This window comes from Rana temporaria, chromosome 4, assembly GCF_905171775.1.
Source record: "Rana temporaria chromosome 4, aRanTem1.1, whole genome shotgun sequence".
NCBI classification, from domain to species: Eukaryota; Metazoa; Chordata; class Amphibia; order Anura; family Ranidae; genus Rana; species Rana temporaria.
In genome coordinates, this window is record NC_053492.1 from 129,117,868 (window position 1) to 129,189,956 (window position 72,089).

Sequence of the window (72,089 nt, forward strand, 5' to 3'; positions counted from 1 at the left end):
GGAGGTTCCCGAAGACCGTGGCATTCTCCCAGCCTTTTCACGGCCACCCAGCAGGCCTGTCCCTGGAGCCTGTGGCTGCCCAGCTGGGCTGCTCCTGTAGCCTGCCTGTGGCAGCCCACTCAGCCTCTTCACAGCAGCCCATTTAGTTAACAGCATGGCTGGGGGGCGGAGACTAGAGGTCAGCTGACTGGTGAGGAATGTGAAGTTGGAGGGGCTGGAGGAGACCCTATCTCCTGATTTCGGCATAGGTGTCACTGCTATGAAACACCACAAAGTCTGAGACAATGAGTAACTTTACCTGTGATTAGAGTTGTCATTAAAGGTCCCCACTTCAGTTCTCAGATCAGCAGATGACCTTAATCAAGAGCATCTTAAGTTGACTGATCAGAACTCCCCCCAGCACTGCCACTCATCCCAACTCCCCGCCAGGACTGCCACTCATCCCAACTCCCCGCCAGGACTGCCACTCATCCCAACTCCCCACCAGCACTGCCACTCATCCCATTCCCCCCACCCCCCCACCAAGGAGTAAGAGAAGGAATAAAAATAGAGAATACATGGAAGGGAGAGGAAAAGAGGGGAAGGAACAAAGAAAAAGGGAGGGAAAGAATAAGAGAAAGAACGAGAAAAACGGCTAGAGAGAGGGATGGGAAAAAAATAAATTAGGCTAGAGAGAGAACAAAGAGAAAGAATGGTACATCCTAAAATATATTAAGGGGTTTAATACTGTATGAGTGGAAGGGACTCAGGGAGTGCTAAATGTCTATGGGTTAGGGGTGCAAATTACTCATCTTGCCTTGGGTGCTGACAACCCATGCTACGAAATTAATTTTACTATTAGGGGTCCCCACAACTTGGGAAATTTTATGAAGCAGTCACGGCACTAGAAGGTTGAGAACCACTGGACTAGAGAAACCTAGGGCCGGATTCAGATACATTGGCGCATATTTCTTCCGGCGTAACGCTTCCCAATGCGCATGCTCAGAATCACATCGGAACGAACGCCTAAGATACGTCAAATCACTGCCTACGACGTGAACGGAACCTACGCCCAGCCCTATTCACGTACTACTACGTAAACGACGTAAAACACGACGGCTGTTCCCTGATCCATACCTTAACATGACTTACACCTGCTTTATGAGGCTTAACTTTACGCCGGACTTACGACTTACGTAAACCGCGTATACTAATGCGCCGGGCGAAATGTACATTGTCTCACTCATTTACATATTCAAATCGTAAATCAATGGGAGCGCCCCTTGCGGCCAGCGTAAATATGCGCCCACGATACTTACGTCGGTCAGATGAAGCCTATTTACAGGCGAATCTTGCTTTCAAAGTTAGGCGCATAGATACGACGGCGCACATTGACACTTACGCGGCGTATCTCGAGTTACGCCAGCTTACGCGTATCTCGAGTTACGCTGGAGGAGACCCTATCTCCTGATTTCGGCATAGGTGTCACTGCTATGAAACACCACAAAGTCTGAGACAATGAGTAACTTTACCTGTGATTAGAGTTGTCATTAAAGGTCCCCACTTCAGTTCTCAGATCAGCAGATGACCTTAATCAAGAGCATCTTAAGTTGACTGATCAGAACTCCCCCCAGCACTGCCACTCATCCCAACTCCCCACCAGGACTGCCACTCATCCCAACTCCCCACCAGCACTGCCACTCATCCCATTCCCCCACTTACGTGCTACGAGAATCCGGGCACTAATCTTTAAAAATGTCCAGGTCCAGATGGCTTACAACCACAGGTCCTTAGATATCAGAACTGGATGGACAGACACTAATCTTTTGATAGGTAAAACAGATTTCATGTATGGGTTTCATCTGTGTATTGAGCTGTGTGCCTTGAGTTCTGCTTTAATTACACTTTTGCATAGTGAAATATATTTAGAAAACAGCTAGTCAGTTTGTAGCATAGCCATAACAATTTTCTCAACACATGCCATCTACCTAGCGCCAACTCTCCAGCTCTCTGGTGTCTACATGAAAAATTCCCTGTAGTTAGAACATCTGTGGGAAGTGTCATTCAGAGGATGACTAGCAAGTGCTAAAATATTGCCATGAAGCCTTATGTAATTCCTTCTTGGCACAACAATGGCATCATTATGAAAAAAAATGATAAAAAGTAAACACTGAAGTAAACCCTAATATACTACACAAGTCTATTTAAAAAAGCTCAAAAGATGTTTATGCAAAATGCTATGAAAAATGTGAAATTGCAAATAAATATCCACTCATTAACATTACTACATGCCTGGCACTAACAAATAAATATAGCTGGATTGAATTGGTCCTTTGGTGAAAATGATCATTCAAATTTAAAACATAAGTCAAAATAATGTTACAAATAGCAGGTTTCACTCTCCTGCTTTATACTATTAAAAATGTCAGGGGGCGGAGTTACATAAAAAAAATCATAGCACAATTCTTCCCGGGACCAGTCTGGTACAAGTTATTGTTTTCTATTTTCATGACTGTCGAAGTGTGATTGTTGCCAGACACCAGCTGTCCGGGCAGACATTATGGGTGAGTGCTTTCATATCACAATTAAGGTTCAAGCCTATTTCTTTCTCTTCTTGAATGATTGGTACTTTAAATGGACAGGAGACTCATTAGTCACCTTTTATTTAAATATACCTAATTATGGCAACTATATAAACACAACTTATAGCTGATCTTTCTCACAAGCAAGCCATTAGGCGAATGCTAGCACATGGCTAATGATATGTAATTATGGAACTGTCTAAAATAACTCCCTTTTAACAGACAAACTCTATACACAAATTTTTACCTGCCTGTTTTATAAGCAAAAGTGGTGAAATAAATGTCATCACTACATCCGACCTGCAAAGTTGCAACGTCATGCGATATTAAAGGGAAAATAAGTGAGTTTTTTAGAAGTAAGCGGTACTATGTGACACAGCAAATATAGCTGTAGTGGAGTTAGTTTTGTAATTATAGCTGTAGTGGGGTCTCTCTTTACCTAGCTTGTTCAGCAGTGGATGCAGACCACAATCCAGTGGGCGCTCAGGACTATTGGACACACCCAGGGGTTATATATTCCACCCTCTGATGCTTTAAAAACACCATGCCTAATAGTTAGCTCTCACCAGGTGGGGGTCATCCTTCATTGTTTCCACCTTGCGGGCTGCCAGATGAAAGCACTAGAGCATTCAACTTTATCTTAGACCCCCCGGTTGTTGTAATGGGCAGTGTGCTAGCTGCCACTGGAATACTGCCTTTTATCTGGGGTAGAATTGTATATTCAGACACTTTCTTTTACACCCACATATGGGGCAATTACTCCTACCAGGGCATCCACTGCAAAAATTCTTTCTGCCTTCACCCTATGGAGATCACTGTGGTGGACCATCTGGGCTACCAGCTAGTACCAGTCTTCTACCTGAGGAAACTTACCAAGCCACCGAGCGCATCAACACCCCACTACATACTTTAAATATTGAACTACGAAAGCTCATGAATAATTATGTTATGCTTGGAGGTGTTCCGGTTAGTTCAGGGACATTGTTATGCATTGATAATTTTATTACTTAAGCATGTTGTATGACTTGGATCCCTGATATTTAAGCTAAAATTGTTTCATGTGTACCCTAAAGTGGATGTAAACCCACTCTCATCCTTTCTAAACTACTGCTATAGTGCCTCCTGCATGTATCCTTACCTGTCAAATGTTTCCCCTCTGTCTGTTATAAGAACTGAAAAACTGCAGATTCTGTGGGTGGATCTGTTGTCTGGAGCTCTGTGGGTGGAGTCATAATGTCAGTAGACTCCCCGCCCTCCTCTTCACTCCCCTTGTCAACATGCATTTTTTCCTATATATTCCTTACACTGAATTCTGTTATGATCACTAACATCCAGTCAAAATCCAGAAAACTAAGAACATGAATTCAGAAAAGGAGTGGGGGTGGGAATTAAAAAATAATGCCTGTCTCCAGGCTAGTGCATGAGATATGTAAATAACCTGTCACTCACAGCAAGGGGGCGGAATGGACTAAGGTTTTTTCTCTGTAAGTCCGTTTTATTTCACTGAACAATAAAAGAGAATTGTTTAGAGCTGGATTAACTCTGTGTGGCAAGACTGGGCACAGATGACAGGAAATCTTATACTGTACATTGTGACATCAAAAAAATAAATAAAAAAATGTTTGGTTTACATCCACTTTAAAAATCCAAGTGGATGTAAACCCAACATGTTTTTATTTATTTATTTACTTGTTGGTCCACTATTAAGATGCATTTATTCTGTCAGTTTGTCTCTTCGCAGAAATGGGAATGTAATTTCAGGTTACTGCTATAACAAATTAGTTTATTTCACTACTAACAAATTATGTTGAAAGTTAAAATTCGAACTTTTATTTTTCTTATCGCTCAAAAAAATATATTTTCCATGTGTTGGCACAAGCTGAAGGGTTGTTTGGCTATCAGGGCCAGGTCTTCATTAAAGAGCACGGTGAGGGCATAGGTACAGTTTTACATGCGGCATATAGTTTTACTACACCTCGGTACACTTTGCTTGCCAAGTTTTAATCTACCCTGTTGAAGATCAGTCTGCTTTACCTCCCTGTGTTACCAATCCCCTGGCTCCATCTAGTTAGCTGCACACAGACAGGGTATTGTTCCCTGTATTAGGAGAAATGTGACTTTTAATTGTAATAATTTATATCTTAATATTACACTGCATACCAAAAATAAATATTGCAATGCATCTAGCTTGCAATTTGATTATTTGTATTTGATTATAAGCACATCTAGTGCTATCTACCTACATGGTACTAAATGTTTCATTCTAAATGGATTGCCTTTTTTAAGTCTGTAATAAAAGGTCTGGTTTGTACTAATGGCTTGTAATATGAGAGTGATGATGTACACTTTACCTACTTTCATATGTCATACATGAACGTCTCAAATTAGTTGATTTAACGGTCCATTGGTGCTCAAATATTGGGCAAATGTCATATTTTTGGTAATAAGGCAGATATTGAATACATCTGCCACCAGCAAAGCTTTTATTAAGTGATAGCTTTGCAAAGCACATGCACATGCAACAATTACAAGACTTGCCCTGTGCGCCATTAAACACTGAAGCATAGCCTTACAAGTAAAACAACTTTCATTTCACTATCACATAGTGTCGATGATCCTATTCTTTGTGGGCATCACCACAGCTTAAAAATATATAGAATAACTCAGCATTGTATTAGATATATAAGACCATTTCCATCTGTGCATTGAATATTCTCGGCCTTAAAAACTGCTTGTGCTAATGTGGCATAAATCATCTAGCTTAGCAATTTATGGCAGATGTTCTAAATTTGCTTCCCAATTTTTTATGTATCTTGGAGCAGAATGTATTTAAATTGCACTGATACAATGTTCTGTGTGTGCTGAAAAATAGCCTCTATTATGTTTCCTTATGTGATTATCATATTATGTTAATATGCTCATTGTATTAAGGCTTACATGATGCATATACGATTTGGAGGCTGTGAATTATAGTTTCAATACATGTAAAAATGTAATTACTATTCAGGAAGCTTTTTTCTTAGTAAATAGAATGTGTACCGAAACTGTAACATCATTTTGCCTAGACAGGTAAATGAAAACTAAATTAACACAATGTAAACTGTTTTACGTTTGAATAACAGTTGGTATAATGTCAATAGCCTGTTCATGTAGACAAGCCTACATAGAAAATTCTAGTTTCAAATAGTGAAATGTACCGCTGAACTACATATATGAACTTTATTATCTGCCAAAAGTCTTGCAGTCTTGCAATTTTGTGTATAGTGATAAGTTGAACACACCTGGGTTCAGTTCAGGCAGGGTTTGAGAGCGAATTTGAGTAATGTTCAGGTGCTGAATACAAACTGCATTAAAAGGAAGTTAAAAATCAGTTGTGGCCATTTTTTAGGCTAATAGGCAAGGCATATTGACACAAAAATTACATTTGGAGCCAGATACTGCCCTGGGGAGACATGTTCCAAAGCAAATAATTGTTTTTAAAAATCCAGTTTGGCAGAGTGCATCAATTTTGGTAATGTAAACTGACATTTACAAATAAAAAATTTTTTATTTTGCTTTTTTTTTTTTTTAATTGCTAGCAAAAAGACAGCATTCACAAAAAAGGAGCTGGGGATTCCTTCAATCTATTTCAGACCCTAATCCCAGATCAGGTTCTGCTATAGATGGTAATATGCGACAACCACACAAAAAACAGTGTGGAGGTTCCCCCATAATTCATACCAGGCCCTTCGGGTTTGGTATAGATTTAAGTTGGGACCGTATGCAAAAAAAACAAAACACATGCTCCCCTCCCAAACCATATCAGGCCACATGCTTTAACATAGAGGGGATACCTTCCCACAAGGACAGGTCTACTTGCCAGTGGTTGTGGGTTTTTGTGGGTGGGAGCTTATTAGGATTTGGAAGCCCCCATTAACACTAAAGGCATCCTTAGATAATGGCCCCACCCCTACATGAATGAGTAAGGGGTACCTAGTACCCCTACTTATTCACAAAGAAAATGTAAACAGTAAAACGCACACACACACACACAATTTTTGACAAGTTATTTTATTTTTAAAAAAGTCCCTCCGGTGTTCCTCCATTGTCAATAACATCAATCAGCAATGTGGATGTATGTAAATGTTGATGGCTGATGTCTGCTGACCCTCTGAAATAATGAACCTGCTGTCTGACAACACAATCTTACCCTAATGACTGCTTGCCAGCTTTGTCATTTGATGAGTGCTATAAATAAAGCAATGGGGTACCCTGGGTGACATCACTGGCCATATTTGGACATGACCATATTTTGACCATATTTGGTCAGTGATGTCACTGGGATCCCTAAAGTGCCTGGTATGAATTGAAGGGGAACCCCTATGTCCTATTTTTCCTTTATCTAACAGCTTCCCTTTGCTTACTTGGTCAGGGATTCCCAGCCACTAGTTTTTAAGAACTCAGCTGTGCCTCCACCCACTGGACTATTGACAGCAAAAAGCAAAAAGCTGTCATGTATATTAGCGGAAGTAATACTACAATTATACATGACATTTGTCTTGCCACCAAATATTCGTTCAAGACTAGTGTCACGCAGAGTCTTAAGCTTATCCCTACTTGTGATTTAATACTGTTCTGCTATACTACATAAATATGAGGAATATAACACAATTTCACTGCATGCTTGTGCAGTAAAATAGTGTGCACCAAAGCACCACATATTATTCCCACTTTTGCCATAACTGCCTTTAATTAGGCAGGGAGTAGAAAGAGGTAGTGATGTTCCAGCAGCTTAAAGGGTAACTTTACTTTTGTAAAAAAAATAATAGCAAATAACAAAAATCAATATAGCATATACAATTGCTACACAAGCCATACTGTAAGTGAAAAGACAAAAATAGGCAATGCTTCTGGGTTAAAGAAAGCCACTTACTTTTGCTATTCTGTGACCCAGAATCAGCTGACAGTGTGCATCTGAGAACTGAAGCCAGATGCTCTCACCCCCTCTCCAGTCTGGCATTCCAGTAAGTGCTGGAGGAGCAGAGTAGCGTGCCTCAGTCACAGTTCTCAGCTCTGAGGAGACCGAGAACTGAGTGATCAGTGGAACAGCTGCAACATTAGCATTGTATTTTTTTTCCATAATCCATACATCTCCTTTAATGTTATTAAAAATTATCGTTCCTTTTATAAACTGAAGCCTCAGTACTTTTCTGTAAATTTCAATGCAATATGGCCATCTGGTGTTGTTTTGAACAGTTGGTGTACAGAATGTCCCCAGAAATGCCATTTCCTGCTTGTGTGAAGAACTCTGCACTAAGATACAAGTCAGGTTTAAAGTCTGTCTTTAAAGTGATTGTAAAGGATCAATTAAAATTTTTTTAAAAACAACCATGTCATACTTACCTCCACTGTGCAGCTCGTTTTGCACAGAGTGGCCCCGATCCTCCTGTTTTGCGGTCCTTTGGTGTCTCTCGCAGCTCCTCGCCACATTAGATAACACCCTGGGTGAATCGCTCTCCCGAGGGGGTTACCTTGTGGACACGCACCTGAGTCATTCATAAGGCATCCATAACCGCTGAATGTACGACTCAGTCCCACCCCGGCATCCGCATCATTGGAATTGATTGACAGTAGCGGGAGCCAATGACTGCGCTGCTATCAATCTATCCAATCAGGACACAAGACACCAGCCATAGCTGGTGTGCTCGTCCCCGAGGAGAAGAAAACCGGGCTCAGGTAAGTAAAACAGGGGGCTGGGGGGTCGGTGACTGCAAGAAGTTTTCACCTTAATGCATAGGATGCATTAAGGTGAAAAAACATGAGGGTTTACAACCCCTTTAAAGTTACTGTGAACAGGACTCCAGCAATGAGAAATGTTGAAGCACTGATTTAACTGTAACATGGCTCAGTAGCCTGTAACAGGCTCAGTAGCCTCCAGCAACCAGCATTTGGCTGATAGACTCTGCTAGCTGCTGGAAGGCACCTCCTGGTGGACACTGGTATAGCCCAATTCAATTCCAGGGGCCTCAGTTACAAAGGGCCAGATCCACAGCCAGCCGGTGTAACTTAAATATTCGGATTTAAGTTACACTGCCGGAAAATTTCTACCTACTGTAAGTGCCCGATCCACAAAGCACTTACCTAGAAATTTTCGGCTGTGTAACTTAAATCCGGCCGGCGCAAGGCGTTACTAATTTAATGGGGCGAGTCCCATTTAAATTAGGCGCGCTCCCGCGCCGGCCGTACTGCACATGCTCACGACGTCATTTTCCCGACGTGCTTTGCGCGGTTTTACGTTGTGCTGGGTTTTGAGAATCGCGACGGGCGTAAAAAAAAAAATACGAGTTGCGGCGGAAAAAAAAAAAATTTGAAAAAAAAAAAAAAAAAGACGGCGACGCGGGATAGAAGGGTCTACTTTTACAAGACCTAAACAGTTTAGGCCTTGTAAAAGCAGCCCTAATATTACGACGGCAAACTAATACTTACGGAGAAAAAACGAAGCGTAAAAGCTTCGTGGATCTCCGTAAGTGCTAATTTGCATACCCAAAGCGGCATTTCGACGAGAAATGCCCCAGCGGCGGCTGCGGTACTGCATCCTAAGATCCGACAGTGTAAGTCCCTTACACATGTCGGATCTTCTGCCTATCTATGAGAAACTGATTCTGTGGATCAGTTCCATAGATAGAAACAGGGATACGACGGCGTATAAGTAGATACGCCGGCGTATCCCTTTTGAGGATCTGGCCCAAAGTCTGCAGGTTTCTGACAGTTACCTGATTGCTCAGTAGTAATAATACTGATTTATTCTTTAATGCAATTAATTTCTAGACTTTTTTTTAAGATGGATTTTCCACTTAGGTTGGTGATAACAGTATTTTTACCCACCCGCAATTGGGAACAGTGAAGAAGTGGAATTCATGGACATAGCAAATACTGTAAGATTACTTATGCGCTGCTGTGTAAAATACAAGATAAATTGTGCATTAAGAAGAACTGCTGCACCACTTTTAATGGTAAATACCTACCACTCAATGTGAATATATGCAAAAGGCTAATGGTGCTCTGTTCAAACAAATATAATAAAACAAGCTCAGTTAAATGTTATGAATATACAAATATAAATTCCTTCTGTTATTTCATGTAAAACTGTGCTCCACACCATACCATACACATATGCAGTAAAACAAGTTATTAATAATGAACTTCCAAAAAAACTTTTGTAATTATAAAAGTCTACTATGTAGACATTCTATATTTCAAAGGTGAACAATAAACAATATGTCAATCTATATAAAAAAATAGCTGTGTATTAGAAAATCATTACCTGACATCTCTGGGTACAGTGCCTGCTCACCCTAAACTCAGACCCATTACAGGTCTTTCTGCGCCTTTTAGATCTTATGCAGTTTGCCTAGTATGCTTCCGATTAGATAACCTCCTCTTGTATTATAATTTCAAACTGGACAAGCTTGCTTGAGAACAAATGCTCATAGCATAGTATGCCTTCTCAATAGTATATTTTTAATATATTAAAACCACTTACAAAAACGCTTGTCATCAGCACATAGATACATAAAATTCACAGCGGCAGTTCACCATCTCGACGTGGCTTACGAAGACACAGGAAGTGACGTCAATGTCGCCATCCGACTTGTTGTGTCACTTGTCATGTGACTTCTTCACAGAGGAATTCACATGACGCAATGCCTCAGGCGGAGCCAGTGAGGTCACTTCTGGTGTCTCCAGGACCCAGAAGCCACGGTAAGGAGGTGATCTGTCACTGTGGATTTTATAGGCCGGATTCAGACAGGACTTACGACGACGTATCTCCAGATACGCCATCGTAAGTGTGCACCGTCGTATCTATACGCGTATTCTGGAAATCAGATACGCCTGAATTTTGCCAAATACGACCGACATAAGTCTCCTACGCCGTTGTATCTTGGGTGCATATTTAGGCTGCATTCACACCTGAGCGCGGCGTTTTGTACCGCGATTTGCTGCAACAAATTGCAGCATTTTGTACCGCGATTTGCCGACAGGTCATTGTCGGCTATGCCGAACGCCGAAGCCGCCTGAATACGCACGACAAAAAAGGGTCCGGGACTTGTTTGAGCTTCACACGATCGGCGTTTTGGCATTCGGCGTGGAGATGTGAACCATCTCCATAGAGATTAATGTTATTTCTCCCCTCCAGCGTATCTGAGCGTCGCGCTTCAGCCGTTTTGTCGCTCAGGTGTGAATGCAGCCTTACGCTGGCCGCAAGGGGCGCTTCCGTAGATTTACGTGTCCGTCGCATTAAGCTATGCCGTTTATGTAAGGCATACGTCCGACATAAAGTTACCCCTGCTTTATGAGGCGCAGGTTACATAGTTACATAGTTTGTCAGGTTGAAAAAAGACACAAGTCCATCCAGTTCAACCACAAAAAACAAAAAAACAAAATAAAAAACACAGTAAAATCCTATACATCCAACTCCATACCCACAGTTGATCCAGAGGAAGGCAAAAAACCCCAGCGGAGCATGATCCAATTTGCTACAGCAGGGGAAAAAATTCCTTCCTGATCCCCCGAGAGGCAATCGGATTTACCCTGGATCAACTATACCTACAAATCTTAGTACTCAGTTATATTATGTACATTTAGGAAAGAATCCAGACCCTTCTTAAAGCAATCTACTGAGCTGGCCAGAACCACCTCTGGAGGGAGTCTGTTCCACATTTTCACAGCTCTTACTGTGAAAAAATCTTTCCGTATTTGGAGGTGAAATCTCTTTTCCTCTAGACGTAAAGAGTGCCCCCTTGTCCTCAGTGATGACCGTAAAGTGAATAACTCAACACCAAGTTCACTGTATGGACCTCTTATATATTTGTACATGTTGATCATATCCCCCCTTATTCTCCTCTTCTCAAGAGTGAATAAATGAAGTTCCTCTAATCTTTCCTCATAGCTGAGCAGGTAATGCAAAGGTATGGGCATCGGAAACGTCGAAACAGCCGTAGTATTTTACGTTGTTTGCGTAAGTCGTACGTGAATGGGGCAGGGTGTAGGTTACGTTCACATCGTTTAAATGGAGCCGGTGTATCTTAGGGAGTAAATTCAACGTGATTCTGAGGATGCGCGCGAATGCGCCGTTCGTTCGGCCATGCATTTACATGGGGTCACGCTTCATTATAATACAACACGCCCACTTCCTTGCTACTTTGAATTAGATGGGCTTACGCCGGCCCATTTATGTTACGCCGGCGTACATATGGGAGCAAGTGCTTTGTGAATACTGTACTTGCCTCTCAATGTTACGACGGTGTAGCGCATATGAGATGTGCTACGCCTATCTAAAGATGCGCCGATCTCTCTGAATCTGGCCCTAAGTATCTATGTGCTGATGATAATATAAGGAATTTATATTTGTGTATTTGTAACATTTAACTGAGCTTGTTTTATTATATTTGTTTGAACAGTGTACCATTAACCTTTTGCATATATTCATGGACATGGCTCACCAAAAAGTATAAAGTGGCTTCACTCACTTACAGGGCTGTTTTTTTTTATATATAAGTGTTCCTGTTAGGCCGCGTACACACGGTCGTTCCAATCCGATGACAATGGTCCGACGGGCCATTTCCATCGGTTCACCGCTGAAGTGGCCTGATGGTCTGATGTGCGTACACACCATCGTTCCAAAAAACGATCGGGTCAGAATGCGGTGACGTCAAACACACGACGTGCTGAATAAAACAAAGTTCAATGCTTCCAAGCATGCGTCGACTTGATTCTGAGCATGCGCGGGTTTTGAACCGATGCTTTCTGTACTAACCATCGGTTTGGACCGATCGGGCAGCGGGCCATCGGTTCGATTTTGAAGCATGTTTTAAAATTTTGGACCGAAGGACAACAGACCGATGGGCTATACACACGGTCGGTTTGGACCGATGAAACTGAACCTCGGTCCATTCTCATCGGTTTGGAGCGACCGTGTGTACGCGGCCTAAGGGTCTCTTTAAGGTAAATCGATTTTGAAGGTTTATATATTTACATCGTTTTTTTGTTTTTTTTACTGTCATCATAAATATTTTTCAGCTGATACTATACAAACGTTTGATGTAAAACCATGTCACAGAAAGAAGAGCCATATGACTTTCTCTCTCCAATTTTATGTTTTTCCACCGATTCTCTGCAAAAACCAAAGCTAGTCACACCTAATGCTCAATCTAATCTCATAGCATTGCCAAAGGAATACAGTAAAATCTTGGATTGCGAGCATAATTTGTTCCAGAACCATGCTTGTAATCCAAAGCACTTGTATATCAAATCAAATTTTCCCATAAGAAATAATGGAAACTCAAATGATTCGTTCCACAACCATTTATTCATAAGTCCTTCAGTTTATAGTCCATAAAAAAAGATTACAGCAATGTGATAAGTGTAACCATAAAATGTCTATCCACAAATGGAAGCCTCCACAAGGGGATTAGAAGCAAAATCCAGCAGGAGCTACAGAGCATTAAAGAGAAGAGAGGCGCCTTTAAGTGTAGCAATATGGTTACATTTAATGAAGGAATAACATTTAGCAACTCACATGGTTGGTGAGGCACATCTAAGTATGCAGGGATCCAGGGTAAAGTGATCCACATAGATTGTTGTGACATGACACTACTGTTATATCAAGACATCGCTTGTATATCAAGTCAAAATGTATTAAAACGTTTTGCTTGTCTTGGAAAACACTCTCAGACCAAGTTACTCTCAAACCAAGGTTTTACTGTATATGTAAAAGATAATTGCAACAGCATGTTAATTACTGAGAGAATATGCATACTTCTGTCTCTATCCATCTAAAGTCTTTAGCAAATATGTGCTTGCTAAAGTTAACAGGACCTCTTTTATCTGCACTGAATGGATTATATGTGTGCAGTGGCATTAAATAGATGTTATTAAATGCAAGAAGATCAAAGACTTGTATTTCATATTTCCTTCCAACATACGTATATGATTTCATTTTGACATTTATTAAAACTGAAATGTCTGAAAGTGGACATGTATTTGTTTTAGCACTTTAAAAGAGAATTTATGCTTATCATGCATGGCACTCCCCGGCAAATGCTTTGCATGTTCTTCAACTGTTGACTGTGGAATTCGGGCTATTGTGGTTTATTTGATCACATTTCATGTTTTACAGGAGGGAGTTAACAATTCATGGATGGTTAAATGGTCCAAAACAATACAAAGAAAACAAAAGGTCAGAGTTAACTTTTCCACTCCCTGGGATCAATTAGTTGCATAACCTAAAGCAGGGTTTCTAGTTGGGTAAAAACTGTGTCTATAATTGGTAACCTTTTATTAATAGACACGGGAAAAATTCCATATTTATGTACAGTGTTCTAAGGATGTTATGCATGTGCCTCCCAAACTATTTTGAGGAAGATCATGAAAGTTCTGAAAGGTGACAAAATCTGCCATGCTGTTAAAATACATCTTTAATCCTGTGCATATGACACAGATGTAGTCACCTAGTTGACCTTATACATTACTATGGGCAAAAGTCAAATGAACAGATCTGTAATGAAATAGGAGGAAACCCTGTTGTTCAGCAGCTGTTCTGCTATGGCAGTAATATTGCTGTCTATCCTGGTCTATCAACCAGTCTGTGTGAACGTGGATATACTGTGAATCACTCAAACTTTACAACTGCACAACCACATATCATGGACAGACCATGTTTAAAAAAAATTCTCACTTTTTTCCCACACTTTAAAAGGCCATTTTACTTATGTCTGACACTTCTTTTTTTCAGTATTGTGTTCCTCGTGGGACAAAGTACATGTAGCACATGATGGGAAATTCCGACAACAAAACCATGTTTTTTTTCTGACGGAAATTTGGCTCAAACTTGTCTTGCATACACACAGTCACACAAATTTTGTCGGAAATTCCGAACGTCAATAACGCGGTGACGTACAACACTACGATGAGCCGAGAAAAATGAAGTTTGATGATTCCGAGAATGCGTAGGATGTGCGTCAGAATTGCATACAGACAATCGGAATTTCCGACAAGATCTTTTGCTGTCGGAAAAATTGAGAACCAGCTCTCAGATTTTTCTTATAGGAAATTTCGAAAGCAAATGTCCGATGGAGCCTACACACGATCGGAATTTCCGACAAAAAGCTCACATCGAACGTTTGTTGTCGCAATTTCCGATCAAGTTTACGCGGCATGAGTCTAGCTGCTAGGTCGGACAGGGTCTCCCCTCTCCCTTCCCGACTATCTGACAACATAGCTAGCAAGGAGATGGTTACATTGATAGCTAGCACTTATCTCTGGTTCCAAGCATTAGCCAAAGAAAAGCAATTGCAATACGAATACAGAGAAAGAGGGGGTGTGTCAGTCCCCTATTCCTCTGCATTCCTCTTGTTGCTACTTGCTTGGAGCCAAGACAAGCTTCAATTATCAAGCATTTGTTTCCTTGCTAGCTAGCTGCCATGTAAGAATATGGGAGAAAGTATTATATATACTTCGTGCCCTGGAGGACAGAACATTGAAACATTGAAAAAATGAACAGAGAGATCTTCTTTATATTTTTTATTTGTTTTCCTATTACACTTGTGTACTCCAATAGTAATATATATTTATGAGCCTTTTGTTTTCCTTCCACCAACTTCATTCAATAAAAAAGCCAACTGGTTGTGCCTTGCTCTCCTGATAGACTCTCCGTCTTTTAGAATAGATAACCAGCCAGTAGAGGGTGAGATCTTTCTTATGACCTCATAGGATGGTGCAAAGATACAAACCTCTGAGTACAATTCTTGCCACCAGAGGCATTGAGAGCAGTAGAAAGTTGGAGGGCTATCCAAAGCACTGAAAGTATCAGTTTGGGGTTGAGTTGCCTTTAATAGCTTAGAAATATTTAGCAGTGAACAAAGTCAATAAGGGTCTCCTGTGCATTTTTTGATGCCTGTCCTCCTCATAGGTGTGCACAGACCATTGCATTAGGGGGTGAACCTTAAAGCTCAAATACATATTTGTGTGTGCGCATGAGTATACAGAGCAGTGGTGGGTGTCAGTAGGGCAGAGATTGGTGTCAGCAAGGCAGTGGATGGTGTCAGTAGGTTTTATTAGTATTATTTTTTTAATATATTTTTTACTCATTTTTAAGAGCCCTCTTAGGATGACTTGGTGAACTATCAGGGGTTTAAACAGGGGGAATCTGCACCACACAGGGTGATTAGGGTGTGCCCAGGCACACCTGGCACACCCTGTGCGCATGCCTATGGTCCTCCTGCTACGTGAGCTTCTAAGTATATCATAACGGGAACATGAATTGACTTGTTAGAGTATAGAAAGTATTATACATGTAGAAACTATAGATAGTGACATCTACAGGTCAGGTGAATAAATACCACATATCCCCTCCTAGTACTAGATGACTTTTTCTCAAGAGTGAATTATACAGACTACAGCAGGGGTGTCCAACCTTTTGACGCATGAGGGCCACTTAAGCGACTTGGTAAACGGTTGCAGGCCACAATAAACGGAGCGGGCGGATGGCAGGTCCTTGTCTGCTCTGCATATGCAGAGCGGACACAGCCCACTATACTTTAAAAAATAAATAAAATATAGTGGATCGGATTGGATGTAGGACACAAGTTGGTTCACATCTGCTACTCCTTAGAGGTGAATGGAGGGTCCAATTGGGTCGGACTGACCATCTGAAAGGGGCCCAAGGCTGCTTTCACACTGATGCACTGCGGTTTACCAACGCAGTGTACCTTTTGGCTTTCCTACACTTTGCAATAGACTTCTATTATATTTTGCAGGTTTGGTACACTTTCAGAAAACTCAAACTCACAGGTAAAAACAGTGCAGTGCAGGTAACCCGCAGGTGCGCTGCTCTGCATCTGCATCTACGGGTCAGTTTGAAAGCAGCCTGTGAAGGATGCTTCAGTAAATTCTCCCTGCTAAGTAATATGGTGTGTAACAGGTGATTTCAGGTATGACTCACTCCTCGGCTAACAGGTTGTTGATATGGTAATGACCCTTCCTCAGCCAGTCCTATTTCAAAGGGTAAATGGTCTATTGTGTGTGTGAAGGAGCCCTGTGTTTACTGTTTACTGTTATTAGATAAGTGACTCATGTTAATTATTCTGATTGCTTCATTGTGGTAATCATCCCTTCTATATGCGGGTCCAAGCTGTCTAGATAATGTATTCTGTACAACTAGTAATTAACGTCACTGATGTCATTATCTAAAGAAATGTGTCTGGCAGGTTCGGTGCCAGAGGGTCTAGAGACTGATTAGTTCAAGGAGATATCATTGTTTCCAAGGATCTGTATTGAAGACCCCCCACTGTGTGAGGGGGGGCGGAGATTGTCATTGTAACAGCTTGTAACCTGCATATAACCAGCTGAATGCTGCCATTAAAGTGTGTCTTGTTCCAGCAGTAAGCGTGACCCATGTGTGGCTTATTGGGTGATTCCAGGAATATCCCTCCTCGTGGAATATTGGGGTGATTTTCTTTATGGGGAGAAGGGAAGACTTTGACAGGGATATCATTCTAATACCGTCACACAGCCCAGTAACCACTGCAGAACACATATGCCCAAAAAAGTTACGCCGGCGTATCTCGAGATGCGCGGCATAAGTGTATATATACGCCGGCGTATCTATGCGCCGTATCCACAGAACCAGATACGCGCATATTTACGCTGGACGCATCTGGCGCTCTCATTGATTTTCTATTCAAATATGCAAATGAGGTAGATACGGCGATTCACGACCGTACGTGCGCCCAACGCAGGCTATGCGCGGTGCCCGTAAGCTGTACGTCCGGCCTAAAGTTACCCCTCATAAAGCAGGGGTAACTTTGCACCAGACGTGCGCAAGTCAGCTGGAGAGCAACTACAGCAGCACCGTTACAGACAAGCTGAGCAACCACACTTGCAGGACAACACATCTGTATGCCAACATGCCAGGGGCAGGCATGGTCATAGCATTACTAGTGTGTGCAGAGGCGCGTAGAAGGAGGAGGGCACAGGAGAGGATATACCGAACGCGCATGAACGTCTTTGGCATGGGGGAATCAGAGGTGTATTGCATCTTCAGATTCAGCCCTGATGCCATCCTGGAAATAGCCACAGCCCTGCGTGATGACCTCACCAGCCAGACACACCGCTCACATGCAGTGCAGCCACTGATCAAGGTACTGGCAACACTGCATTTCCTCGCCAGTGGATCATTCCAGCGTACAAGTGGAGTAGTGGCTGGGATGTCACAAACCACCATCAGCAGATGTGTGCACCAGGTTATGCCCGCAATCCTCACACGCATGTCCCACCACATCATCAGAATCACCCATGAGCACCTGCAGCAGAAGGCAATGCAGGATTTCTACAGAATTGCAGGATTCCCACGCACCGTGGGGGCCATCAATTGCACACATGTGGCACTATGGCCCCCCCGTGCCACAGAGCACATATACCGCAATCGGAAGCACTGGCATTCCATCAACGTACAGGTGATAGCTGATGCCCAATGCCTCATATGGCACGTCCATGCCAAACACCTAGGGTCCAGCCATGACAGCTACATATACCGTCAAAGCAACATCCCAACAGAATTTGAACAGAACGTGTACGGGGACAGCTGGCTGCTTGGTGAGTGACATGGGTGTCAGGCATGACTGTCCGACCCCACGATGCAGACATCACAAGGGGCACATGCATGACTAACTTTCTCCTGTCTTTTCCCTTCCAGGTGACTCTGCATATGCACTTGGGCCCCATCTCATGACTCCCGGAATCCCCAAACCAGAGGAGAGATAAACTACAATGAAGCACACATACACACCCGTGCAGTGGTGGAACGCACATTTGGTCTCCTGAAGCCCGTTTCCGATGCCTGGATAAGTCCGGGGGGACCCTGTTGTATTCCCCAAACATTGTGTGTCAGATCATCGGTGCATGTTGCATGCTGCACAACTTTGCCGTGAGAAAGGGCCTGGAGATTGACCTACGTGATGACCTGACCCCCAAACCAGACATTCCCCCCCTGCCCGAGGCTACCCCATCTGCTGAGGGAAGAGCAGTCAGGAATTGCCTTGTGGAACGCATCTTTGCACGTTAAAAACACACACATTCATCATGGCACAAGGAGAATGCACGCATGCACACCACTGTGGTCCCTAACTCACACACACCACATCCACATCAAATTGGATTAACCCAAGTCCACCATGCAGGACTTGGGAGCAGCAACGCCGACCATTCATACCACATTCACACGGTCGTGGGGATAAATTCTCCCCAACGACCGAGGGTGACACCCCTTTGCTGGCAGGAGTGTCACCCTCTTGCGCCCCTATCGCATTCTCCCCTGCTGCTCTCCATTTTTTGGAGGGGCTGGTATGCTAGCACCTTGATTGACATTCAAATTAGTAGATTGATCCACAGAATTGTCCGACCCGGACATAGCAGGGGTCATCAGCAAACTCTATTTCTGTATCCGAGACGCTGACTCTCTGACTCTCTTTTTGGGAGTATAAGTGCCATGACCCCATGCACGGTTTCTTTTCCAGATATATACATTGTTGGACTCATAATCAAATTTATCCCGCAGCATTTTCTCCTTTTTACCACTAATTATATCTCTCTCCAATTGTGACATCCTCTCATCTAATTTTTTGTCCAAATCCTCAAACTCTCATATCTTTGAGAGGTACGATGTCTTGCTGTAATATCTGGATCTCCTCCATCAGGCAATTCAAATGTGGGAAATGTCTTTATTCTCAGACCCCTTGGTATTCTCTCAAGTCTCAGATACTCAGTTAATGTGGTTTTATCCCAGTATGCTCCTTTTTCTTTTTCAATATTCTGTTCCAACTTACGGAACATAAACCTAAGAGTTCCCACATCATCCTCATTATTGGTTCTCAAAACATCATGTGCATTATTCCTTAAAGGGTTATCATTTAGTGTACGGAAAGTACGAATAATGGTAGACTGAGAGCTGTGTGCAATCATGTTCGCAATACTGTGTATAAAAAAGTCCTCTATACGAAATTGTTTGGAAAGCAGGTTTGAATATAAATGTTAATCGTGATCTCAAAAAATAATTTCACTCCTCAAAGATCGTTTCACAGTCAGTATATCATCCTGAGTATAAAAACTTCTTCCCAAACAGGACCCTGTAGCAATCAATATCCACCCAACCTTTCAAAGACAATGACAGATGTAATCCAATATAAGGATGAGCTACTCACGATTTTTGAACAGTCACAATCTGTGAGATATTCTCACCGAGCAGACACCATTGGGATCCAGACAAAATTAAACACAAAGATTTCCCTGCTCCAGATGAAATATGAGATCTCTCCTGCTATAGTAATTTCTGGGTCCGCATTCAGAGCATAGATAGAGAAAAAAAGGGGGGAATGGCGTCACAAGCCAGCATAAAATAGTGCCGTTCTTTCAAAGAGCCTGCGCAGGTGACGTTGCCTAGCTGCATCTAAAGTAAATATCTCCTAAACGGTGCACGTTTAATGAGATATTTACTGTACCTATAGGTAAGACTTATTATAGGCTTGCCCAGGGCTTTTTTTCAGGGGGAACTTGGGGGTACTCAGTTCCACCACCTCTGGCTCAGACCCTTTGGTGCCTGCTCACCACAATCACTTGTAAACACAGAAGTCTGGTTTCTGTGTTTACAAGTGACAGCTCTGCACTCTGTGTATAACCCCCCCTGAACTCTGCACTCTGTATGTAATGCAATCCTGGTATTTAATGCCCCTTTAAAACCCTTCTACTGTTTGTGAAATTTGAACGGGTCATGGTTGAGTCCCTGCATCTATTTTCTGAGAAAAAAGCTCTGGGCTTACCTATAGGTAAAAATCATACAAGGAAGTTTACTCTTACTTTAAAGGCTTCCGTTGAATCTCTCCAATACCTCCATTTGCTCGGCGGTAATAAACTGAGGCTTTCCCATGCACAATATACAGCATCTCTCTTTCTGTCAAATGAAACTAACTGTGGTCCATTGTCAGACACTAATTTCAGGGTTACCTTCCATGTTGGAAACTGTGAAGAGAAATGCAATTACGGTAGCAGATAACATATTTGAGACTAATTGTTTCTGGCCATTTACTGGTATCATCCAATATTACAAGAATTTTATAGCAAATCTGCAGTCCACAGGTGCTTCTGTGAAAGGACTTACTATATCAACAACAAGCTTCTTCAAGGCAGAATCGGGAAATGGCACTGGCTAGAGTGGTAGAGTATATGTGATGGCAGATTTGTCATGACTCTGACAAGTAACACAAGGTTGAATGGCAGTCAGTACTCCGGCATCCATGTCTGACCACCAACATTGTTCATATAAACTCTGCTTTATTTTTACTATTCCTTAGTGAATCCCACGTGCAAGTGATCTCCCAAGGTACAGTATCTGGTTCTAGTAAGCAATAAAATTCACAGACAATATATCAACTATCCATCATCTGACATAACCGGATGACCCGCCCCGTCTGAAGTCACATGATGTCAGAAGGGGGCGGGGTCACTCGGTTATGTCACAGCTGTCACAGCCAAGAGACAGCAGTCGGCGGAAGGCCTCCCATCGAGGCAGAGCTTCTTCTTTTTTTGGGGTCCATCGAGTGGCATGATTGAATATGTATGGACATCGCAGGACACTTTTTTTTTTTAATAAAGGAATTGTCAAAAACTGTCTGTTTTTACTTTTTGACATTTTTTTGGTGATTGGGTTGGGGTACATTGTACCCCTATCAATTCACATGGGGGGTGGGACCTGGGGGCTCCCTTGTTAAAGGAGGCTTCCAGAATCCGATCAACCCAACACCCACAGACCCTGACAACCAATGGTCCTGGTTGTCGGGAAGAAGTTCTTGTCCCCATCAACAAGGTGCTTTGGGGGCAAGTGACCTGGTATGGTTCATGAGGGGGATGACGCTCACTCGTTCCCCCCCCTTTTCTGGCCTGCCAGGCTTCTTGCTCAGATAAGGGTCTGGTATGGATTTTGGGGGGGACTCCACGCTGTTTATTTTGGTGTGGAGTTCCCCTTAAAATCTATACTAGACCCAAAGGACCTGGTATGAATTTTGGGAGGGACCCAATGCCGTTTCTTTTCTTAATTCTGTCATAGGGTTCCCCTTAACCACTATACTGTATTATATACTCTGCACTGCACTATATACCCTACACTGTATTATATATACTACACTGACTGCACTATATACTCTGAACTGCATTATATATACTATACAGACTGCACTATATACTCTGAACTGCATTATATATACTATACGGACTGCACTATGCACTCTGAACTGCAGTATATATCTATATTATTTGTATGTATATTATACAAACTTCACTATATACTTCACCCTGCTTTTGGCCAAATCATGGCTCTCACAGCAGATCACGCTGTGATTGGCCAAAGCATGCAGGTCAGGTGCATCCTTTGGCCGCTCTCACAGTGCATTATGGGGCGCACTGCGGCACTCGAATTTGCTGGAAACGCCCCATATGTTCGTTTGTTCTGCAAACTTCTGTTCAACTCGAACATCGGGACCATCCCTAGATTAGCAGAGAGCTTGTCCTGTCACAGAACAGTTCTGCACATTCCTTCCTTCCTCTGCCTATGTGGAGGGGGGTGTACCTTTCCTCCAATCAGCTATCACACAGTGTATGCCAAGACTACACTCCTACTGCTGAATGAAGAAGTACAAATTCTAAGACATTGTTAGAATTGTAAAAAGTATAGAAAGCTGAAGACAGAAAATATACATGTACACTTATGTAGGGAGATGTGTTTCATCTCTGTGTATCATCTGATGCTGTTCAATTCACTGGGTATAGGAGAGGGTTTACATCCTCTTTAGGGTCAAAACTGTTGACTTTAGAACCACTTTAACTACTTGCAACCGCCCACCGTCAAATTCAATTTTTTATTTTTTTTTGCAAAAAATAAAAACCCAACAGTGATTAAATACCACCAAAAGAAGGAGTGTGAAGAAAATTATTCAAAATGAATTTGGGTACAGTGTTGCATGACCGTGCAATTGTCATTTATAGTGCGCCAGCATTAAATCTGAAAAATGGCCTAGGCAGGAAGGGGGTGAAAGTGCCCTGTATTGAAGTACCGTAGGTAAGTTCAAGGGGAGCAGATTCTGTTACAGAAAAGGGTAAGTGTCTTACTTTCTGAAAAAGTCGATTTACATTGAATCAAATTTTTATTTTGTTTACAAAGTTCTTTACAGACCAATGAGTTGCTGCTAAGTCGTGAAACTTTGGGCACTGGCAGTATAGAGGCATTTAGAGCAGTTGTGATAATGCCATCCACTATTTGTAAATGTATTACAGCAAAACGATCTCTGCCCAATATAGTGGTACCTTTCTTACCTTGTAGAATTTGACTTTCATGGTAGCTTTAGTTTAAATTTTAGTCACTGGTAGGCAACCAGGCACAGGAAGGGTCCATGCACACTGGCTTAAAATAAACGCTGCTTCTACATGAGTTGCGTTTTGAATGTAGAAGCAATGTTATCCTATGTGTCCATTCACATTAGGATGTTTAGATACATCTTTTAAAGCGGAGCTCTGGTCATTATTATACAATTATCAGGATGAGCAAGAAACAGGTCCTGACAAATACATTCAGAGGCATAAATTCAGAACAACTTTACACATTATTAGTTCTAACTTCCATTTAGAACAATTGAGTACTGTCCCTGATACTGATTGGACCTTGAAGAAGGGGATACACCCAAAAAGCTTGTCCTGAGAATTAGGATGTTTGAGAAAATAAAAACAGTATCACGGGCAGTACTCAATTGTTCTTGTAGCAAATGCACTAAGGCCGGCCATAGACAGTTCACATATTCGATATATAAATATTGGGCAGACTGAATGTACCAAGTTAATAGAGCAATCAACTTGGGTACAACCAGCCTGCCAGATTCACTTGTGACTATAGCTATTGGCTGCTATAGCCACTAGCAATAAGCGCCCAGAGGCGATTCAGTTCGCATGCGTTGCGCTATACAAGTCATTCATTCATTCATTCATTCAATAATCAATGTCTTCTACTGGCAGGAACGGGAAAAATATTTGCACTCTCTATGGCCTGCCTAATAGTGCTGCAATCCCCTTAAACATAACTTCCATTGATAAATGCTTCTTCTGGGTCAGGGACTAGACAATGCTAAAGTCTGAACACCAGCCTGACTGCCAATCTGCTAGGATTTTCATAAACAGCTGAGCGGTGGCAGTCTACATACTACTCTCAGTAAAGAATTCCATTAAAGAAAATGTAAACCCAACATTTAATATTTATGATATGCAGGGCCGTCTTTACCGCAGGGAAAATGGGGCAGGTGCCCTGGGCCCTGTCACTGTTGGGGGCCCAAAGCAACCCCCTTTGAAAAAAAAAAAAACATTTTTTTTTTTTTTTTTTTAGGGGTCCGGAGGCCCCCAGGGGCCCGGAGGACCCCAGGGCCCCAGATGGCAACCCCCCCTTTTTTTATTTATTTTTAAATAAAAAAAAAAATTATATATTTTTATTAAAGGGACGATTTTTTAATATATTTTTATTTTATTTTTTATTAAAGGGCCAATTTTTTTTTAGAGGTCTGGGGGTCCCCAGGGGCCCATAGTTCCCCAGGGCCCCGGATGACAACCCCCCTTTTTTTATAAAAAAAAATCTTTTTATTTATATATATATATATATATATATATATATATATATATATATATATATATATATATATATATATATATATATATATATATATATATATATATATTTTTTATTAAAGGGCTCAGAGGTCCCCATGTGGCAAACACCCTTTATCTTTTTTTATAAATGTTTATTTTTTTATTTTTGTTTATATATTTTTTTTATTTTTTTTTTATTTAAGGGCCCAGAGGTCCCCAGGGCCCTGGATGGCAACCCCCCCTTTTTTTTTATAAATGTTTCCTTATATATATTTTTTATTAAAGGGCCCAGAGGTCCCGGATGGCAACCCCCTTTTTTTGTAATTAATTTTTATTAAAAAAAAAATATTAAAGGGCCCAGAGGTCCCCAGGGCCCCAGGTGGCAACCCCCTTTTTAAAATATATTTTTTATATATATTTTTTATTTCTTTTTTTCTTTTTATTAAAGGGCCCAGAGGTCCCCAGGGCCCCGGATGGCTACACCCCTTTTTTATATATATTTTTCTTTATTTCTTTCTTTATTTCTTTTTTTGTAAAGGGCCCCCCGCTTCTAAATTTGCGGCAGCCCCCACCCCCTGCTTCTCAATTTCAGGCGGCAGCACCCCCCATCCCGGTTCTCTGCTCCAGGGGGCCCATGCCTGAAGCTGTGTAAGTGGCCCCATAATTCCTGATGGCGGCCCTGCCTCCCGTTAAGCCCCTGTGCTGCCCACAAATCAGGCTGAAAATCATCAGCGGCACGCAGCCAGTGACAGTACTGCTTCCCTTCCCAGTGTTTTAAAATGTACAGCACCCCTGGCTTCCCTTTAGATGCGCACTTCTCCCTTCCTGCCACTGGGTGCTGCTTGCATATAAAAGTGAATTAGAATGTGATTTTATAACATCCCCAGTTTGCTCTTCCTGAGGCTGACTTCTTCATGTCCTGCTCCTCAAGGTATGTCACTGTTTGCTAATCTATATTGTAAATTGAAGTTTTCTGTAGAGTGTGCCCAAAGTCTTTATAATATTTGAAGATTCACTGCAGGTCTGGTCAGTGTTTTAAAAAGTTCCTCTATTTTACACATGGCATGGCATGGGGTCACAGCACCGTCTGTCCATTCTGCTTTAGCATCATGGGACCCCATGCCATGCCATGTGTAAAATAGAGGAACTCTTTAAATCACAGACCAGACCTGCAGTCCAGGCTGCGTAAAGCCTCAGAGTACATGACATTACTGTCTGTATTTAACTGCTTGATGGGCTTATTTTGGGCCTGGCTGGTTCACATGTATGTGTTTTGGCGGCCCACATTTGCACAGGCACAGCAGCTCATTCATTTGAATGGGCCGCCATGCCTGCGTTTCCTGCAAAGAAAAGCGCATGCCTCATGTAATAGGCTGCGCACACGGCACGCCTATGCCCATCAAGCACTGAAATACAGCACTGTCTGTCCATTCTGCTGTCTGCTGTGACTTATCTGCAGTTGCCGCACTGTCAAACTTGCTGCATTTTTAGATGTTTAGGTCACGCTTTTAAAAACACAGTGCGTTTGTGTGTGCAAGAACTGCAGGTAAGTAGCATGGTGCAAAAGCAGAATGGATTTCAAGGCAACTGTATTTTTAAAATGCTGAATGCACCTTTTTTCTCCAGGAAACAAAGGCATGGCAGCCCATTCAAATCAATGGGCTGCTGTACCTGCACAAATGAGGACCGCCAAAACATACATGTGAACCAGCCAGGCCCAAAATAAGCTGGAGGGGGCCCAAAAAAAATGTTTGCCCTGGGCCCAAACCATATTAAAGACGGCCCTGACGATATGTGCCTGCTGTACCATGTACTTGCATGAGAAAGTATCCTGTTCTCTTTGTGTTGCTTTATTTGTGTGAAATCCCTGCTGTTCCTGACAATCCCTCTGCTTTTCTATTAAAAACTGAGTATAAGAATGCATCCAATCACTTAGCTGTGCTAGGAACTCAGCCTGCTCTCACCAATGATCAGACTTGTCCTGACACATCCCCCCCTGTACAGCCATTCCCTAGGAAGACCAGTTTAATGTTGTTTTTCCTCTCCTAGCTTGTATGCAGCTGAGAACAGAGAGAATGGGATCACTTATAAAAAAAAAAAAAGGAGGGGGGGAGGTATTTAAAATATTTTTATATCTATACACAAATGTTTTACCTTTTATTTCTATTTGAAACTGAATGAGTTGTTTCACAAGGTGATCGTTTACAATCGCTTTACCCTTTCTCCAAGCTAAGTGTGTGTACAAATAGCTGAGGTATATTAGCAGGTCTTGGTGGATATATAGGAATGGATTTTTATTAGCTTTTGTAACTATAATTAGTGGGAAGTCTTACATTCACTAGATTATTAGAAGATCCTTGTGGGGCTTTTCTGAAGTGGCTAGATTAATCATATTCTCCCAAATGATTTGCTGATGCTGACCTTGCAATTACTCTGCTAAAGTATGTGTTTATTGATTAACCATGGGTCTTGAACTCTTTTTTTTTTCTTATATGTATCTCTTAAAATATTAATTAACCTCTCTTGTAATCAGATATGGTTTATTTTCATCTTCATTTCCCTTCAATTCATTTGATTCCCATGAAGATGTTACAAATGTTCTCCTTGCTGCATAAATCACATTCCCAGCTAATTTGCTGCTCTACTTATTCCTCTCACATCTCCATTTAGCTAAGAAAATATAAGGTTCAAGTGGGCCGTACTTCATTTAAAACAAAGCCATTCGACCTAAAGTGTAATATCACTGCTATTTTTTTGTATACAGTATATATCACAATGATTCAACAACTACAGTATGAGCATCAGTTTAATTAAAAACATAACTAAAAGGTATTTATCTCAGTCTATTTTAATATATGTTGACTCTTGCATTCATTGTATGAATATTTTAAACGTTAGGCTCACCTATTCAGTTGACTGTTGCATGCACTTACTACTTAACCGCTTCAGCCCCGGACCATTTTGTAGCTAAAGGACCAGGCCACTTTTTGCAATTCAGCACTGTGTCGCTTTAACTGACAATTGCACGGTCGTGCGACGTGGCTCCCAAACAAAATTGGCGTCCTTTTTTTCCCCACAAATAGAGCTTTCTTTTGATGGTATTTAATCACCTCTGTGGTTTTTATTTTTTGCGCTATAAACAAAAATAGAGTAACAATTATGGAAAAAATTCAATATTTTTTACTTTTTCCTATAATAAATATCCCCCAAAAATATATAAAACATCTTTTTTTCCCTCAGTTTAGGTCGATACGTATTCTTCTACATATTTTTGGTAAAAAAAATTGCAATAAGCGTTTATTGATCGGTTTGCGCAAAAGTTATATCGTCTACAAAATAGGGGGTAGTTTTATGGCATTTTTATTAATAATTTTGTTTTTACTAGTAATGGCGGCGATCAGTGATTTTTATCATGATTGCGACATTATGGCGGACACATCGGACACATTTTTGGGACCATTGTCATTTTTACAGCGATCAGTGCTATAAAAATGCTCTGCTTACTGTGAAAATGACAATGGCAGTGAAGGGGTTAGCCACAAGGTGGCGCTGTAGGGGTTAAGTGTGCCTTAGTGAGTGATTCTTACTGTAGGGGGCGTGCCCTGGCTTGACACATCACTGATCGTCGTTCCCTAAGACAGGGAACAGACAATCACTGCCACTGCCACTAGCAAGAATGGGGAAAGGTTTGTTTACACTTACCTCTCCCTGTTCTTCAGCTCTGTGACCCGATCGTGGGACACCGGCGGCAATCGGGTCCGCCGGTACCACGGACGATGTCACGAACCTCAGAACCGGGTCGCAAGCGCGACCCACGGCTGGGCTCTTTAAGGCGACGTACCTGTACTTGCTTATGCCCAGCTGTGACACTCTGCCGATGTATATCGGCGTTAGGCCTTATACACACGACCGAGGATCTCGACGGGCGAAACACATCGTTTTCTTTGTCGAGTTCCTTGTTAGGCTTGTCGAGAAACTCGACAAGCTTGCTTTGCGTACACACAGTCAAGACAAAATCTCCTCGTTCTCAAACGCAGTGACTACAACACATAAGACGGCAGGGGAAGTTCGATTCCACTGGCACAACTCTTTGGGCTGCTTTTGCTAATCTCATGTGTTTGCGTGTTAAGTAAAAGTTTGGTAAGAGACTATTTGCACTTTTCAGTCTGTTACAGCTTGAAAAATTTGTTATCTCCATTACAAATGCTACTTTTACTCGAAAACCAGCCCGTCGAGGAACTTGACTAGCCAATTTGAGACTCCCGTCGAGGAAATAGAGAACTTGCTCTCTTTTTGGCTCGTCGAGTTTCTCGACAGTTTCCTCAACGAAAATGTACACCCGACCGGTTTCATCGGCAAAAAAATATCTCCCAGCAAGTTTCTTGCTGGTTTTTGCCGAGAAACTCGGTCGTGTGTACGAGGCCTTAGGAGGTCCTTAAAGGGGTTGTAAAGGAAAAACATTTTTTTCATAATAAGCATCCTTTACCTGCAGACATTCCTCTTTTCACTTCCTCATTGTTCGTTTTTGCTTAGAAGTTGCTCTATTTCTTCTCTGTTCTGTTCACTTCCTGCTTGTCTGATAGTTACTCACCACAGTGATGGGAGGGTTTACTGCGGTGGTCAGTAACGTGCTCACCCCCTCCTGGGAACTACATCTGTGTGGCAGGACGCTCTCTACATGTTAGAGACTTCAAGGAGGTGTGAATTACTGGGCGTGCCGCAATTCATACTGGGAAATGTAGTTCTTACATGAACGGACGATACAAACCAGGAAGTGAATGAGAGAACAGAAACTAGAATGCCGGAGCTGATATAGATGAAGGAATTTAATAGGTATTTACTAGTTTTTTAACAGAATCATTACACTATTCTGTCTGTCTACCTTGCAGACATTAATTTTAGGCAAAAAAAAACGTTTCCTTTACAACTCCTTTAAGTGGTTAAAGCGGAGTTCCACCCAAAAATTGAACTTCAGCTTTACGGAATCCTCCCACCCTCCGGCGGTGTCACATTTGGCACCTTTCAGGGGGAGGAAGGAGCAGATACCTGTGTAATCCAGGTATTTGCTCCCACTTCTGGGCATAGGTCGTCATGTCTGGTGCCTCCTCGGTCCCCCCCCCCACTGTATTTTGGGAGACCAGAAGATAGCAGGGACCAGTGGGATCGCGCAGCGCGATTTGCGCAGTAGGGAACCAGGAAGTGAAGCTGCAAGGCTTCACTTCCTGGTTCCCTTACTGAAGATGGTGGCGCCTCCACCCAAGAGCCGAGAGACAGATTGGATTCGGGTGCTGACATCTCGGGCATTCTGGACAGGTAAGTGTCCATATATTAATAGTTAGCAGCTGCAGTATTTGTAGCTGCTGACTTAAAAAAAAAAAAAATTGTCAGGACTCCGCTTTAAAGCTTTAGGTAACTGTATCGGAGCACCTCAAACTGAAAACGCTATTTAATTCATCTTTGATCTTCAAAGCAAGCTCACCGATCCATTCATGTTTTCATGCTTTATTTTGTTTTGAAATCACTTTGAAATACACCAAGCTACCATTTCTAGATGAGGCCATCTTGAGTGAGGGCAGATGATTCATGTAGCATACACTTCCTGGAATCCATCCAGGAATGTCCTAAGCTTAGGCATGCAGGCAGGAGGGTGTGCTTAGCTGATGAAGCTCCTCCATCCCTCCTCCAGATAAAAAAAAAAGAAATTCCCACGAAGACTCTTTTCGACATAATTTTGGCCTAAGCCAGAAAGCAGGGAGCAACTGAAGAAATAAAAAAAAGTTTAAACATATAATATTCTTTCCTATCAATTTACTAAAGCTGACAGTATAAGGATTAAAAATAATTAATGTTGATTTAGAGATTTTTCTTCTGCTTCATTATATATAATTGACGAGTAATCAGCACATTTCCAGGCAGGCTTTGCATTGTGTCAAAATCTATAAACCGTTGTAGATTCTAACAGTATAGTTTGGGGTTATATTATGTGGTCATTTTTAGATCAATCATGATCTTTATGGATAGTTTTAATGCATGGGGCTCTCTATACTACAGTGTTTAAATCTTGATAATTGCCTTAAAAATACATATTTTTATTATCTATATCTATATATATATATATGTATATATATATATATATATATATATATGTATATATATATATATATATATATGTATATATGTGTGTATATACTATATTGTCACAAATATTGGGATACCTGCCTTTACATGCACATGAATTTTCATGGCATCCCAGTCTTAGTCCCTAGGGCTCAAAATTGAGTTGGTCCACCCTTTGCAGCTATAACAGCTTCAACTTTTCTGGGAAGACTGTCCACAAGGTTTAGGAGTGTTTCTATGGGAATGTTTGACCATTCTTCTAGAAGCGTATTTGTGAGGTCACGCACGGTTGTTGGATGAGAAGGCCTGACTCACAGTCTCCGCTCTAATTCATCCCAAAGGTGTTCTAACGGGTTGAGGTCAGGACTCTGTGCAGGCCAGTAAAGTTCTTCCACCTAATCCATGTCTTTTTTGGACCTTGATTTGTGCACTAGTGCGCAGTCATGTAAGAACAGGAAGGGGTCATCCCCAAACAAAGTTGGGAGCATGACATTTTCCTAAATGTCTTGGTATGCTGACGCCTTAAGAGTTCCCTTCACTGGATCTAATCATAATCCTCCCTCCAAAAAAGTGATTTGGACCAGTGCACAAAGCAAGGTCCATAAAGACATGGATGAGCGAGTTTGGTGTGGAGGAACTTGACTGGCCGACACAAAGTCCTGACCTCAACCCAATAGAACACCTTTGGGATGAATTAGAGCTGAGAATGTGAGCCAGGCCTTCTCGTCCAACATCAGAGCCTGACCTCACAAATGCGCTTCTGGAAGAATGGTCAAACGTTCCGATAGACGTTGTTATAGCTGAAAAGGGTGGACCAACTCAATATTGAACCCTACGAATGAAGACTGGGATGCCATTAAAGTTCATGTGCATGTAAAGGCAGGCGTCCCCAATACTTTTGACAATATAGGGCCAGATTCTCAGAGCAAGTACGCCGGCGTATCTACTGATACACCGGCGTACTTTCAAATTTGCCGCGTCGTATCTTTAGTTTGAATCCTCAAACCAAGATACGACGGCTTCTGGCTTCGATCCGACAGGCGTACGGCTTCGTACTCCTTCGGATCGTAGGTGCAATACTTCGGCGCCTGCTGGGTGGAGTTCACGTCGTATTCCGCGTCGGGTATGCTAATTAGCTTTTTCCGTCGATCCACGAAGGTACGCGTGGCCGTCGCATTCTCTTACGTCGTCGCTAGTCGGCTTTTCCCGGCGTATAGTTAAAGCTGCTATTTCGTGGCGTATAGATAGACTTGCCATGTTAAAGTATGGCTGTCGTTCCCGCGTCGAATTTTGAATTTTTTTTTTGCGTAAGTCGTCCGTGAATAGGAAAAGGACGTAACTCACGTCTAAGTTCAAAAAATGACGTCGGTGCGCAAAGCACGACGGGAAATTTCGAAACGGAGCATGCGCATTTCAATCGGCGCGGGGACGCGCTTCATTTAAATGAATCACGCCCCCTACCCGCCCAATTTGAAATACGTGCCGAGAAATACACTACGCCGCCGTAACTTATGGCGCAAAATATTCCTGGATTCGACTTAGAGACAGGTAAGATACGGCGGCGTAGCGTATACGCTGCGCCAGGGCAATTCTATGTGAATCTGGCCCATATTGTGTGTATATATATATATATATATATATATATATATATATATATATATATATATATATATAAAAGTATGCTCTTTTCAAAGAGCCTGTACTGCAAAAGTAGGAAACTTGGCGCCTCTGTTCATCATTATAATGTTATGAATTCTTGTGTCAGCTTGTGCCTCATACTGCGAATTTAATGTAACACACATTTGTATAGCATTAAGAACAGCCCTGAGAAAGAGCAATAGCACTAACATAAGATCTGTAATATGAATATAACTATTAGAGGCAGGAGTTTGCACTAACCATTACAAATGGCTTTTTGGGTAGGAGTTGGCATTGACTATTATAAATATCCTTCAGCTTTTAGCTAATACAGCCGCCATCTCACGTGAAGCCGGAGTCCCTTGCTGTCTGTCTGGCCTGGGTCCAGAGCATGTCAGGTCCTTTCAACTCTATACCCAGGAACAAACTGCAGAACAGCAAATCATAGAACACTTTAAAGGGAAAGAAAAACTTCCCCAATTAAAATGTAGTTTGTACCATCAGCTCCATCACCTGGCATGCTGGCTCAAAAATCCACTTTATTCTGTTCTACATTTTCCTGGATACAACTGTTAAATACTTAGAATTAATGGTTCACAGAAAATTACATATATTCAATCAGAGCTTTTTAAAGGGGGGCACCATAAGTTGATTTACTTTTCAAGGGAAGTTGTGATTTGCAAGGGAATATGCCCCAGAATTTAGTGAACGAGGCAAAGATCTGCTGACTTGCATCACCCAAACATGTGCAACCAAACTGCTGATGTTTATTTTCCTTGAATGTGGTTGGGTATTGTTTACAAAGTGAAATTTCACCACATTTACTAAGCTGGGGAAAATTCTTTTGCAAAGTGCATCGTCCCATAGAAAGTAAATCAACCCCTCTGGAGACATCACATAATTCAAGCTTGTAGATGCACTGAGCTGGGAAAGAAAAGTATTGTAGTTAGGAAATCGCAAACACAAATAGGTGTACACAGCCTATTGCATTAGGGAGTGCACCCCAAAACTCAAACACACATCCCTTTCTCTGCAGCATCAGCTGCACTGGAGAGTAAATGGATGGGAAGTACTCTGTGCTGATCGGATTCCTGTTCATTCATAAACTGAAGCATAGTAAACACCGTTTTCTATGCTTTAGTTACAGCATGAATGAACACAATGAGTGTGTTTATTTAGAAAAGGAAGAGGTGGTAAATTACATTTTGTATAGCCCTTTGCCCCGCTCTGCATCCTGAAACATCCCCCGCAGCATCCGAGGGGAGGGGCGACAAGAGGAGGGAAGCAAGCAGCACTATGCAGGGGAGGGTGCCTAGGAAGTAGGGGGATTGGGCATCGCACAGAGTGATTAGGGTGTGCCACTACCCAGGCACATCTGGCTATACACAGACTTCTGTCCCTAGAGGTTCCTTTTGACTGTCTGATGCCATTCGACTTTTATGGCCTTTGTAATAGAGATTGCAAAAGTACATCTGAACCTAAAAATTAAAAATTTATATATTGAAGCTTACTTTGAGTGAGGTGGCCATATTAGTTCTCTTTTTTTCAAGATATATTTCCTTTATTTTCATCTGGTATTCATGTGAATAACACACTTCCTGTCCTACGGTGTTCACAGTCCTCTACTATACCTATCAAGAAAGCTATATTGTTATAGTTAGTCAGGTTGAAGAATTTAGACAGAATAAAGTTGCATAAAGCACCTGGACCAGATGGCATCCACCCACGGATGCTAAAAGTATTGAGCTCTGTAATTTCAAAGCCATTGTATCTAATACAATGTATCTTTTCCACATTTTCACAGCTCTTACTGTGAAGAAACCTTTTTAAATATGGGCACCACATTGGCTCTGCGCCAATCCAATGGTACTGTTCCTGTCATTAACGAGTCCCTAACAATTAGATACAATTGCTTTGAAATTACAGAGCTCAATTCTTTTAGGATCCGTGGGTGTATGCCATCTGGTCCAGGTGCTTTATGCAACTTTATTCTGTCTTCTAAATATTTCTGGACCATATAACTTTTGAGCCATTGTGGATCATTTGGGGCTGTGTCAATATCATCCCCTTAATGAACATGAGCTCCCCCATGCTCCTTTGTATACAAAAAATTGCCTTCCGCTTGTCCCATTTGATCTGTGACGTCATTGCATGCTTTTACCTAACTTCTTGGATTACATCTATGATTGGTGGTTAACAGTACCATTTTCTTCAGATTTTGTGTAAGTGTTCTGTATATGTTTTAATAAATTGTAAGTTATAGTTTTACACTATGTGTGGAAGCTTTGTGTGTTCCCACATATATCCGTGAAATGGGAGTCTGCTATGTTAATGCTGTGTTCGCCCACATTTGGTTCTATCTTGAAAGGCCTGGAAATCTTCAAATAGGATATGCGGATGAATCCTGTCATGCATGATTGGAAATCACATCAGCTCTGTTGACTCATTACCTATGGTATGTGGGTCTAGATTTTGTGGTAAGCGTGCTTGCCCCACATTTGGTGGTGGATCACTAAAATGATTTGGAAGTCACTGAGTGATTGTTAATTGATACTCACCTGCTATCACTTACATGGACTCACAATTTTGGGGAGGTGCTATGGTGACCTCGATGATAAAGATCTTCACTTTCCAAGATTTTTGGACTTATATTTGAAATGCTAATTTATTTATCTTGGCACTTAAAGTGTTACTAAACCCACAACAGTAAAATCAGTCTGTATATGCAGTAAGCGTACATATTCGCGTACATGTTCGCCAGCACACCATGAATCCACAACTTCCTTCCAAATGTTTCATTAATGAAAGAGATCACATCACAAAGAAAAGTGCAACATTTTGGAGCCACGCAGGGCCCCTTCCGCATATGTTTCCAGGACCCAACTGGTAATCGCTGCAGCACCCACCATTTTATGAGCCATATTTGCCAGGAACGTGTGCGATAGGAATATTGACCAGACAGAATATGCAGTAAAGCATGCTTGTTATACTCACTGTAGAACCTAAGAGGTTAATCCTATGCATTGTGTAAAAAGGTTGTTTGATCCTGTAGCGCACAGATCCTCCCCTTCTTGCATTTTCTCCAAACATGTCCAGATAAGACCGAGTTGCTGGAGTAAGGCTGCACATGCTCAGTTTGGTGTGTATTGCTAGAGAGGTTTTTTTTTCTTGGGAGAGTGCATGTGATTAGCACAGGGCCAATCAGCACTGTCTAGACAGAGGGTCAGTGGTCCTGCATCATGATAGGACAGCTCAGTGCAGTATGAAAACTCCTCCTACAGATTTAATCAAGGACTGATAGAAGTCGTGAGACTGCTACATACTGTGTAAAAACAGTGTAGCGCTGGATAGTGGATTAAACCTCAAGTACAATCAATACAAATCAATATAAAATGTTCTAAAGATGATTGCACGTGAACAATTAGTCCATGAATCAATTCATCCGATAGATCCACAGGTGAAAAATCCAAAGTGGAAAAACTTCAGTGAGTTCAAAGTAAAGTTGTGAACATCCAATGTGCAAAAAATGAATCCAATAAGTGCAGCCAGGCCGTCACCTGGAGATAAATTAAAGGCTTACCAGAAAGCCAGTGACCGCCCTTCGCAGGGGGGTCAAAACAGGCTTATAGATGAATGAATCCTGTGGAATCGTTCCTCAGTCTTTCCACACCGATTAGCCCCGATCCACAGCTAGCAGGTCCTTCCAAGGGTGTCCTTCCAGGGTTATCACAGGTGTGTAATTGAATGTGAGAAACACACACTCAAAAGTTGGATGGAAATTTAGCCGCAGTGGAAATAAAGAAAAAGTAAAAAAATTCCTTAGTGCAGGCGTTTTGAAGAGAGGGGGAGGTTTATTTAACAAATAACATTTAAAATACAAACACTCTCTATCAATGAGAGGTAAAATGATCCTTGCAAGGAAAAAAACAACAGCTCTGTTAGGCGTCAGTCAGCCTGGGGATTTCGCGCATGAGCTGTGCGTGTGCGTGTCGCCAGACGATCATTTTGTCACACTGACGTCATCAGGGGCATGCGCACGCACACGCGCATGTGCCTAATATACAATCCAAGACTCCAACGGAACAAGTCCATTGATTCTACAGCGGACCAACCACAGAGCTAGAAAAAAAATGTACACATAGCGCTGATCGATGATGTGACATCTTGTGGATAAATGGCAGAATACTGCCACAATAGAAAAGCAGAGAGAGAGAGGAGTATTCATTAATGAAAAGAACACTTCCCTCTCTAAATAACAACATTAAGAGAGTGCCATCTAGTGAATAAAAAGAATAATGCTCAACATATCAAATATTCAACATCATATTGGCACAAATCAATTTGAATTATATATTATATAAAATCAGATACAGTTTACCCCAAAAGGATATACAGATCATTACACGGTCTAAAAGGTGATGCTGTGAGTAACTGGAAATTGTTAATATTAGTCAAAAAAGTTACTAATTGTAAGGACAAAAATAGGAAATGCATAGGACAGAAAATTACGTATCCCTATTTAAAAGACCTTTTTTATTTTCTGAAAAGACATTTTTTTTTTATATACTGCTGATGATAAAAGGTATTTAGCAGTTTATATTTACTAAAATAATTTAATTTCCATGTTCTGTGTACTATGGGAGACTAGATATCGTAAATGAAGGGTCCTGGGTTTAGTAACACTTTAATATCACCATTTTAAGTTTTTAATAATTAATTTTAATTTCCACGCATTTATATGTTATATGTGTTTAACAAAAAGGCTAATGGCCCGTACACACAATCGGAAATTCCAACAGTAAAAGTCCGATGTGAGCTTTTGAACAAAAATTCTGACCATGTATGCTCCATCTGACTTTTGCTGTCGGAATTTCCGCCAACAAAAGATTGAGAGCTGGTTCTCAAATTTTCGATCGTCTGTAGCAATTCCGACGAGCAGAATTCCGACGCATGCTCGGAAACAATTAGACGCATACTCGGAAGCATTTAACTCAATTTTCTCAGCTCATTATAGTGGTGTACATCACCGCGTTCTTGCCGGTCGAAAGTTCAGAGAACTTTTGTGTGACCATGTGTGACCATCAGAAAAACCATCCAAGGTTTTTCCGATGGAAAATCCGATCGTGTGTACGCGGCATAAGATACACCCTGATACATCTGCACAGAAAGCAGTAACAAGACCCTCTGCAGCTCAGAAAACAAAACTTAACTTCATTGTCTCCTGATTTATAGATGAACACTTTGAGTGTGAAGCTTCCAGTTTATACCTCTTTAATAAATATCTTTGCAAACCAATTGTGTGTGTACCACGTGATGGCATGTGTATGGCATCGTTCACAACTCAACTCTAAATGAACTAATATGGCTGTTGTTATACCTGGCTCAACTTATACTTGTCTTATTATTACACACTGCCAAATTACAATAAATATACTTATTTGCTCCAAAATATTTTTCTCAGATCAGTTACATTGAGGCACAAACCTAGTATCATTTTTCTGTTACCAAATACTAGATTAATAATAACAAACATTTAAATTTCCACTGAGGTCTCTAACCAAGTTCCATGTCTAAGTGTACTCCAGAGTATGGTGAGAACATGAAGTCATGTGCCAAGACCGTAGGAGCGAGAATTTCAAACCAGGAAGTCTTCGCTCAAGACTGCTAGGTATAAAATATGTTTATGCCACTTACATTGAATTTAGAAGCAATTCTTGGTGTCCTTTGGGTTCTATGATCATTAATCATATTAGAAGCTAGCTGTAAATTGTATAAAACAGACATATTTTCTGGACTGAGGATTCCATGAAATTTAATATCTGATATCCTTTGTGTAGTCCCTTTGTGTAGTACTGAGGTTTTCTTCATTTCTGGGATATTTGTGGGTCACTGGTGTCTGTACAGTTTGTTCAGCCTCACTACAGGAAGTTGAATCCTCAGAAACACGATATGTGTAAGAGGATCTGCGGATGAACTATATTGCCTGTTGCAAATGTCAAAGTCTTCTTTTCAGCCAGTAATTCAACATTTCCCTCACTGTCCGTGGTTAGCTGAGGGAGGTTTTGATATTTTATAGGAGGTAGTGAGGTTATCTACATGTCATGTGAGGACACAAATTCTTGAGTGTACACACTTACTGTTACAGTGCTGTGATTGTTAGATATACAAACTTGTTATTCAGTTTATTTTATTAGACATAGAGCACTAGTATTAAATTCCTTTAAATCCCTACTTAAAAGAGAAGTATTGTAATTTTTTGGGGGGGGAATCATACTTACCTAGGTGGATGCAACATTGGTCTGATGCTGCATCTGTCCCCTGCTGGCTCTAAGACCAATCAATCACCACCAATCACTCGGTAATCAGAGCTCCCTGAGCAGAGAGCTGCAGACTGTCAGGCTCATTGGAGCACTGGGCTTTGGAGGGAGCAGGAGGCTAAACTGGGTGCTGGTCCAAGCATGTGGGCGGATCTCGACCATATGGTCGCAATCTTTTACAAGCATGGACCGGCTCTGTGATATCAGCCGACAGCGTGCTTCAGACCTGTCTGCAAAAAACAGGTCACAGGAGTGCAGAACAAACTGCACTCCTGTGATCCACAGGAGAAGTACAGCCAAACAAGTTTTGGCTGTACTTCTCTTTTATTTGTATTTTTTATTTATTTTTTATTTTTTTCCGACTCAGAGAACACTAACCGAAGACATAATCAATTTTGCGTTCATACGCTGTCTCCTTTCTGGTTCGCATCATGGTAGGAAATTACTTTTTTTTTTGCTTAGTTTGTTATGTCATAGTATGTTTATAGGCATATTAAGCCGATAAGGCCACAGAATGGCGGAGTACAAAAAGTGCAAGAGTTTACATAGTAATAAAACCAAGTGCCCTTACCCAAGTCCTTCTCTTTTAAAACCAGACATCTCCTCGTTTGTTAGTAGCAGGTAACAATTAATATAAGTAAAGATGCATTGAACTTGTGAATAAATCGTCTCGTCAGCCAGTGTCTCCCTAATGTAAATCGGTAGTGTTACTGTCCTAACCTTTGCAGTGTCTATGTTTTACCTATAGTATGATCCTGCTGCTGTCGCCACCCACTATACTTAGAAACAGAAACAGAAAAGTGATGGGAGAAAAAGACTGAGTAGTCTATTGAGTCTGCCCATTGTTTTTTTTTTGTTTTTTTTATGTTTTTTTTTGTATAGAACCATATGAAAGTGACGGAAGACTGTGCTACCATTATTCTCCTTGTTCAAGTCTCACCTGTATCTTCTCACGGTTTACTGTCATCCATAATGCTATGGTGAGATGTGCTGCTGGCCATAATCTTTGCATTGTTCAAATCTCACCTGTAATCATTCATTGTCACCCACTCCACTGTGGCATAGTGCACTACCACCATAACCTTTGTAGTGTCCAAGTGTCCTCTGAAACCTTGTTAATGTTCATTGTCACCATCTACATCAACATTTTACAATGTTTTAACATTGAGGAACCCCCCTTACAGATAGCTAAAAAAAAAAAAAAAAAAGTGGTGGCAGTGGTTATTTATCTGAGATGCATTTCTCATTGCTCAAGGAATAGAAACACTTACCAGAACCCTAAAGTACCCCAGAACCCTGGTTGAGAAAGGCTGCTCTACATTGTGACATCAGTTGTCAATCATACCTGTTGATCCTACTATATTGATCCTTGTAAATTTATTTGCACATTCTTCTTTGACTTATGCCCCCACAGACAACTGTCACTCCACCACAATCCATCATTGCCCACAGCCACCAATAACATCCAAACCTTAATACCTCTTGCACACTAGCGCTAAAATCAGAGAATCCAGGGCCACAAAGTGAACATTCTTAAATAGATATGAGCACAAACATTGGGTTTCTACACATGTGTCCACTTGACATTCAATCACAACCATTTACAATCACAATGTTTATTTGCATTTGTGGTCCATCTAGTGTTGCTGGTTTAAACACAAACACATGTAGACAGAGACGTAAATGGACATATTTTTTTTGTGCATCTAAACTTATTTTTTTTTTTGGAGAAAACTCAGTACCAGAAAACAAGACCAGAAAACATGCATCCAAATGCTAACAATCATGACACTAGTACGCATGAGGCAAAATTCTCTAGCTTTTCTTGCAGATGGGAATCACCCTGGAGCAGCAACAGCAGTTAGCTCTTGTTGTGCTAGGATAGATCTTCCCACTAGGCCTACAAAGGCAAGTACAATGTTACAAACATAGTGCCCCCTGTCACCTTCCTTCCATAATATAATGAAACATGTTAGCTGGAGGTTTTCTAATAACAAAAACCTGTGCAATACCAAAACCAAAAATACTATACATTTAAAGAAATTTTACCAGAATGTCTGAATTGTAATTCCCTGCACCAGATTTAGTTAAAACACATGCATTTATTTTATATATATATATATATATATATATATATATATATATATATATATATATATATATATATATATATATATATATATATATATATATATATATATATATAATGTAAAATGTTTTTATCAGAGTTCAGTTCCTATGAGACATTGTTAAAAACCCCACACATATCCAAACCTTTCTTCTCTTGAATATTATAACCTGTGTAAAAAGTAGACAAGAATACATTTGGCTCCCTAGTTTATATTTAAATTTGCCAATTAGGAACTTTGGCACAGACCTGTAGCAACTGTCGATTGCATGTATTTTTCCCCGTGTAACATAAGATGCGGCCTAATTTTCCTTTATTTTTAATAGGTAAGTATGTTCAGCATGTGCCAAGTTGCTAATGTTATTTACGTGAAATGTATAGGTGTAGTCTGGAATATTTGGATACTGGCTGAGACTATTACTGTGAATTTTCAAGGTTTCAATGTAACCTGCTAGTAAGGTCATTTAACCCCTGTAGTGGTAAGATGTGTATGACATTACATTTTCTACAAATGAAAGTATTTACAACTAGTGTCATGTTATTTTATTTGTTATGTGCCCTTTACATAATTTGTTTACAATATGTTTACAATATGGCGGCTGCTGCTGCTGACTTCTCCTGAAATGACAGTTGTCTGGCTGTTATAGTAATCCAAATGTTTCAATTCATCCTGAATCATTATCAAGAACTTGAATTCTGATTAGAAGTTTTCACAGCTACATGACATTCATTTTCAGCTTTCACAGAAGGAGAATATACAGTATATATTGCCTTTGTTTTGTTTTTTAAATCTATGGTGGTACAAAGTTTGAATGTATAGTTTCAGCTTCAATCTTATATTGCTATATGTATAAGGTTTTCAAACTGTCAAATTTAATTTATTCAGTTTAGTATTATTACATACTCTATATTTTACTTTTTCACAAAGATTTTCATTTTATTGCGTAATTCTAGCACTTTTTCAACATTTTTTTCTGGTTACCCTGGGCCATCAACAAGGCAAAATGACTGCCCCAATCAGCTTGTTTGTGGGGAAAGGCGTATTTACTAAGTGCTGCTGGCTTAATCTATCCACAGCAGAGATGCTTAGGTTAGTGAATACCATATTATATAATGAGACCCAATACTTTCAATAGACAGGCAAGCATTATGGAAAAAACATACCTATGGCCGAACACAGTCTATCACTCATTACATAACCACAGGAGAGAAGCAATGCAAGAAGGGAAGTCCTATCTTCTCTTTATACTGCATACCTTCCAACTTTTTGAGATGGGAAGGAGGGACAGCTATTAGCAAAAGTATGTAGGCATAGGACACACCTCTGCCATGCCCCCTTAAAGGAGAATTATATAAAAAAAAATTACAGAATTATACAAAAAAAAACACCCCTCCCCCTTTTATTTACAACTATTATTCATTTATACTGGCTCTTGACATTTACAAATGCAGCAATTTAGAAATTGGATGAACGTTTTAGCACTGGGAAGCACTATTTGAAGGTTGAAATGTGCATTTTATATACAACTATATAGATCAGACCAAAATGAGTGACAAATGAGGAGGAAAGAGGAACAGAGGGAAATTGTTTGAAATTAAGAGCTGATAGCACTATCAAATCTTTACTGTACACCTCAGTAATACATCACACATCAGCATGCATTCACGTTGACAGAGCATGTGTTTAGGCTCTCCTCCTCCCAGCTTTCTTTAAGCCCAGGTTCACACTGAGCTGCAGGAATGAAGCCGTACGAGGTCAGCTGAACTCGCATGATTTCACTCCCACATGGCAGTCACAATTTCGGTCGCGATTTTTTAAAAACATCTGTGCAGGTTTCTGCACAAATGTCAATGTAAATCGCAGCCTGAAATTGCAAAAAGTAGTACAGAAACGACTTTTTGAAACCAGTGCAGCGCCACAGACGCGGCGTCGCACCAATTAGGACGGTGCCATTGCCGGCAATTTGACATGTCAAATCGCACCAATGTGAACCAGGGCTAAAGCTTGTTTTTCTTTATTAGCAATAGTAAGGCCATAGTGCTAATTTTTAAAATGAGCTCATAGTGTCCCACATGATAACCTAATGGTATCATCTAAAAATACAGAGATAGTATGAAAGATGGTATGACAATTAACATACAACTAAACAAAAGCTATTAGCAGCACTGTTTTAAAGTATTTAGAGTATTTAAAAATGAATGAATTGCACCCAAAGGGGGAAGATCTGCTTTAAGTCCCCCGCCCCTCCTCACCTGCCACATTTGGCATGTTGTTTTTTTGAGGGGAGAGTATAGGTACCTAGTTTTGACAGGTACCTGCTCTAACTTCCGCTCGGTTTGTCTAGGCGATCCAAGCAGAAATTCTCCTCTCCCTCCTTACAGTCTTCTGAGATACATCACAGGTCCCAGAAGACTGCGGGACCATTCACAAAGCGCAGTGTGGCTCGCGCATTTGTGCAGTGGGCAGCCGGTTGTGAAGCTGAAAGCAGTATTGCCAGCTGCCCACAATTAGGCCGCGAAACAGAAGGCTAGTGAAGAACTAGCTTGGATGAGGTTGGCACTGGATCCCTGGACAAGTGTTATTTTATTAAAAGTAAGCAGCTACATTTTTTTTTCAGTTAACCTCCTCTTTAAAGTGGCTCTAAAAGCATTAAGATAAAAAACCTTCTGGATGCAGCTCCTCCTCCTCCTAGCCACCACAATACTTGCCTAAACTCCATCTCGATTCAGCAATGTGCATGAGAGCAGTGGCTCTCTTGGGTCTCTTTCTCTCCTCATTGGTTTACACAGCCGAGGGAGCTATTGGCTCCTGCTGTTGTAAATCACAGCCAGTGAGGCAATGAGGAGGGAGTGGGGGCGGGACTGAGCAGTGCTCTCTGTGTGAATGGACAATGTATATTCACAGGAACGCAGCTCTTGCTATGGGGGACACTCGGCAGGTGGAAGGAGCCAGGACCGCTAGATGGGGACCCAAAAAGAAGAGGATTGGGACTGCTCTGTGCACACAGTACCTGTTTGTTACTTTAAAAAAAATCACAACGTTTAGAGTAATTAAGCTCACACCTATGTAAGGGCCATGTTTTGCCTGCACAGGGATGCACAGGTGTTTCTTACATCCACATGCAGTCAGTTCCATTCATGTCAATTAAGACTCATTGTAAAACAGATAGTGCAGCGCTGTAAATCAAGTCAACATAGTGCAGCGCTATAAATCAAGTCAACATATATATATCAATAGAAACACCCTCCGTGGGATCTTCAGTGCAGATATATAGATAAAAAAGCATGCAAAAAATCTTCGTGACTGTGTGACTCTTCCACCAATGCTTAAAGATGGTCGCTAACCTTGTAACGTGGACCCTTAGATCATAGAGGGTCATATAAACATTCCCTATCAGGCACACACAGCTGGGACAAAGTAAGACTTGGCCACTACAACGATGTTTCACGATAGAGAGGTCAATCCCAGATGCTGCATGTAATAAAAAGTAGAACCATAGTGCTCTCCGTTTGGAAGATATTTAATATTAAAAGAAAAATAATGCACTTATAAATCATAGCACTCGGCCAGTGCTAGCATGAACAGCATGTAAACAAACAGGGCTATGTGATGGCCGCGGGAGACATCACGATGTGTTCCTAAGTTCCTAAGTTCCGTACGCGTTACGTCTCTATGGGCGGGACTTCTTCAGCGGATGAATTAAGACTCATTGGCTGCATGTAAACACACAAATCCCCATTCTGACAGGAGAAACAGATTGTCTGTTCCTATTAATTAGGAACAGCGATCTGTCTCCTTCTCTAGTCAGTCCCATCCCCCTACAGTTAGAGTAGAAACACACATGAGCAAACACATTTAACCCCTCTATCGCCCCCTAGTGTTAACCCCTTCCCTGTCAGTGACATTTACACAGTAATTAGTGTATTTTTATAGCACTGATAAATGTCAGTGGTCCCAAAAATGTGTCAAAAGTGTCCGATCTGTCCGCCGCAATGTAGCAGCCCCCCTAAAAATTGCTGATCATCGCCATTACTAGTAAACATAATAATAATAAAAAAAAATTATAAAAATCTATCCCCTATTTTGTAGACACTATGGCCCGGATTCACAGACAGCGGCGCACATTTATGCCGCTGTAGCAGATCTCCTGTATGCTACGCCGACGCAGCGCAGAAAGGCACTGAATTAACAAAGCCAGTGCTCCCAAAACTGCGCTGGGTTTCCTAGGTGTAAGCCGGCGTAGGTGGAAGTGGGCGTGAGCCATGCAAATGAGGCGTGACCCCATGCAAATGATGGGCCGAGCGTCAGACAGATACGTATAACGAACAGCGCATGCGCCGTTCCGTGGACGCATCCCAGTGCGCATGCTCAGAATCACGTCGGAACTACTCCCTAAGATACGTCGAAACACTGCCCACGGCGTGAACGTAACCTACGCTCAGCCATATTCACGTCCAACGTAAACTATGTAAAATACGCCGGCTTATGTTCCCTGGTGCAGCCCTTTGCATGGATGCTGCTGAGTTACACCTCCTTTATGGGGCATAACTTTATGACGTACGTATAACTTACGCGCACTTGCGTCGGGCGCACGTACATTCGTGAATCGCTGTATCTCCCTCATTTGCATATTTGAATAGAAAATCAATGGGAGCGCCAAATGCATCCATGTGTAAATATGCGCCCACTCTACGCCGGCGTAGTCAAGTTACGTCGGTGGGATGAAGCCTGTTTTTAGGCGTATCTTAGTTGGTGGGTCCGGCGCATAGATACGACGGCGCATATTTGCACTTACGCGGCGTATCTGGAGATACGTCGGCGCAAGTGCTTTGTGAATCCGGGCCTATAACTTTTGCACAAACCAATCAATATACGCTTATTGCAATTTTTTTACTGAAAATATGTAGAAGAATATGTATTGGCCTAAACTGATGAAATGTTTTTTTTTTTTTTTAATTGGGGATATTTATTATAGCAAAGAGTAAAAAATATATATTTTTTTTAAATTGTCAGTCTTTTTTGTTTATAGAGCAAAAAATATAAACCTCAGAGGTGGTCAAATACCACAAAAAGAAAGCTCTATTTTTGGAAAAAAAGGATGTCAATTTTATTTGGGTACAACGTCGCACGACCGCACAATTGTCAGTTAAAGCGACGCAGTGCCATATCACAAAACTCACTACCTCAACCTGTCCGGCTATCCCCTACTCTTGCTACCTTCAGGCAATCCCTGAAACCTCACCTGTTCGGAGAAGCCTATCACGTCTCCAGCTAATCTTTTACCGCTTCCATCAGCTCATTCCCCACAGTTACAACCTTTTATACCACCTGCCCCACCCTATTAGATTGTAAGCTCTTCTGAGCAGGGCCCTCTTAATCATCTTGTATTTTATTGTATTGTAACTGTATTGTCTTCTTTTCATATTGTAAAGCACTGCGTAAACTGTTGGCGCCATACAAATCCTGTTTGTATCATATTGTGCTCTTACAAAATTACTTAAAGGGACACCTGTAGAAATAATGTAATACATAAAATCCAATGTATCTCTGCATAAAGGTTACATATCAGTTTTGCATGCTTATGTAGAAATGAATATCTTGTTTGACGTATTAGAAAACATCACTAAAAAGGCAATAGGATTTCTCTTATAGAAACCAAACAAGCTTTAGCTTTCTAAACCAAGTCTGAGAAGATTTTCCGATTGGTTAGTATTGGCCCCCTCTGCTGTGCTCTTCTCAAAGAAAGAAAAATCTAGACAGGATGTCCCTGAACTATACAATGCCTGGAGTGAGTTTTATATATGAGCACATCATATGCATAAACATGAAATCTACAAGCATTTTTTTTATTTATCAAGGCAGCAAAAAGCAATGTACCCCATAAACACAATGGGGGTTATTTACTAAAGGCAAATCCACTTGAAATTGCACTGAAAGTGCACTTGGAAGTGCAGTGTCTGTAAATCTGAAGAGATCTGAAATGAGGGGAAGCTCTTCTGATTTTCTTATCCAATCATGTGCAAGCTAAAATTCATTTTTTTATTTCCCTTGCATGTCCCCCTCGGATCTACAGCGACTGCACTCCCAAGTACACTTTCAGTGCAATTTCAAGTGCACTTTGCAAAGTGGATTTGCCTTTTCGTAAATAACCCCCAATATGCTATTTTGATCCCATTAGATCAAAGAAGTATGTAATCTGTTTGTTAATGTCACTATTGCACATAAAAAATTGCTTTGCAGTTATGACTTTACTATCTCTATAGTGTATGGGGCCCTACATCATATAGCCAGTAAAGCCATATCTTGCACCAAAGTCTGAAGCAGCTGTATGCAAGTTGGTAATACTGGCTATGTAAAATTATGGCTATATCTTTGCTGTATACCAGCTATTCTGGTTGCAGTGTTGGACATCTTTTACTGATAAAGAGACTGAGCTCCTTTCTTTTAGGTTTTGTGCTGGGATTGAGGATGTTTAAATACCTTCTGTTATAAGAAGGCAATGCTTTATCTCACAGTATTTTAAATTGTACTGCCTCAATGCAACCTTAATGGTTGTACTGTTTTCTTGGACTCACAAGTCCTACATCATAAATCCAGTAAAGCCATATCTTGCACTGAAGAGGGCTAAAAAGCCTGGGAAAGCTGTACGCAAATTGGTAATACCGGTTCTGTAAAATTACAGCTATAATTACACTGGCAGTTCTAAATCCACCGATGGCTAAAATGGGCAAAAATAAATGATTTGCATGACTTCACTCAGTTACCAATAAGCAGAGCATGAGCTCCCTGTTTTTTGGGTTTTGTGCTGGAAGTGTAAATACCTTCTGTTATAAAGAGGCAATACTGTATTTTGCTATGCAAAAAAAAATCTGTTAAAGTACAGGCTCTAAACACTACACATAATGTTGGCTTTGCTCCCAGCCTCATCTCTGCCCTTATGCCTCCCCAACACACTCTTGCTTCAAGGCTGCTATAAAACAATACAAATAAAATTGTACTGCTTGCCTTACTGAATGAATTAGATCTGTCTCTCAGGTACAAAAGGAAAAAGCTTAAAACACAATTGAAATCATTCACATTTGTATCTAATGTACTCCTGTTTATTATGATTTGTGACTGATTTTGCTTGGAAATGCATTAAAATACAGTTGATGTCCATTATATCATTCATTTGAATAGCACCCCAATGTACTAAGGCAATACAGATTCCATTGCTACACTATGCTAAAAAAAATGTTGCATGTCCACTTTTTAGTCCACTCCTGTACTTTGGCACCCTTTTCAAAATGAATTGGCTGCCATAAAGTCTACATATTAGCATGTGACACAACACTCAAAGTAGAGATTTGAGAAACTTGTCAACTTTAAATCATTGGCACCACATCCCGTTTCGGTAAATATATTTAGAAGAAGAAACATGGGATTTTAAAGGTGCACAATAACACAAATAAATATATCAAAAATAATTTTATTTATACAAAAATTAAAATTGACAGACAGAATGTGCAAATGGACAAAACTCTCTACATGTTTCACTACTAACGTAGCTTCTTCAGGAGATTTATATTTGTTGCGCACTAATTACTGAAATATAAGGAAAAAAAGATGAAACAAAGTATAATACACAATCATTACAAAAGTTGATAAATGCATATTCACATAAAAGTCAATCCCAAAATCGCTGGGTACACTACCAATGAGCAATATATGAGCCAGTAATTACCTGCATGTAAATAGATGGATGTAAAATCAGAATATTAGTGAGGCCAAGAGGTCAGGAAGGAGCCCAAATAGGAGATCATTTGGTGTACCATAGACGAAGGCACCAATAGGGACAACTTAAACAGAGCTGGGGAGTATGAGGTCCACCTGGGTGGGGAGATGAGCAATTAATTGAACTACACTTTTGATTTTATTTTTAATAGCTTCATAATCAGAGGCAAAATAAAAAACATATTCATAAAAATAATATTAATGTGACACAACACCCAATTGGCTGGCTTCTGTTGATGGGGCATGACCAATGGCTGAGAATGCTGACTGGATTGTTCTGGCGAGTGGGCTGTCCCCCTGCCAGAACACAATAGCACAGCAGAGGAGATTGCTGTACTAACATTGGATTGTTAGTAAATCGGCTCCTATTGAGCTGTCTGTTATTTAAAAAAAAAAATACTAGTGTGTACTAGGCTTAAGACTATGAAATTGGAGGTTATATAGCCTGTACAGCCCACACTTTGCCAATCACCTGATAGCAATTCACAGAAGAAAACTGGAGGTAAGCAAGGAGACAAACATTGCTCTTATCCATGTCCTGAGTGCAAACAGTGGTTTATCCAAAGTCTCTCCAACACAGCATTGTAATATGATAAAATGTAGTACATAATAGACATGTGCATTTGTTTTCGTCCGAATACATTTCGTCTGAATTTCAGCTATTTTCGTTATTGTTTTAACAAACGGAAACTAAAGTGCAGAATACGAAAACCGAAACATCCGACATAAATGCTTTATTTTCGTTTTCGTCGGTCCAATGTTCCTAACCTTAACTCTATTAGTCCAAGATTATTCTACATAGAGAGAAAAGATTCGACATAGAGAGAAAAGATTTGACATTATAGAGAGAAAAGATTCAACATTATAGAGAGAAAAGCTTGCTGCTGGAATTGGGTGGGGGAAGTAAAATAACAATGATTATGATGAATGTTATTGGCTGGTTGTAACCAAAGAGGAGGAGCAGTAAAATAGCTAGAACTAACTTGACAATTCAACATGAACGACAAAGATTCGACAAAGCATCGAAAAACATACAAATGTTGAATCTGTCATTGAAGGATTAAGGTGTCTGTCGAATGTTCAAAGAAGATTCGACGGAGCAGCTAAACTGTACAACGCCGCAATCATACATTTCCGGTCAAATGCTCGGCCCATAGGCTATAGAAAAATTCTAATGTTGGTTGACTAGTAATAATAATTAATAAATATAATTATTACTTGTCATACAACATTAGAATTCTTCTATAGCTTGCAGGCGGAACATTCAACTGTAAATGTACGATTCGACATACAGTTTCGCTGCTCTGTCGAATCTTCTCTGAACATTCGACAGACACCAAAAGTATTCAATAGCAGATTCAACCTTAATTCATTCGGATTTTCAAACGAATGCAATTTCTAACGAAAAACAAAATACATAAAAAGGAATTTCGGGGGTAACTAAATAAATTTATTTTTCAGACGAAAACGAAATTCCAAAACTAAATATTTCAGTGTGCACATGTCTAGTACATATTCCTGCTTTGCAATGAGGTAGCAAACAAAAAGGGGGTGGTACTGGATCTGCTCACATAACGGACATCCGTCTGTCACAATTCACCATAAATAGGCTTAATCGGAGCACTGTGTATAACAGATTCCATTTAAAAACACAAAATGGCATGAATGCCAAGAAACATGCTCTACCTCTTGCATACATGCCTGTGTGCCAGGATTCTGGGTCACAGCTTCCAAGTAGAAAGACAAGTGAAAAAAAAGATTTGGCATTGGTTTTGTTGTTTGAGCTTTATTCTTATTTGTGAGCAATCCTGAGCTGTGCTGTTTACAGCTGTATAGTGCAATTGATGAATTCTCCCGATCCTTTACAGGATTTAATATTTAATACATGCAAATTTGTATGGAGTCAATGCAATGATTTCAGCAGCCCTCTGATTGGATGAGACATCACCATACGTAATATAAAGCTATACTATTTCACAGCCAGAGGCAAATATTCTCTCTTGAAAAAAAACACTGGGTATTAAAATGTTGGCCAACTTGTATGTGTATTTATTGTTATAGGTAAAATTAATGTGATGGCCTTCAGCTAATACTACTGGATATACAGAAACTATGGATTACTTTTGAACACGGTGATTGGGTATTTAGTTCACATAAAATATTATTTACTATATTATTTATACATTTACAGTTTTAGCCTACCAGATATTTGAGACTGTAATGTTCGCTGTAACGATTGCTTAAGTTATTATTAAATTGTGTACCTGAAATTACTTAACAAAATTAGGACCTACCAACCCTCTGCTAAATATATCTGAAGTGTATTGTAGAGAATCTCTCCCAAAAAAACAACCAAAAACTTCCTGACCCCCCCCCCCCCCCCCTGACTGTTAGGTGATGTGCTGATGTATCTGTTGATGATTTTGGCTGTACTTAGGCTTTATTGATTGTTTGGATGAACTGAGGAAGTATCAGTTAAAATATAAATACCCCACCATGGGTCCAGTTGTCATATACAGTATGTCAAATTTGCAATAAGTTAATATTGTTATTATTAAGCAGGATTTACACAGTGCCAACAGTTTGCACACTGCTTTAATTATACATAAGATATAATGAACCTTTGATGCAAAGTTATGTGAATTCATACAAAATAAAAGTTCCACCAGTGTCACATTCCTATATATTTGTGAATAACAGTTCCTGGAAGGCTGGCCATGTATATTATGTGGAGGGAGAAAACAAGCATCTATTAACCTCCCTGGTGGTATGATTATGTCAGATTTTAGGTGCTGAAAGCGGTACCATTATTTTGCATAGAAATTTGGCGTTTTATATTGTAGGCCTGTAATTCTTACGAATAACTCACTTAAATCTGTCCAAACAAGAGTCTAGTAGACATCCCGGATATGATAAAGTTTGAAGCATAAATTATAACATAATAAATAACTATAAATAATTACAACAAATAATAATAATAATAATAATAATAATAATAATACAAATTAATCAATAATGTAATCAAATCAAAAACACTGAAATTTGCTCAGTTGCAGAATTGTCGCTGTCATTACTTTCAGTCTCTGAAGACAAATTATTTATTATCGCTGTTTTCTAGCTCATCTAAAAACACTTTTTTCTCATAAAGGGGAACTTTGTGGTTGCTATGGACAATCTACAGTTTCCAGGCAGAAAGAATAGTATTTATTAGATTAACGTGCATGCAGGACACTGGGCAGACCACTAGGGACAACGGGGGTGTGTAATTATTTTCTACGGTACTGTAATCTGTAAGATTACAGTGTACTGTGTTTTTACTTTTTTAATTTGGCGCCAGATCTCCGCCCCCATGCGTCGCAGGGAACGGAGCTCGGCAGCACTCGGGCACTGTGTGAATCGAGCGAGGAGACAGCTCGCTCACACAGCGGGGAGACATCGCAGGATCCAGGGGACAAGGTAAGTAACTTTGCCTGGATCCTGCGATGCAATCCCGAGTCTGGCTCAGGGATACCGCTAATGGTACTGAAATTCCACCCCGAGCCAGACTCCGGAATACTGCTAGGCAGGTTAAATGAAGAATTTAATTTAAAATGACTTTCTTATTTTGATACATATAGATCAGAGTGGCACTTGAAAATCCCACTATGCATGCAGTGAAATGAACCCAGTAAATCAAATTGTATTGTTGTGAACTTATACAAAATAGTTTCTTTAGAAAGGGGGGCTCTCCCTTAACTCGTCATTTTCTCAAGACCTATATTGTATGTCAGGGATCTTCAAACTGCAGTCCTCTAGCTGTTACGTAACTACACGTCCCACCTGATCAGACTATCCATTGTGCTCTATGGAGTCGCGGATGTCACTCCATTGCTTTCTATGGAGTGACGGATGTCACTCCATAGAGTGTCTGTTGACACCTGCCCTTGTGACATCACAAAAACAACACGCAAATCGTAAAATGCAAATTGCCGCAAAATCTCGGTAAAAACTGTAGAGTGTAAAATCTGGCGCAGCTGTGCATAGAAACCAATCAGCTCAGCTTCCAGTTTTTTTTGTTCGCACTCTCTACTTTTAGTAAATCAACCCCACTCTATACTTCACGTTAGAATGCTGCTTAGACACTTATTCCTTCATTTGATGCTCCTAAAATGACCCTGGGAATACCTCTCTTCTCTGTGGAGTGCAATGTAACCCACTGGAGCAAGATAATGCAGGTAAACCTCCTGTAAATATAATGCAATGCAAAATGGGCAAATAACCTTGTTTAGGCACTGTGTCTAGGGCATATTTTCTATCATAAATTACAAATGGATGGAATAAATTGAAGTGCAAAGAAACATGTGGGGGAAAAGTGAATAAGCATTACACAGAATTCTTGAATATGCATACATTTCTGACATATAGAAGCTGAACAAAATGAAAAGAAGCATTTATATTTCTCCTGCCAGGTTCAAAAATATGTCCATTTGAATTGCTGTTACTTTATTGATAATGTAATTTGTAAAGCATACCTATTTTTTATTCAGATTGATACATGATTCAGTTTTGAGTTTGTTAGGCCTTAAAAAACCTTTTTGCCCAGTGTAATTTATCTGAATTCTAGAGGGTGTGTGCATAGCTCCACTGACAGGTCACATTAGAAATAGACTGTGAGATGAAGCAAGGCCTTACAGGCCCTCTGTGCTCTGGGCCCACTGAGAGCAGTGGTTTACTAAAGGCTCCACAGAACTGTACGAGTTGATTACAAGGCATCACCATGAGTATGAAACATTGCCTAAAATAAACATTGCATAAGGGATATAGTTGTGCTGATTTCTAAACTTTTGATGGGAGTTTACTCACAGCTCGTACATATCAAAGGAACCAAAGTTGTATTTCACTAGCAACTGCTATTGTTAAAGCCTAACTCCAGAGAACATACAAATCCTCCCTGCAGGGTGACTTCCCTCACACTACAAGGGTTAAATGTCTTTATTAGGTCTAGTGGACGAAAAAATAAATTTTACTTACAAGGACCACCCCTCCCTCAGCACAAGGTCCTATTCCTTAGTTTCTACATGTCCACTGCAGGACTATGGACCTTGTGTTTGTCTTGCTGATGCCAGGGCACCTGTGACCACTGGAGAAGAGGTTGTGGGGATTGGTCTCAAAATGCAATGGCAGCCTGCGGGGGGTTGGGCAAGTAAAACGTCCTTGTTCCCCTATACCAGTGGTTCCCAACCTTCTTCAATTATCCCCAACAGACCATGTTTTGGGAATTTCCCTTGGATAAAACATGGGTGCTTGAGGACTGAGGTTGGGAACTGCCCTAAACTTAAACAAGCATTTACCTACTTTCCTTGGAGCTCATCTTTAAAGTGATTGTAAAAGGTATTTTTTTTTTTAAGTAACAAACATGTTTATACTTAGCTGCTCTGTGCAATGGAATGGAATCTCTTCTTTTTGGGACCCCTGTCGGCCCTCCTGGTCCCTCCCCTCTGTTTAGTGCCCCTATGGTGGCACTCGTACGTGCTTGCACCTGAGCCCCGCTGCTGCGTCCATTGACACAGACAGAGGGACTCGACCAAGCCCCCGACTCCCTCATCACCTGCTTTGATTGACAGCCCTGGGAGCCAATGGCTCACAGGGCCTCAGAAAAGCCAGTGAGACCCAAAAGTGAGGGGAGAGAGGAGCTGCAGCCGTGCATTGCTCTGGATCGAATGAGGGCTCAGGTAAATCAAAGGGGTGAGGGGGGATGCTGACACCTAAACATTTTTTACAATAATGCGAGGAATACAACCACTTTAAAGTTAAATAAATAAGAGAGGTTGGGAAAGCAGGGCCTAATTACGTTTTTTTATTTTAATTTGTAAGTTTGTTTATTTAAAATGTTTGTTGATTACGTTTATTTATCAGAAAATCTTTATGCAGTTACATAATGGAGTTGATTTACAAAGTGAGTAAAAAATGTTCACTTTACAAAGTGAGCACCTCATAAAGAGACCCCAGTGAACTGGGGGATTTCTTTTTTTTTTTAATTCCTCTTTAATGCCTGCTATCATTTTCTTTTTACATTTCTTTATACTTCCTCAAACAACAATACTTTTGTAAGTAGACATCAAAGACATCAGATGATCGTTGGACATTTTGGCATTATTTGACCGACAACCAATGCTCTTGTCACCCTTAAACCAAGAAAAGATACTCTACAACCTCCAGTCTCTATCAGGGGACAACAGTCATTAACCAATATATTACAGCCTTTAGGAGGTGCATTTGCAAATAAAAAAAATGTTAAGCCACCCCCTATATAATATCAGTATTTTAAAGCACAGCAGCTGCCATTTACGGTTCTTGAGTCGCAAACACACCTGGCCTGTGCAGTGGAGTGAAGATCTCATCTGTGTGGGATGAAGCAGAGATTTTAGACATCCAAAGATGACAAAATATCTGTCAAACCATGCAATCCAGAGCTTTTTTTAGTCCACTGAGAGGAATGCAAGCCTATATAGACCATACTTTAATGTAGGGTCATATATCCCAGATAAGATTACATCTGTTTGAGGGAGCACAAGTCACTGATTTGTTTTTGAGCACTACTTGGTGAAATCAATAAGGAATCACTTAAAGCGATACACTGGTAATTTAATATTCATATGGACTTTATGGTTCTTCATAGGGTTGTCCAGATACCGATACCAGTATCGGTATCGGGACCGATACCGAGTATTTGCGGGAGTACTCGTACTCGCGCAAATACCCCCGATACCTAAATAGAATACTTTCCCCCCCCCCCCTTTCCCCCCCGCCGCTGCCGCCGCATCGCGCTGCCGCATCGAGGGACATGGCTAGAGGGACATTGCTGCATATGTGAGGGACATGGCTAGAGGGACATTGCTGCATATGTGAGGGACATGGCTGCATATGTGAGGGACATGGCTAGAGGGACATGGCTGCATATGTGAGGGACATGGCTAGAGGGACATGGCTGCATATGTGAGGGACATGGCTAGAGGGACATGGCTGCATATGTGAGGGACATGGCTAGAGGGACATTGCTGCATATGTGAGGGACATGGCTAGAGGGACATGGCTGCATATGTGAGGGACATGGCTAGAGGGACATGGCTGCATATGTGAGGGACATGGCTAGAGGGACATGGCTGCATATGTGAGGGACATGGCTAGAGGGACATGGCTGCATATGTGAGGGACATGGCTGCATATGTGAGGGACATGGCTAGAGGGACATGGCTGCATATGTGGGGGACATGGCTGCATATGGGGGGGACATGGCTGCATTTGGGGACACATTTAAAAAAAGTATCGGTATTCGGTATCGGCGACTACTTGAAAAAAAGTATCGGTACTTGTACTCGGTCCTAAAAAAGTGGTATCGGGACAACCCTAGTTCTTCACATTTGCATTGTTTTATAATAATGTTAATAATGGCCCTTTGTTATATAAGCACTATCTGGAACTCTGGGCCAGATTCACAGAAGAGATACGACGGCGTTTCTCTGAAACGCCGTCGTATCTCTCAGAGTATCTATGCGACTGATTCATAGAATCAGTTACGCATAGATAGCCCTTAGATCCGACAGGTGTAATTGACTTACACCGTCGGATCTTAGGATGCAGTACCTCGGCCGCCGCTGGGTGGAGTTTGCGTCGTATTCCAGCGTCGGGAATGCAAATTAGCAGTTACGGCGATCCACGAAGGTTTTTCCCGTTGTTGCGTCGGCGCAAGTCTTAGTTTCACGACGCAAAGTTAGGGCTGCTATTAACATGGTGTAAAATTACTCCACCATGTTAAAGTATGCCCGTCATTCCCGCGTCGCTTTTGAATTTTTTCCCAGCGTAAGTACGTTATGCACGTCGCGATTCACAAACACGTCGCGCCGCCGTATTTCGCGCAAAGCACGTCGGGAAAATTGCGAACGGAGCATGCGCAGTACGTCCGGCGCGGGAGCGCGCCTAATTTAAATGCGCCGGACGTGTTTACGATACACCGCCGCAAGTTTACAGGTAAGTGCTTTGTGGATCGGGCACTAACACTGTAAACTTGCGGCGGTGTAACTTAAACGGGTTACGTTACACGGCCGCAATTGTATGTGAATCTGGCCCTCTGTTCTTATGCTGGGTACACACGATAGGAAATTCCGACAAGAAAACGGTGACGGAATGTTGGCGCAAACGCGTGTTACATACACACGGTCACACAAAATTCTGACCATTAAGAATGCGGTGACATACAACACTATGAGCCAAGAAAAATTAAGTTAAATGCTTCCGAGCATGTGTCGACTTGATTCCGAGCATGTGTTTTTTTTTGTGCGTCGGAACTGCATAAAGTTATTTTCTTGTCTGAAAAATTGAGAACCAGCTCTCAAATTTTTGCTGTCAGAAATTCCGACAGAAAAAGTCAGATGTAGCCTACACACAGTCGGAATTTCCAACCAAAAGCTCACATCAAACTTTTCTTGTCGGAAATTCCAACCGTGTGTACGCGGCATTAGATTTTTTATTTGATTTTATTCCTCAGTTAAGATACTCTGTAGATCATGGATAATTTTTTTGTTCAGTGGCTTCTATCAAGACTATAAAAAGGCTGCCTAAGGTAAACTACACAGAAAATCACCTTTGTTGCCAAAAGCGTTAAAGGTCATACCATTACCCCGCTGGACTGAACATTGAACTTGAATGTGACCTTTGAGCACTAAGCTCTGCATAATGCTGCTTTCCAGACCTTGGTGTACTGTGTTAGCTGCAGATTGCTCTCCAGGTCTAGAGTTGTGACACAGCCCCTTGTTTCATGTGCATTTTCTTTTATATCTCTTGAGAGATTTCCTGTATATATTATATATTATGAATCTTCCTCTTCTTGACTCTAAGGCCTCGTACACACGACCGAGAAACTCAACAGAATCCATCAAGAAACTTACTGGGAGAGCTTTTTTGCAGAGGAAAACGGTTGTGTGTACGTTTTTAATCGAGGAAACTGTCGGAACTTGACGAGGAAAAAAGAGAACAAGTTTCCTCGATGGGAGCCTCAATTTCCTCATCGTGTTCCTCGTCGGGCTGGTTTTCGATGAGAAACTCGAGCGTGTGTATGCTAAGAAACCCGCGCATGCTCAGAATAAAGTATGAGACGGGAGAAAAAGTAGCATTTGTAATGGAGATAACACATTTTTCACGCTGTAACAGACTGAAAAGTGCAAATCGTCTCTTACCAGACTTTTACTTAACACGCAGTAACATGATATTAGCAAAACCAGCCCCAAGGGTTGTGCCAGTGGAATCGAACTTCCCCTGCCATTGTATGTGTTGTACGTCACTGCGTTTGAGAACAAGGAGATTTTGTCTTGACCGTGTGTACGCAAAGCAAGCTTGTCGAGTTCCCCGACAAGCCTAACAAGGAACTCGTCGAGGAAACCGATGTGTCTTTTCCGACGAGTTCCTCTGTCGTGTGTACGAGGCCTAATGCCGCGTATACACGACCATTTTTCAGGATGTAAAAAAATGCATTTTTTTTTATGTCATTAAAAACGATCGTGTGTGGGCTCCAGAGCATTATTTACAATGTAAAAAATCGCCATTAAAAATTTAGAACATGCTCTAAATTTTCACATAGTTTTTAACGTTGTCGTTTTTAACGTCGTAAAAAATGGTCGTGTGTGGGCTTTAACAACGTGAAAAAAACGTGCATGCTCAAGCAAATTATGAGACGGGAGCGCTCGTTCTGGTAAAACTAGCGTTCGTAATGGAGATAGCACATTCATAATGCTGTAACAGACTGAAAAGCGCAAATTGTCTTTTACTAACACAAAATCAGCAAAAGCAGCCCTAAGGGTGGCGCCATCCGAATGGAACTTCCCACTTTATAGTGATGTCGTACGTGTTGTACGTCACCGCGCTTTGCCAGAGCATTTTTTTTTCCACTAAAGTGTGTAGGCAAGGCCGGTTTAATAATAATCGAGTAGAAAAAAACTTTGGGCCGGATTCATGTAGGAGATACGACGGTGTATCTCCAGATACGCCGTTGTATCTCTGAGTTGCGGCGTCGTATCTATGCGCCTGATTCATAGAATCAGTTACGCATAGATTTCCCTAAGATCCGACTGGCGTAAGTGTCTTACACCGTCGTATCTTAGGCTGCATATTTACAATGGCCGCTAGGTGGCGCTTCCGTCGATTTACGCAATGAATATGCTAATTAGGTAGATACGCCGATTCACAAACGTACGTACGCCCGGCACTATTTTGTTACGTTGTTTACGTTAGGCTTTTTCGGCGTAAGGTTGCTCCTGCTCTTATGAGGCGTACGCAATGTTAAGTATGGACGTCGTTCCCGCGTTTAATTTTAAACGTTCGCGAATAGGGCTGTACGTAAGTTACGTTCACGTCTAAAGCATTGACGATTTGCGGCGGAATTTCGAGCATGCGCACTGGGATTCTTTTACGAACGGCGCATGCGCCGTTCGTAAAAAACGTACAATACGCAGGGTCATGTTAAATTTAAATAAAACACGCCCACAACATCACCATTTGAATTATGCGGGCTTACGCCGGCCCACATATGTTACAACGCCTTTTGCCCTTTTAACTTTGACATACCTTGTCTGTCCTACTTTCCTTTCTCTACAATCAAGGGTAAGGTATGCTTTTGTCTGCTCCTTTTTTGCTGACATCCCTGCTGATGGCTAATTTGTTTTCTTTTTTAGAGACTCTTGAGCACTTTTAAATTTTCATGTTTGTGTCCCATAGACCTTAATAAGGTTTGTATGTTCGCTCGAACCTTTTACCTGTTCGCATGTTTTGGTGCAACCCGAACTGGGGGATGTCTTTGGCTCATCTTTACTTATGAATAATGGGAGTGAATACATGTTAAACTTTGTTCTGTGTACTGGCAGGTAGACATTTTTTGTGTTGACAGATAATTATGGAATCTTTAGTTTCCTGAAGAAGCAGGCTTTGACCTGTGAAACTTGTCATGTATATGTGATGTCTGAACAACCTGTGCAATTACTTCCATTTTCCAGGGATTTAAAACTTTTTGAAATTGAATAAAATAGATATTTTTTTTTATACATACATTATCCGTAATGTGGTACATTTAAAGTCCTGTTTAGAAACCCCTCAGCACCAATCCAGTTTCGTTTTACACACAGTAATCACACCTCCTTGATTAGTCACCACAGTGAGAAATCTCCCAGTACTGTGGTGATCAGGAAACAGACAACCAGGAAGTATCCAGAACAGAGAGGAATTACAGCCACATCAAAGCAAAAATGAACAATGAGGACATGAAACCAGGACTGCAGTAAGGTAAAGGAAGCTATTTAGCTAAAAAAATTCCTTTAGTGACCCTTTAAGTTTAGACATGTCGCATGGCATTTTTACAGTTTCTGTTTTAACTGACTTGAAAAAAACACTTTGCAAATTTGCAGGTCAACGCACAAAAATTTGCAGGTCAATGCACAAAAATTTGCAGGTCAATGCACGGACAGTGATTTACACATATCTATGCATTTTATTTTGCATCTGCAAAATATAAATAAACAAAAATGATAAAATCCTACACTTTGCATGTGCATTGGGCCAGATTTATTTACCGTACTTCCTGACAGTCATTTTTGCTTGGTTTTTCAGATACAGTCGAAATGTGTAATACGGGTAATCACCATTAATAACTGTACATGTCTCTAGACAGATGAATATCACTTTATGTTATTGCTAATTCAATAAAAATAAGGGATCATCAAACATCAAGATAAATGTCCTCAAATTCTCAATATCCCATATGTGTTTTAGTTCTTTTCTATCACATCATCTTATAAAAATCCCTCCAATAGATAAAATGTACTGGGCGCAAAAGACGTTTATTTTACATTGTTCATTTTTTTCACTAAGTGTTGAAGGCTAATACATATTAGTTTAACATCTGTTCTCCTCGACTAAGCTATGTGCAGCCTTCATTTTGGGAAAATAAAATTGGGATGAGTACTGTATATCTATGCATTCAATGAGATAAATCCAGATGTTCGCCATTAAAATGTCTTGATGTTGGACAAATGACACAAGTGGGATTTAATAAGCAAACTGAATTTCCAATAGCTTTCTTGTTTTTAACCCATTTATAGGAGGAGATATTGGAATGTGGTGGTCTATTATCCTATTTTATTTCCTGTAATACATTAAATTATAAGTAAACCCAAGCACTAAAATCTAATGTAAGCTCTAAAGCCCAATTGAAGTTAAAATTTGCTACAATAGCTGATGCAGATACAGATAGATGCAGCTAAATGGTATGCTTGCAGTATTTTACCTTTGTTTTTTTTTGTTTTTTGTTTTTTTCCTGAAAACAGCCACAACTAGAGCAAATATGTTTATCTCCTGCCAGTGGGATGTAAAACAGGGGTCTCCAGACTTTTCAGTATGAAGGGCCACATCATATATTTAATAAATGTTTGTGATAAAAATGTGAAATTCCGCGCCAAATGCAAATAGGTGCTAAATTAAACTAAAAAAGCTGCTCCTCATAGAACAATACTGAATTGTGATTTTGAAAAAATAAAAGATAGAGGGCGCTCAACCACACAATAGTGATTGTGATATGTGGATTACCACACAGCAATGTGCAACAATTAATATATAATAAAAACTAATGCATTAGTTTCCAAAACATGTGTGACCAGTGGCACTGGTTTCAGGAACATAGAGGATATAAATCAATATACAACAGAAATGTCCCATTTAAACGTGCATGAATAGGCAGATTCCTCTGCAGTGTCAACCAGAAAAAACACTAAAGTTCACTGAGTTGAAAACCAAAAAATAGAGTCCCAATAACATGCATAGAAAGCCAGAACGAATCTTGATAATTGTTGTGATCTTCCTAGTGGAGAAAAGTAGAAAATGCCACCACCATACTTTTCAGAATTCACTTATTTTCACCCAAGGTGCTTTGTATATAAAATGCTCTTACCAGAGCCTGTTGACCACTTTACTTAAAAAGATAGTCATACGGGCCAGTGCAGGATTGTGCCTACACACACATGGATATGGACTATTGAATCTCGTTTCCAGGCGTTCCAGATAGGGGGAATATGCAAAGAAAAAAACGGTAGACGCCAATAGCGTAATAACGTTTTAATAGTAAAAACAATATAAAACACGGAAAGCCAAATGGCCTCTTACTTTAAAAGTGCCTACCCGGCACTGGGACTGCAGGCCTGTTACCGCCAATCTGCGGTTCAAATTTGGGTTGCAGGGATCGGATACCACCGCCGTAGTTCCACCATCAACTCCTTCCTGTCAGCTCACCAGAGCGGGGGGCGTCACGTGACCAGGACCATCTCCAACGTACGTTTCAATTGACCGTCTTCAGGGGGGTGGTCAATCGAAACGTACGGTTGTGATTGGATTTGGGGTTCTTCAAAAATGTTGTGCCAATCCCTCTATACTAGGGATGAGCTTCGAGTTCGAGTCAAACCCATCGGCTGTTCGACCGTTCGTCGAATTTCGAACATTATGGGCCTGCGTGGCGGCCTTGTGTAGTGTGTGGCGGCGGTTGTTAAAGACAGACAAAGAGAGAGAGACAGTGTCATTTATTTTGAGTTAGATAGAGCAGGCAGGCGAGTCAGTTAGCTTCAGTTACAGTGTGTAGAGCATATATATGCATCCCAGGTGTTGTGTGTGTGTGTATTGTAATGTATGGGGGACCAGCTTGATCGCAGGACACAGGCTTTTAAATCAAAACTGAGGTTTATTAAACTTAAATGGCTTTGCAGCAGCAAAAACAAAAGAAATAACAGTCTCACCGACTTGTACAGCTCAGAACTGCTATCGCAGTTAAACAGTCCTTGCAGGTAAGTCCTTCAGTAGCAGGCTTTTGGGTAGGACACTTTCACAGCTATTCGCAGCTTTTCATAGCTTCCACAGCTTTCTTTGTCCACCATTCCCCATGCATAGACTCTCCTACACTCCTTCACCCTCACCTGCAGCTTCCTGTCTGCTTTAAACTACTTCCTTAGACAGGTGCATTAACCCTTTCCGTACCCTTATAGGCACCAAAGTCCAAACAGAGGGGAAATATACCGTCCTTCCAGTACTCAGCCACGGCGTCCTGTACAGTATATATATATATATATATATATATATATATATATATATATATACAGTGAGGAAAATAAGTATTTGAACACCCTGCTATTTTGCAAGTTCTCCCACTTGGAAATCATGGAGGGGTCTGAAATTGTTATCGTAGGTGCATGTCCACTGTGAGAGACATAATCAAAAAAAAAATCCAGAAATCACAATGTATGATTTTTTTAGCTATTTATTTGTATGATACAGCTGCAAATAAGTATTTGAACACCTGGGAAAATCAATGTTAATATTTGGTACAGTAGCCTTTGTTTGCAATTACAGAGGTCAAACGTTTCTTGTAGTTTTTCACCAGGTTTGCACACACTGGAGGAGGGATTTTGGCCCACTCCTCCACACAGATCTTCTCTAGATCAGTCAGGTTTCTGGGCTGTTGCTGAGAAACACGGAGTTTGAGCTCCCTCCAAAGATTCTCTATTGGGTTTAGGTCTGGAGACTGGCTAGGCCACGCCAGAACCTTGATATGCTTCTTACAGAGCCACTCCTTGGTTATCCTGGCTGTGTGCTTCGGGTCATTGTCATGTTGGAAGACCCAGCCTCGACCCATCTTCAAAGCTCTAACTGAGGGAAGGAGGTTGTTGCCCAAAATCTCGCAATACATGGCCCCGGTCATCCTCTCCTTAATACAGTGCAGTCGCCCTGTCCCATGTGCAGAAAAACACCCCCAAAGCATGATGCTACCACCCCCATGCTTCACAGTAGGGATGGCGTTCTTGGGATGGTACTCATCATTCTTCTTCCTCCAAACACGGTTAGTGGAATTATGACCAAAAAGTTCTATTTTGGTCTCATCTGACCACATGACTTTCTCCCATGACTCCTCTGGATCATCCAAATGGTCATTGGCAAACTTAAGACGGGCCTTGACATGTGCTGGTTTAAGCAGGGGAACCTTCCGTGCCATGCATGATTTCAAACCATGACGTCTTAGTGTATTACCAACAGTAACCTTGGAAACGGTGGTCCCAGCTCTTTTCAGGTCATTGACCAGCTCCTCTCGTGTAGTCCTGGGCTGATTTCTCACCTTTCTTAGGATCATTTAGACCCCACAAGGTGAGATTTTGCATGGAGCCCCAGTCCGAGGGAGATTGACAGTCATGTTTAGCTTCTTCCATTTTCTAATGATTGCTCCAACAGTGGACCTTTTTTCACCAAGCTGCTTGGCAATTTCCCCGTAGCCCTTTCCAGCCTTGTGGAGGTGTACAATTTTGTCTCTAGTGTCTTTGGACAGCTCTTTGGTCTTGGCCATGTTAGTAGTTGGGTTCTTACTGATTGTATGGGGTGGACAGGTGTCTTTATGCAGCTAATGACCTCAAACAGGTGCATCTAATTTAGGATAATAAATGGAGTGGAGGTGGACATTTTAAAGGCAGACCAACAGGTCTTTGAGGGTCAGAATTCTAGCTGATAGACAGGTGTTCAAATACTTATTTGCAGCTGTATCATACAAATAAATAGTTAAAAAATCATAAATTGTGATTTCTGGAATTTTTTTTTTGATTATGTCTCTCACAGTGGACATGCACCTACGATGACAATTTCAGACCCCTCCATGATTTCCAAGTGGTAGAACTTGCAAAATAGCAGGGTGTTCAAATACTTATTTTCCTCACTGTATATATATATATATATATATATATATAATTATATTTATACACTGTATTCAGTTTAGCTAGATCCGTTCCTGTTATTCTCTTCATAATATACTGACAGGCAGGCAGGTGGTTTGTGCTAGCTGCAGTATTTTCACTTAGTGTATTGTGTCCTTTGCACAGTGTGCACCTAAGGCCTTGTACACACGATCAGTCCAAACTGATGAAAACGGACTGGAGGCTTAAGTCTGATGGTCTGATGGACTGATGGTCTGATGGTCTGATGTGCCTACACACCATCAGTTTAAAAACCGATCGAGTCCAACGCGGTGACGTAAAACACAATGATGTGCTAAAAAAAATTAACTTCAATGCTTCCAAGCATGCGTCCACTTGATTCTGAGCATGCGCAGGTTTTGAACCGATGCTTTGCATACTAACCATCGGTTTTGACCGATCGGTCGTCAGTCCATCAGTCCGGTTTTAAAGCAAGTTTTAAAACTTCGGTCTGAAGGACAAAAGTCTGATGGGCCATACACACGGTAGGTTTGGACTGATGAAACTTCAGTCCGTTTTCATCAGTTTGGACTGATCGTATGTATAGGGCCTAAGGCTTACCTGAATACAGTTACTGTTGTTCTCATCCAAATACAGGCAGGGACCTGCAGTATTTTGATGTAGTGTCCTTTGCACAGTGTGCACCTAAAGCTTACCTAAATACAATTGCTGTTGTTCTCATACAAATACAGGAATGGACCTGCAGTATTTTGATTTACAGTCCCTGTCTTGTATACTGCTGTTCAGAGTATATAGGGCCTGGGGGCCCCACGCATTTCCTTTTTTAAATTTGGGTGTGGGGTTCCACTTAATATCCATACACGACCCAAAGGGGCTGGTAATGGCCTGGGGGGGTAACCCATGCCATTTTTCTCAATGGTTTTCATTCATATTGCTGGGACCGGACATTACATTAAAGCCGCAAGCATTTTTAAATGACTTTTTTTCCTATAGAAATGTCATTTTGTGCAGGGACAGTTCTAAACATGGGAAACACATGGCACTTCACAGGCATATTATAGACGCCCAGCAGGTACAATATTTAAAGTACTATTTCACTTATTTTTTTCACTTTAAGCATCATTAAAATCACTGCTCCCAAAAACACGGCTGTTTTTAAAACTTTTTTCTGCATTGATGCATGTCCCCTGGGGCAGGATCTGGGTCCCCAGACCCTTTTTAGGACAATAACTTGCAAATTAGCCTTTAAAATTAGCACTTTTGATTTCGAACGTTCGAGTCCCATAGACTTTAATGGGGTTCTAAAGTTTGCGCAAACTTTCGGTCCGTTCGCAGGTTCTGGTGCGAACCAAATTGGGGGGGGGGTGTTCGGCTCATCCCTTCTCTATAAATGCATGTAGAGTCTGGTGGGGACAATCACACAATGGCTTCTTAACCTCCCTGGCGGTATGATTCTTTCCGAAAAAACATGCTGAAAGCGGTACCATTATTTGCAAGGAAATTTGGCGTTTTATATTGTAGGTCTGTAATTTTTAGAAATAACTCACTTAAATCTGACCAAACAAGATTCTAATAGGCATCCCGGGTATGACATTTTTTTAAAAACAAAATTATAAATTATAATATAATAAATAATTATAAATAATTATAACAAATAATAATATAATTATAATAAAAATTATTCAATAATGTAATCAAATCAAAATCACTGAAATTTGCTCAGTTGCAGAATTGTCACTGTCATTATGTTTTTTTTTTATGACGAATTTCCCCACAAATCGCTATCGCACAATTCTGCAAGTGATTATAATTTATTATCGCTGTTTTTTAGCTGATCTAAAACCATTTTTGACATAAAGGGACACTTTTGGTTGCTATGGACAATCTACAGTTTGCAGGGAGAAAGAAACGTTTTTATTATATAAAATGACAAGCATGACACAGGACAGACCACTAGGGACAAGGGGGGTGTGTTTTTTTTACATACAGTACTGTAATCTATAAGATTACAGTATACTGTATGTAAAGTGTTTGTTTACTTTTTTGAATTTGGCGCCGTTCTCCGTCCCCGTGCGTCGTAACGTCGCAGGGAACGGAGATCGGCGTTACACAGAGGCACTGTGAATCGAGCGAGGTCCCGCTCGCTCACACAGCGCGGTGGCATCGCTGGATCCAGGGACAAGGTAAGTAAACCAAGCCTGTGGATCTAGCGAGGCAAGCCCGAGTCTGACTCGGGTTACCGCTCGCAGCAGGAAAATCTAACCCCGAGTCAGACTCGGGAATACCGCCAGGCAGGTTAAGTCTCTCGGGGGCTTCAGTAGTATGATGATTGTCCCCTAGTTCAGGAGATATAATATCACTTGTTATATGTTTGTTGTTAGGTTTGTCACTCCAAAAGTGTTATAGACACAAACAGCCAAGCAGCCAATATAATTAAAAGAAGGTCAGCAATGGCACCCTATGCATTTCTTTTGTCAAAAATGTCCTTTAACTCCTGTCATTGTTTCCCTGAGGTGATTTGCATTACACTTGACAGGAATGCCCAAACAATGATGTTATTAGTTAACTCCCTCTAAACACAATACATTACTAGTTAAAATCTTCTGGCTATTTCTCAGAGGTTATCAAAAAATATATGTATACCATAAATTCCTGAATACTCATGATGTACTGGAATAACCAAGAGCATGTGAAGTTCTTCAGGCACACAATGATGATCAGAATTGCAAATCCTGCATAATATTTTTACAGATGTTCTTTTGAGAAAGAAATTTCTTTGATTTCATTTGCGATCCCAAGCAAATCATTGCTTTCATCTTTGTCCAGAGTCAGGATAAAATATTCAACCACCTTAAACAACAAGGGCAACTTCACTATGAATTGTCAATGAGCTTTCATTTTCAAGACCTTTACAGACACCCTTTGCACTAATACTGAGGCCTCGTACACACAACCGAGTTTCTCGGTAAAAACCAGCAAGAAACTTGCTGGGATTTTTTTTTTTGCCGAGGAAACCGGTCGTGTGTACACTTTTCGACGAGGATCCCGTCAAGCCAAAAAGAGAGCATGTTTTCTTTTTCCTCGACGGGAATGTAGAAACTTGCCTTGTCGAGTTCCTCGACAGCCTAACAAGGAACTTGACGAGGAAAACGATGTGCTTCGCCCGTCGAGTTCCTCGGTCGTGTGTACGAGGCTTAAGTCTGTAAATAACTCCTAGACTGAAAAACGTATAGAAGATCTGGAAAATTGTGCTGCTGTCCACTCTTGTAAAAGCCCAACAGAGTGTTTATTCCGACAGTACTATTTCATGCTTCCAACATTCCATGTTATTGGATCTTGTTTGCTCTGTCAGGGATTATTTATTGGTAGACTTTGGGTGTTGTTTTAAATTGACAGCTGTCGAGGAAGAGAATGTCCCACCACCACCACCTCCACCATTTGAACATTCTGCTACATTAAATATAGAGATTGAAAAAAATAAGTTTCAGAACAGTGTGCACCTAAGCCACCTTATATTATATAACTCCCTATCATTGTACCATCCAATCCTAACCTCGGTTTAAAAAAATGTTAGACATACACCAGTTAGGCCTATTATTTCTGATTACAATTCTCCTGGTGCTGGCCAGTTTTACACTACTTTATCCTAGCATCCTAATTCATGTAGCAAAGCCCCTCAAAAGGCCATTAAAGCTGAGCTCCACCCAAAAGGGGCAGCTCCACTTGTTTGCCTCTTCCCCATCCGCTGCACCATTTGGCACCTTTTGTGGGGGAGCGGCAGGTCCGTATTTAAGGCAGGGCAAAAGGGGAAGCTGCCCTGGGCCCCATCATTGTTGTGGGGCCCAAAGCAGCTGCCTCATACTTGCCAACTATCCCAGTTTAAATTCCCTTGTCTCGTGAAGTTTTAGTCCCATGCTGTGTCCCGATATCTCAGTGTGAAGTTATGTTACTAATGCTGCCCAGCTCTGCCCTATTGCTGTGTACAGATGACTCACCTGCAGACCCCGTGTTTACATGTAAATAACCTGCATTTTTATGTAAATAGTGGTGGCATTAATCTGTAAAAAGCCACAGACTGGCAGACCAAGAAAATGTTTGCCCAGGGTCCAATCATAATTAAAGATGGCCCTGGGAGTGGATACCTGGTTTTGACAGGCACCCGCTCCCACTTCCAGCTCAGTTTGCCCCCTCTTTCCCCCACAGCCTTCTGGGACACTTCACAGTTCCCAGAAGACCGCAGCACTTTCACAAAGTGCAGCATGCCTCACGCATGTGCAACAGGATACCGGTTGTAAAGCCACAAGGCTTCATTGCCAGTTTCCATTAGTCAAGATGATGGTTGCCAGCACCTGAAAGCCGATTGAAGAATCAGCCCTGGTGAGGACACCGCTAGATGTCTGGACAGGTAGATGCCCTAATATTAAAAGTCAACAGCAACAGTATTTGTAGCTGCTGACTTAAAAAAAAAATTTAAGGGGAGCCTGGAGCTCCTCTTTAACTATATTATCATACACCGTTAGTGTAAGAATAATCATATATTTCACCCATAATGTATTCAATAATTGTTTTCTTCCCAAAACACATAATTAAAAAGCAACAGTGTACACAAATTGCCAGTAACTAATTTTTCAAATTTTTCTATTTGTGTACAAAACACAAAAAATGCAAAATACTTCCTAATGACTTGAAAATCTCATTAAAAAAACATTTATTTTCTTAGGATAAAAAAGTTTTGTAGAGAATACATATTAAGGCAATTTCTAGTTACCAGAAGCCGAGCAAAATTATACAACTATGTTTTCTGAATGAATGCAAAAATAAATCATTGCATTTATTTGTGTTTTACAGTACATATTTTGTAAATGTATAAATTAACTTAACCTGTAACCATTTAAAATAAATACCAGTTAAAGCAAAGGAAAAGCAAGCATTTGAATTGCTTACTGCAGCATTTTACCTGTCCCTAAATTATTTTATTTTTTTACTTGCAATTGTCCTTTGAACTTGCCAGAGAATTTGAATACTATTGGAAGAGCCAGTTACCTAACACAGCCACTTCCTTCATTGCATATCATAGCCCTCTTCTTATTCTTTTACGGGAACGCCATCTCCGGGACCCCAGGATGTTCTTGCTTCTTCCATCCTCCCTGGGGTCCCCTGGTTTTCATCACACCACCCACTGGGTCCGGGATCTGAGCTTTTATTTATGCATGTGTTGGAATAAACTTGGAATAAACTGTTGCAGGGGATTTTATGGAGCTGCTGACATATCCAAGATGACGGTACCCATCAGTAGTCACAGAGCTTTTGGCATACCTCCCAGCTTTTGAACTTCAGAATGAGGGACACTTTAGAGAGGAAGTGTCACTACACGCGCCGTGGCAAAATGGGTGTGGCCAAATGATTAAGAATGGGAGGGGCTTATGGGGCGTGGTTAAACAAAACATGGGCTTCCTGCTTTGATTGCTGTGCCACAGGCAAGAGTCTCACAGACACAAACCCCAGTGCAATCATTTAAAAAAAGAATGAAAAGCTTCCATTACAAATGGTTTTGTACACACTGTGAAAGAGTGTGTTATACAAAGTGTTTAAAGGATTCAGGAGTGCATTGCGTACAGAGCATGAGGTTCAGGAATGCATTATATACACAGTGTGAGGTTCAGGGGTGCATTACGTACAGAGTGTGAGGTTCAGGAATACATTACGTACAGAGTGTGAGGTTCAGGAGTGCATTACGTACAGAGTGTGAGGTTCAGGAATACGTTACGTACAGAGTGTGAGGTTCAGGAGTGCATTACGTACAGAGTGTGAGGTTCAGAAATACGTTACGTACAGAGTGTGAGGTTCAGGGGTGCATTAAGTACAGAGTGTGAGGTTCAGGAATACATTATGTACAGAGTGTGATGTTCAGGAATATATTACGAACAGAGTATGAGGTTTAGGAGTGCATTACATACAGTGCGAGATTCAGGAATACATTACGTACAGAGTGTGAGGTTCAGGAATACATTACATACAGAGTGTGAGGTTCAGGAGTGCATTACATACAGTGCAAGATTCAGGAATACATTACGTACAGAGTGTGAGGTTCAGGAATACATTACGTACAGAGTGTGAGGTTCAGGAATACATTACGAATAGAGTGTGAGGTTCAGGAGTGCATTACATACAGAGTGTAAGGTTCAGGAATACGTTACGTACAGAGTGTGAGGTTCAGGGGTGCATTAAGTACAGAGTGTGAGGTTCAGGAATACATTATGTACAGCGTGTGAAGTTCAGGGGTACATTATGTACAGAGTGTGAAGTTCAGGGGTACATTACGTACAGAGTGTGAGGTTCAGGAATACATTACGTACAGAGTGTGAGGTTCAGGAATACATTGCGTACAAAGTGTGAGGTTCAGGAATACATTACGTACAGAGTGTGAGGTTCAGAAGTGCATTACGTCCAGAGTTTGAGGTTCAGGAGTGCATTACGTACAGAGTGTGAGGTTCAGGAATACATTAAGTACAGCGTGTGAGGTTCAGGAGTGCATTACGTACAGAGTGTGAGGTTCAGGAGTACATTACGTCCAGAGTGTGAAGTTCAGGAGTACATTACGTACAGAGTGCAAGGTTCAGGAGTGCATTATGTACAGAGTTATAATGCGGGACAAAGCCCCTCTACTCTGGAACTGCAAGACAAAGGTGAAAATGCGGGACAGTCCCATCCTTCTGGGACTGTTAGGAGGTATGCTTTTGGATGTCTACATAAGTGCAGCTTTTATAGATTAATAACATCCCCAAAATACATTAAATGTTCATATAATCTTATGGGAAGATTGTAGCTGAAATGAATGTTCTGGTGACACAGTCTCCTTAACATATCTGAATGTCATCTATGGAGCAATGCTTTTCATACAGCACATGCCTGTGTAAATGCCTGCACACACTTGCCACTGCTTGTAAACTGCAAGAGAACCTTTTCCTTGGATATATTAAGTGTGGTGGGCAAATTCACCCCCTGGTGTTTGGGTTGATGCATGCAAAATCCTTGTGCATTAACATAAAATGACATGGTTTTTACAGTTCTGTGCTTTTTTAACAGATGCAAGGCTATCTGTGGCCTCAATACATTTTAACACATTGGCTCAAAACAAATACACTATTTACTGTATTTGCATAGCTGTTCATAGCTAGTAACACAGAATGTATTAAAGCCCTTGGATTAGCCCTTCAACTAGCATTTTCAGAAGGACAGACAAGCAATGACTGCCTACATATTTCTTTCAGTAAAGGCTTCCTTTAAATTGCACCCCTTTGCCTTATCACTTCATGGATTTTAGGCTTCTGTAAGGAATCAAGGAAAAGCAGTGAAGAGTTCATTGTGAGAACAGTTTGGGGCTTTTAATTACACCCAGAGAGTACACAAACTTACCTTGACTTGGGTGTTGTACAATACCTGGGTACCACTATTGCCTAGGTCTGTCACCCTTCATGTCTTAAAGGAGTTGTAAATACTCCTGTTTTTTCACTTCAATGCATCCTATGTATTAAGGTGAAAAAAACTTCTGTCAGTCACCGGCCCCCCAGCCCCCCCGTTTTACTTACCTGAGCCCTGGAATGTCCCACGACGAGGACGTGCATTCTCTCTGCCTGGGGTTCTCGGTTCTTGATTGGATAGATTGATAGCAGTGCAGCAATTGGCTCCCGCTGCTGTCAATCAAATCCAATGATGTGGGCACTGGGGGCGCCATTCGGGGGGCCGAGTCCTGCATTCGGTGGCTATGAACGCCAAATGCTGGACACGGGAGCGTGCCTGCAAGGTAACCTTATCTGATGCAGGAAAGGGGACGCAAGACCCCAGAAGATGGCCATCGGGGCCAAAAAACGAACCTTTAGTATCACTTTAAATTATCACTAATTTTGGATAGCAAAAAAAGTTCTGCAATTATCCTAGACCACTAGTTAAATTGAATAGTTACTTTCAGGCCGCGTACACACGGTCGGTCCAAACCGATGAAAACGGACTGAAGTTCAGTTTCATCGGTCCAAACCGACCGTGTGTACGGCCCATCGGTCTTTTGTCCTTCGGACAAAAATGAGA